Source organism: Lycium barbarum, chromosome 10 (genome assembly GCF_019175385.1).
Source record: "Lycium barbarum isolate Lr01 chromosome 10, ASM1917538v2, whole genome shotgun sequence".
Classification (NCBI taxonomy): domain Eukaryota; kingdom Viridiplantae; phylum Streptophyta; class Magnoliopsida; order Solanales; family Solanaceae; genus Lycium; species Lycium barbarum.
This window is the reverse complement of record NC_083346.1, coordinates 38,099,313-38,171,401: the sequence shown is the minus strand read 5'-3', so window position 1 is coordinate 38,171,401 and position 72,089 is coordinate 38,099,313. Positions and strand designations below refer to the sequence as shown.

Genomic DNA, 72,089 nt, shown 5'->3' with positions numbered 1-72,089 from the left:
CATACGGCTAACCCTCATTTTCGTTTTATCTAGGGTCGGTCGATAATGTTGCTGAGAACCCGTTGTTTATTGTACTCACCCTACACTTGTTACACCCTCTATGTGTGCAGATTCTGTTCCTAGCACGAGTGTATCTTAGGTCGTTGCCGGCCGTTGACGAGGCCATCTGGATGATTCGGGGTGAGCCACTAGTGTGATCCATGCCACCGGATCTTCTCTATCTATATTTACTTCCTGTCTTTTATTTCTGGACAGTTTACGTATTTTCGGGATGTATTCTGAAACTTGGATTTCATTTTAGTCTGTTCTTGTATCAGTGACATCGGTCTTGGGGATTCGTAATACTTGTTCTGTATTTTCTATGTTATGAAACCTATTACAGACTTAAATTGACCTTTTTTATTATTGCGCATTGAATTCATTAATTATACTTTGGGTTAAATGCTTGTGGTCGGCTTACAGACTCTTTGGAGTTAGTGCCATCACGGCTTGGTAAATTCGGTTGTGATAATTGTTGACACGCAATTTTGTCCCATCTTTTCTTCAATTAATTTATCTGCGTTTCTTGATCGTTAATAAATTTGGACGAGTTATTTCAAAGCACTATATTAATACTTTCAAATATTTATTGCACGGTTATTTATTTTAATAAGAAGTTGTATCATATATTTGAAAGTGGTTAATTCTAGTCCAAACTATTAAGATGAAGATGTCCAAATAAATTAATTAAAGGAGGAAAAAGACCAAAATTTAGATCCCACCAGCCCACATTTTTACCTCAAAATGAGCCCATATTTTCGGACCAACATTTGAGCTTAAATCAGTCCACTACCCGCCTACACTGACCCAACCCAGCCCACGTTTTAAAAATCTCATCAACCCAGTCCATTACCTAAACCACCCGACCCGGCCCATATTCTTAAAACTCATCCGTCATATTCCAACCCTAAACAAAAGAAACAGACGCCGCACCTCTTCTTTCCTTTCCCTTTTCTCTCTCTCTCTTCTCCCTCTTTTCCCCTTCGATGAATTAGGTATAATCGCAGGGATCCTTTTGTTCCTACAGGCCTTGCACGGCTAAATCGGGAGGGATAATTAATGGTCTGTCACGGGTCAATGTGAAGAGGCGTTTCACCCTTTTGCTAGCTTTTTGTTTCGATCTGAAGCTTTAATGGCTTCTTGTCCGTTGCGAGTTCGAATCTTGTTTTTATCAGCCCCTTTTGATTTTTTTTTTCGAGTACGAAATTTTAATGGGGCTTTGTCTCCTTCTTCTTTTGTGTCTGATCGGTGTCATAACAGGCTGACTAACGTTCGGATTTGAAAAGAATTCAACTTGAAATCCCGCTCATTTTTTGAACCCTAGAGGAACCCTAGACGTTTTCCTATAAATAATCGTTTTCCAGTTATTTAGAGGAAGTTCTTTCTTTAGCCGCCTTAAGCTCTCTAAAAATTAACATTTTTCATACTGTCGGGTACTCCCACGAAATACTAAGACATTTTACCCTGTTGCTATTGCGAATTTGAGTGTAGATCCGAGAATCGAGCCCAGTTCGCTGCACTCGAAGAAGGTAAACAATCCTTCTTTAATTAGTTTAATTCCAGTTTTGGTAGTTTAATAAGCGTTTATGTGTTCACACATGTCTGTCGTTTCGGTCAGTTTAGCTCGTTCATGTGTGTTCTGTTGTTAGTTAATCTAATCTTAGTTTGTAGCCTGATAGCATTCGTGTAAATTTGTGTTTAGTTAATTGCAGTTTAATAGTCAATAGTACTTGCGTATTCATATCTTGGTTTAGTTTCAGTCAATACTTTCATATGTTCACACCTTCGTATAGATTAATGCTAGTCCTGGCAGTATTCGTATGCTTATGTTGGGATGACTATGTTAATAGTGTTTGGCTTTAATTTATTAGCATGTTTATAATAAAGGCCTGTCTCCCTTAGCTATATGGTATGGTTTGATTCATAAGCATGATAGGTCAGATTCCTGTCTATTTTGAGCATGAATGATAGTTTAAATGCTATGTGCTAGAATAAGTGGCATCATGATAATTAGTGTTGTTTGTTTTAAAACCAAAAAAGCTTATTGTTATGAGTGTAAGGATGGTGGTTTAAACTTAGACTGATCTGTGTTAGTGCGTAACTTTGACAGTTTGCAGTTTACACATCTCATGCTGTCTAGTTAAACATGACTAGTGTCCATATAAACTTGTGTCATTTTACTGTTGTTTACCTCTGTGTTGGACAAGTTACTTAGCTAAACAGAATTAGTATGGACTTGAGTGTTTTTTTTTAGATCTAAAACTTGGTTACTGTATAAGTTATTTTGGTCAACATTGTCCAAAGTTGGAAAACCTGTTAGAACTCTTTGATTGAAGTTTTGACCAGTGGCTTAGTTGAATTAGATGGGTGTCTTTATGAGCTTATTTCAATTTTTCTTGAAACATAAGTTGCTATACATACTCATGAAAATCTGGAGTCCCCTTGTCATGTTTAAAAAGGACAGTTCTATTTAATGTTTGACTTACTTGGTTTATGGGCAACCACTGATTTCTGTTTGAATCCTACTTTGTGCTTTTTTATATAATCCATTCAACACTTTGAGGTTAAATGAATGTGCAAGTTGTTTTCAGTTAATGTTCTGGAATCTGTTTGGATTTTAAATATTCTTAGAAGCTAAGTTGCCCCGTGTGTTGAGAGCCTTTATTTGGCAGAAGTGTTAAATTTGTAGTTAGTACTATTGGATTTAGAAAGAAATTGGAACATTTTGGGGATTGCTAAGCCTCTTTGGCAGAATTCATTTGTTGTGACGATTTCAAGACTAACTAACTTAAGTGATTGGTAATTCATTTCTGCAATCAGTCTGCCCTCTTTGATGTGTCGCCTTGTGAAACTACTATGAATAAAATCTATACATAGGGTACACAAATACGTGCAATGTTTATATATTTCAGTGTATACCGCCCTGTATATCGGGTATTATTTTCTTGTATATCTTCATTTGGGTCTTTGAAATAAAAGTGTTGTTGCTGTGTTGGGCTTTTCCTTTTGGGTTATTGTTTGTACAAACTGGGTTGTTGCCGCCAATATTCTTTTTTTTTTTTTGAAGAATGTGTCTTGTATATCTTCACTTTACTAATCTTTTCTTTCGTTTTTATACATGGCCATCGCATACGAGTCCGAGGGACTCGCCTTCTTCCGCATTCGATGTTGGGCTAAAGCCCAACGAAACTCTCTTCTCGTGTCAGCCCCAAACTGCAGCCTGCAGAAAAAAGAAAAAAAGGGACGTTGGGCCAAAGCCCATGCAGCAGAAATATAAGGCAGCAGCCTTAAAATGGGCCGAGCCCATTTAAACATATGTGTTTTCCGTTACTCTATTTTCGTGTATCTATTTGCGTGCCTAACATCTATCTTATTTTTTTTTTGTCTTTCTTGGCTTAGATGAATTCTAATAGAAATTAGTAGGGATAGTTTTAGTGATGAGGGGTAGTTAGAATTTGAATTTTCTTTCATGGTTTAATAATTTAGCCTATTTCGTCAGTTCAAAATTTCTTTTAATTGCTCTTTACAAGTCTAAAATGGATTGAGTAATCAGATCGAGAATTAAATCCGATTTCAAATTATCCACCTACTTCAAATTATAACTTAACATTATTTTTATAAACCCTTTTTTTTTAGCTTTATGGTTAATTCTATTTAAAGGCAATAGATGACCATTTCTAATAGTTCATATCTTTATTTTCCCCAAACAAGGCCCAACTTTCATAAAAGAGGTAGTTCTATTTTTAGACTACTTTTCACATAATAGTAGGGGGTTAATTTGTTTATTGCCTTCTTGATCTTATTTATTACTTAATAAGCTAAGCAGTTAAAAAAATGAATTAATATTCGATCATTGAATTCCTATTAACGTGTTGACTAATCCAGCGTATTTTTTAATATGGCTAAAGTCTTTTTCTATAAACTACTACTTTATTCTAATTTAAATAGTAGCCTTATATTCTCCATTTTGAAATCCTGATAATGCTTACAAACTATTTTCCCAAACATTCAAAATGTTGTATTTATATATTTTTAGCCTTAATTAAATTAACTCTAAGTCCGGTCGGTCAACCATTGTTAATGGGTCTTAAAGGATGACTAATACCTTCCCCTTGGACTAATTGAACCCTTGTCTAGAATCTTAAGTTAGTAGACCTTAAAACGGAGTTAACTTTAGAAAATAACTTTAATGAACTTTAGGTGTCCTAATTCACCATAAATAATTAGGTGGCGACTCCTTAACTTTAATTAACCCCGGAATTACCGGGATATTATAAACTATTTTGACTCCGGTTAAAATAGGGTATAACAATAATTCTCTTAGGTTGAGGTCAAAAAATTCCCATATTCCAACTCCAATTTGAGAATCTAGGCATGAAAATAAATGGATAATCTTGCAAAATGATCAAATCTAAGATAGAATCACTTACCCAACAGTGTGACGAAAATCCTCTTTTGAATTGCTCCAAAATGTGATACCCAAAGAAAAAAAATGAAGAAATCACTCAAATCGCGAAATCTGCTACTTTTTATACTATAGGGACCCGCGAAAATGCGGCTTGTGTCGCAGTTGTGACCTCAACAATTGTACAATATCCATTACAAAAGCGAAGCTCCCCTACCCCAGACTCCATTCCAAATGCAACCTGCATTCCAAAAAGGGTCACCGCAAATGTGGTTGTACTAGCAAAAACAAAATGAGCAATGTCCTGATCTAATTTTTGGTTCCGAAACACATCTGAACCCCTCGGGTCCCAACTAAGTCCCAAATCGTGATACTAACTTATATGAACCTTTAAACCATGAATCTTAATCTATTTACTCAAAATGTTAACTTTGGACTACTCTAAGCATTTTAGGCTTCTAGTTCAAGTGCTCCCAAAATGCTCAGGACTTGTTCCACCCATACTCGCAAGTCATAAATCACAAAAAAACTTTTGAAAAGTCTCAAATAGAGAAAAGGAGTTATAGAAATCAAAGCGGTAGGTTAGATCGTCACACATAAAGTCAGTCGTATTTATACTTTTGTACTTTTGCTGAATTTGACATGGACTAAAGGGTTATTGTCAGGAATTGAATCGGGGACAAATGTGCTAATATACAAACACCTTTTTAAACCTCTAGCCACCTATTTAATTAACTCATTCTAACAGGTATTTTAGGCTTCTAGTTCAAGTGTTCCCAAAATGCTCTCAATCTCTTTGGGACCCGTGTCATCTGTACCCGCATGTCATAAATCCCCAACGACCTTATGAGAAGCCTCAAATAGGAAAAAAAGGATTCGGTCGAATCTTTACACGTCAACTTAGTTTGTACCTTTGTACCATTGCGTAATTTGACATGTACTATAGGGGTAATGTCAAGAACTGATTTGGGGACAAATGGCGGAAGATTTGGAGGGTGAATGAATCAAAGAAGCATGAGTTTCGTCAAAAGTCTGCAAGTTGGGAATACGATAACTTGTACTTTTGAGTGAGATTAGGAGTGCTCCACATGCTAAGAAAGTAATGATATAAAGTATTTGAATTGTATAATGGTCTCTTGTTAAGTTTGGAAGTCAAACGAGTTGTAATACGAAACTCGACAAAGAGCGTCGCAAGTTAAGTTTGTAAATTTCACTGAAATTTGGGTCAGATGTCTCGGAGATTTTATCTCAATCTACTTGGAGTTACGGGGTGATCCACCTACCAAATCGAAGGTCTACAAGCCTAGTTTCCATTGCATTTTACCGTTTGTCAATATGACATCCGAGTAGAGAGAAATCTGCATTTCCGTCCAAGGGTACAAACTGCCACAGGGCAGTGGGCCCAACTTAAGTGATATAAATAAAGTCCCCAACGTTTTAGGCCCTCATTTTCATCAATATTAATCCCTAGAACAGCCCTTATACTCTCCCAAAATTATTCTCCATCAATCACAACTAAGTTCAAAGGAAAATTAAGTGATTACAACATAGGGAATCACATGACAATCATAGAATCGTAGATTTCTCGTTGTTTCGATTTTCGGAAGAAAACTTCGTCTTGAAATAACTTAAGTTGCAGAGTATTATTCAACTTTTGAGGTATGATTTAACCTTCCCTTCATCTTTTTGCCTTACAAGTAATTAAACCTAAGAAAATGGAGGGAAAATCCCATATCAATAAGTTATGGTTAAAACTTGAAGCTTCCATGGACATGGCTAAATTGTTGAGCTATTTGTGTTGGGTTCGTTGTATTGTTTGGAGTTATGATGGTATGGATCGAATCATAGTAGTAAGTAGGAGTATAAAAGTAGGTTTTTGGTAGTGTTTTACAAGAAGCTACACTACAAAAGAGCTTACAAACTCGTGCCTACGAATTGCTCGATAAAATGCCTAAATGAAGATTTTTATTGGCTATATGCTCAAAGTTGATCTCGAATTGTTCGTATCTTGTAGGAAGTCAGTTATAAAGTGTTCGAAGCTTATGTAAATGTGTATAACTCCAATCTACGAGGTATGTAGGGCTTTCTATTCTCTTTGTGGCATGACTAGATTTCAAATGAGCTTTCATTGAAAAGTTGTTCCGCTAACTTGGATCGATCGCTTTCCATGATAATTGAGCTGACACATACTCATCTATGACTTGTACCAAATTATGGTCCACATCTCCTTTTGGCTATCGATTAAAAGACTTTCCGTTCAACTTGTGTCGATTATGTCCCACAATGGTTAAGCTTACCCTTTTCTCATGAATAGCTTGTATTGAAGTACCTTTCAGATTTCGTATCCCTCTTGTTTATCGAATGAAGAATGATATTAGTTATGGTACTCTTCACATCAAATTTGAGTTGATTGTACTTCTTTTAATTAATTTAATCCTTATCTTCTTGTCTATTGCTCCAAGGTGACGAACCTCTCGTTGGCACACTCTTTCCGATAAAAGTTGTGTCGATCATGTTTCATAAGATACTTTGGCTTCGTGAATAATTCATAACAAGATGTTTCCTTGTACTTTTACTTCTTTGGCCTAATGATCAAATAATGATAAACGTAGCGACAATAATGATAGTCGGAGGATAACGACGATAGGTCACCCCAACTCTTTCCATAATATTTCTTTTGAGGTCAGTCTTTCATTGCACTTATATATATGTATTTATTTTCATTACCGAGCCGCGCTATAGTCGGCCGAGTAGGCACTTATATGTGCACCTAGACATGTTTCTTTCTTTACCGAGTCGTATTGTAGGCAGCCGGGTAGGCACATAGTTGTGCACCTAGATGTATTTCTTTCTTTACCGAGCCGTGTTGTAGGCGGCCGGGTAGGCGCGTAGCTGTGCATTGCCACTGATCAGTTGGGCAGAGATGATGTTATGATGATGAGCTCACCCCACAGAGGGATTTATTATTGTTATATGATATGATATATGCCTCCACAGTGAGGAATGATTTTACGGGCATGCATTTACATTTATGTCATGATTATGGTCGCCCTCAGTGGCCTCTTTCAGAGTTTCAGGTTGTCTCTACATCTTTTCCCAAGTTATTTGTATCTCTTATGCTTATGTTACGTTTATGCTTACTGCCTTACATACTCGGTACATATTTCGTACTGACGCATTTTATGCGTTGTGATCATGCCCAAGGATACGATAGACGGATTAGTGTACCTTTCTCAGTAGGATACCAAAGTTCAGCAGGGATGTTCGCACTCCATTCTCCGGAGTTGCTGGTCAGAGTCATTAAATAGGATGCATATATATATATATACAGAGTATGGCTATGGGTACGTCGGGGCCACTGTCCCGACCAGTTGATGCATATTAGTGCTCTTGGAGGCTTATAGACTATCAGTCAATGTACAAGTATTGTGTTTGGCCTTGCCGGCCTTCTAACTAGTTGTCTTTCTTGGTTGTGGCCTTGTCGGCCCTAGTTATACATATATGTGTTGTTGGGCCTTTTCTGCTTGCAGGTTGTTATGATATACTCCTTACAATTGTTATTCAGCGGCCTTGTCGGTCTATGATTCATGTTACAGAGTTCAAATATCACAGTTGGTTCGCTCGGCCCTTCGGGTGCCGGGTGCCGGACACACCCTCCCAAGGTTGGGGCGTGACAACTTTATTCTTTCTTGAGCATTGACCAAATTATCTTACAGCAATTGTTGCATCTGTTGTCTTCTCATTACTGCATCTTCAGTTGCATGTACCATATTGTCATCCTAATGATAGTTGAGGGGGAGAGTAACCATACAAAGCTTCAAAAGGAGTACACTGCAAACTAGTGTGGAAATTTTTATTATACCACCACTCAGCAGCATGTAACCAGTGCTCCCAATGAGTTGTCCTACTAGCAGTCATACATCTAAGATAATTTTCCAAACACCTATTCACCCTCTCAATTTGACCATCACTCTGAGGGTCATATGCAGTGCTATAATGCAGTTGAGTACACAACAATTTGAATAAGGACTGCCAAAAGTTGCTTAGGAACACCTTGTCCCTATCAGTAACAATTGATTCTGGAGTGCCATATAAACAATGCACTCTTTTCCAAAATACATCAGCAACAGTTGAAGCAGTGTAAGGGTAAGAAATTGCAATGAAATGAGCATATTTGGTCATCCTATCAACAACTACCAGGATAACATCCTTATTATTAGATTTTGGTAATCCTTCAACAAAATCCATGCTAATGTGACTCCATGCTTGATTAGGAATTGGTAGGGGCTATAGAAGTACAGGATAAGCTACATTATCCTCTTTACTCCTCAAACAAGCATCACAACTAGCTACATGTGCAATGACCATCTGTTTCAAACCAGGCAAGTAAAATAATTGAGTCAGTCTTCTGAGAGTACCAAGTTGTCCTGAATGACCCCCCAAAGGAGAATCATGAAAAGTGGTTATGAGTTGGTCCTAAGGCCACCATTACTCCCAATATAAATCTTTCCCTTTCTTCTTAAGATTCTAGCTGAGTAATGCCAAATGCTTGGTCCTTGTAAATCTCTGAAACTTGAGCAATCAACTCCATCACTTGTGTGTCACCTTTATAGCTGTTGGTAATTTCATTCATCCAAGGGGGGATAGATGTAGTAAGGACCCTCAACTGTCCTTTATAGCGATCATTGGAAGTGTCAGTTTCATGTTGTCTGGAGAGTGCATCTACCACTCTATTTCCAGCCCTCTTTTTAAAGTGTACTTCATAGTCTAGTCCAAGTAACTTAGTCATACCCTTCTGTCGTACAGCAGAAGTCACCTTTTGATCCAAAAGACACTTCAAGCTACTGTGATCAGTCCTGACCACAAAATATTTGAACTGCAAATAATGCCTCCACTTATCCACTGCATTCAAGAATGCCATGTACTCTTTCTCATAGCTTGACTTATCTTTGTGTTTTTGGGCCAGAACCTTACTAAAATAGGCAATTGGTCTGCCTTCTTGCATCAATACAGCTCCAATTCCCCCCATGACTTGCATTTGTTTCCACAATGAACTCCTTGGTATAATCAGGTAAAGCTAGAACTAATGTAGAAGACATAGCTTTTTTGAGAGCTTCAAAAGACAGCTCAGCTTCATCATTCCATTTGAATGCATCCTTTTTTAGTAAGTCAGTAAGGAGCCTACATATAGTCCCATAATTAGCTACATACTTTCTATAGTAGTCTGTCAGACCCAAAAATCCCTAAGAGCTCTGAGAGTGGTTGGTCTAGGCCACTCAATCATAGCTTGTATCTTGGTGGAATCAGTTGATACCCCATTAGCAGTTATAACATGTCCTAAATATTCAATTTTAGGTTGGCCAAATGAACACTTAGATCTTTTGGCAAACAAGGAATGTTCTCTTAAGGTGTTAAACACAGCAGTCAGGTGTTTTACATGATCACTTACTGACAGGCTGTATACAAGAATATCATCAAAAAATACCATAACAAATTTCCTAAGAAATGGTTGAAAAACTTGGTTCATTAGTGCTTGGAATGTTGCTATAGCATTGGTCAGACCAAAGGGAATGACCTTAGACTCATAATGACCCGTGTGATCTGAAAGCTGTTTTGTAGACATCCTCCACTTTCATCCTGATTTGGTGATATCCAGCTCTTAGATCCACCTTTGAAAAGATCATAGCACCATGCAATTCATCCAGCAAATCATCCACAATAGGTATAGGATACTTATCCTTAATTGTAATGTCATTTAATCCTCTATAATCCACACAGAACCTCCAAGTACCATCCTTTTTTTTTTTTTTTTGACAAGAAGGCCTAGTGAGGAGAATGGAGATTGACTATGTTGGATGATACCATTAGTGAGCATATCCTTGACATGTTTTTCCAATTCATCCTTCTGGTAGTAGTTGTATCTATAGGGCCTTAGACTCACAGGAGGCTTAAGAGGGATAGTGTGATCTAAAGCTCTAACAGGAGACAAGGTTTTTGGTTCTGCAAACACATCGGGATACCTCTTAAGTACCTCCAGTATTGTTTCATCCACAATTTCTGGTTCTTTTTGTACTATAGAACTCATCATGAATAAATGAGCAATGAGAGCTTGACCCTTCTTTAGCATCTTGACTATGGTTACACAAGAAATCATATTTAGTTTGCTTTCTTCAGAAATTCCATGCACCGCCAGAAATTCCATGCACCGCCATAGTCTATCAACACTGTTAGTTTCTTGTTCTTAACAACACCCTTGACAAGGATAGTGTTTACTCCTTAGTTGTCACCTGATGATGCATTCATGCACACAGCTTCCATAATTTCTGGATCCATTTCTCCATCAATAATCAGATCAGTACAAGGTTGTTCCTCTATAATCTCATAAACACTTGAACCCGCCTCTTTTTCCCCCAACATATCGTTTATTTGCTTCTTCTTACATTGGTGCACTGCTGTAAATTATTCACCACGCCTGAAACACAAATGATTGTTCTTCCTATATTCATAGACCTCAGGAGTGAGCCTAAACCCAGTGGGCTTGGTTGTAGTTGACACAGGTGCCTTAGCAGTTGCATAGTTAGTAAACTTAGTAATCAGCTTAGCTAGTTCCTTAGCTTTCCTCTCAGCTACTTCTATGGCTCTTTCCTGCAGTTTAGCCTGCTCTATAGCAAGTTTGAGAGTAGAGGGTTTATGCAATTTTAGCCCAACCTTGATATCTTCCTTCAAAGCCCCAATAAAACTGGATAAAAAATGGGATTCATCTAATTGAGGATTCCTCACAAGCATCTGAGCCTTTTTGTCCTCAAATTGTGTTTAAAAACTCATCAACAGTCCCAGATTGACTCAACTTATTAAACTTCTCCACTATATCTTTATAACTTGCTCACTAAACCTCTCAACCAACTGTTCTCGAAACTCAGCCCAGTTAACAGCTCATCTACTTAACACTAAGGAGTGATACCATATCTCAGCTGCACCATTCAAATAAAGCGCAGCAACATCTACCTTCTGATTGTCCTGAGTTCTATACAAATTCAAGTACCTCTCACACTTACGAATCCATACCTTAGGTTCATGTCCTTCAAAATTGGATAACTCCCACTTAGGTGGAGGTGTTTGAATGACTTATTGTAGTCTGTTTTGCCTCCCCTCCTGAGCTGGATTTGGAAAAAGTCCATCACCTTGGCCTCTTTGAACTGGTCTCTCCAGTGTTGTCAACCTTTCTAAAATCAATTCTAAGGTTCCTTGAATTCCCCTTTGTGTTTGTTGACCTGTAGTCAACTCATTTAACACTTCTTCATGTTGAGTGAACTTAGCATCCATGGTCTGCATTTGTGTTCCTTCAGCCATAATTCAACCCAAAAGCTTCAAAATTGACTGCTCTAATACCAATTGTAATGATCCCGGTCCAATTTAATTCAATAACCAAACAGAAATAAGAACAATAGCTTTTTTGGGACAATTTTCTTTATATTTATAAAACTACAAAATGGAACTTGAACAATAGATCTGAAAATGTGGAATTAAACTATACTACTAGATAGGGATTGATTCTCCATTGCCATGATAATATGTAGAATTGAAGAAGAAGAAGAAGAAGAAGAAGAAGAAGAAGAAGAAGAAAGTGAGAGAGATAATTAGAAGAAGAATGAGATAAGGAAGAAAGTGAGAAAGAGGAAGAACTCACGAAAGAGAGAAGAAGGGAAAGAAAATGACCTTTGCTCAAATATGATTTTCTCTCTCCTATAAATGTTTAGTTATGACAACTTTTGGTGATGTGTCCAAATCTCAACCCTTCGAGTTCATTAAACCACTTCACATCTTATCCGTTGGTTTTGAAAATTAGTTACAACTCCCATCTCCTTTGTAGTAGATTTCGGTCCCTCATGGCCACATTTTATTTATACTAATATTACTACTACTCAGTTCATGACAAATTGTTTCTCTCTACACCTGCAAAACTTAGTAATGATAATCTTATACTCTCTCGGTCTCAATTTAAGTGTCTTATTTTTAATTTTGATCCGTCCCAAAAAGGGTTATTTTTTTCTATATTTAGTAAGTTTTTCAATTCAAACATTCGACCACAAAATTTAAAAGACTACACTTATCTTTAATTTAAAATCACAAGATTCAAATCTCCTTGTATTTCTTAAACTTCATGCTCAGTCAAACTAAGACACTCCAATTGGGACGGAGGGAGTATATGTTAGAGACAATTGGGTGTTGTATGCTTCGCCTCAAAGAGAATAATGGTCAGATGATTATCTGAGGTAGAGATGAAGAGTAAGCTTTAAGGTGATTGCATCTCAAGAGTGACCTTTATATCTATGACTGGACAACGCACACAGATATTATGTTCCATTATAGGATATATGATCTCAATCGAGTGACACGGTAACCAAACAGACATGACAATAATTCAGGATTTGAACTTTTTTTCATGCAAAAAACTAATTCAAAATTTTGTTACTATTATTCAACTGATTAAAAAAAGGACATCTGGAATACGCCACATACCAACAATACAAATCGCACAAATGATTAATACTATACATTAATTAAATTGCAACATGTATAGTTATGACTCTAGATATGATGTTGAGGAAAATGAGATCATAGTCGTTTGGCATCTCACTGCAAAAGCGGAATAGTTACGTACAATAATACCAACTTGGCAAGAAAATTCTCTTTTTGAGGAAACGAGAATTTGAACTTTCAAGTCAATTTAAAGTGCTAACTCAGGATGAAAAAAAGATAAATTCCGAGATATGAACTCATTTGAGCAAGTCTCTAACTGCAATTTGTGAACCAAATAGTCTTGTATTTCTCCATTTCTAGATAACAATCAGAATAGAGTTTTTCTGAAGTTGATATCTGCACTGTAATGACATACCCTCCTCCAGCAAATAGAACATGTAACAGTAAAGTTAAATCGCAGGATCGAAACACAGCGGACCCTTTCCACCATTGTTAAATTGCTTCTCTAGTCTATACTGGCCATCAAAGTGGTAAGTTTTGTAGCAGAGGTAATAAATGAATGGAAAAATGGGTACTAACTCGGTCGAAATAGATATGGTGATTTCCTAATTGGAGAAAATTTACAAAATTTATACAATGTCAGCTCCCTGCCTTTCCTCAAAGGCTATTTAATCTCAATAATACACAAGTACAAAAGAGATATCGGAAGCAAAATCCACCCGGTGTCAAAATTTGGCAAATATCAAACTCGTCCTTATTTGCTTACGCATCTATCTATATATATATATATATGTGATTGTTACTGTAAATATTAAATCTCAAGAAAAATTTCTGCTTCTAACTTCTGTCTCTCACCGACCTTGACGATAAGTAATCTGAAGGCAAAAAAGTGCTTTACAGTCATAAGCTTGTTAGCCACTTGACGTGTCATTGTCGCTATCTCCACTGTCATCACTGCAACAACATGAATAAAGTCAGAATATAATGAGCCAGTTAAAGGCACAGCTGCCCAAATACAAGCAAATAAAGTAAATGCTAAAAGTGTGCACAGGATAAAGCAGCTAAGACAAGAGAACGACAAAGATGCCCCCAGGGATTTGGTTCAGTGGAAAGTGCAGCGAATATGAGTTGGTTAGGTGTACGTCACGAGCTCGAATCATGCCGTGGACTAAAAGCCTAATAATCAAGTGGAAAAGGGCACAACAGTGGGACCATTACCACCGATTTTGAACCGTGCACAGTTGGCCGTCGTAATTTATTATTATCAATAAAATGAGAATTTTCACTGTGGACTACAAGAAAGGTAAATCCATAGATTGGACTGTGGCGCTAGAGATACAAACCTCATACGGTCACCAAAGAGTTAAAACTAATAGCAATCTTCTTTGGAGGAGAGCTACTCCATAATGTAGATAACCAATAAACAAGAACTCGTCAAGTAATGAGAGATAAAAGGATTACATGGAATAGGGTGCAACTTAGAGAAAATGAGAAAAATGGTCAGCTATCTTTGGGGCAGGTTTAAAGTAGTTCCTTGAATATACACTCAAACAGCTTTGATCCTTTATTGCCAAAAATGAGCACTCTTGGTCTCCATCAAAATTTTATCAGACTCTGGATGTTAGAAATATGAAAAAAATAAAGATTTAAGGGGCACTCACATTTGGAGGTACATTTATTGCAGTATCTTGTATTTTGGTCTACATTTGGTGTCTGGTGCAGCTTGTTGGGTTGCTTTTTCTGGGATTTGATGGGGCTTACCCGGTGTTGTTATATGATCTTTTTCCACACTTCCCCTTACCAAATTTTATTAAATATTTGACGGAGACCAAACGTGCCATTTTTGGCAAACTTAAAGGATCAAATTTACTCACGAGTACTATATTTGACGGGCTAATTTAAACCTACCCCCAAACATAGGGACCATTTTTTTAATTTTCGCATGCAATTGAGTAAATGATCTCTGCACAATTAATTTCTCAAATGGCACTAATTTGATAGCAGGTGTATCCTCCATACTGATTTAAAGTAGTTTAGCAAACCAAACAGAAAATGGTAAATCAATCTCATGCAGGAGACAAGAGTAAGCAGTAACAAGTGACACAGTAAAACTGGTAAAGAAGAAGCTAAAGAAAATTTCTGTGATAGGAATTACTTTCGAATGGTAAGACATTAAACCAGAATGCAAGAGATAAATTCGAGATAACATATCAGAAGCAAAGTATCCGCGAATAGGAGGCTACAGATCTAGAGTGATTAAAAACACTTCACCTGTGTTCAGGGAGCTTTGCTATTCGTCTAGCATCCAAGCCTGTAATAAACTTCTGTGCAGCTTGAACATTTTCTGTACCTGCAAACACAAGAAAAGGAACGTTTAGACCCTTGCCAAACCAGAACCAGAGGACTAATAAATTGAAAGGATTAGCGACCACTAGAAGCAGCTTTTTAAGCATAACAATAAAATTGGCAAACACGTACGTAAAAAGGATCAGCAAGCTATGTTGCTCGGGCTCTTCAAAAATGTTGATTGGTGCGTGTCGGATCCTCCAAAACTAGTTCGAGGATCCGACACGGGTGTGGCAACATTTTTGGAAAGTCCGAGCAACATAGTCAGCAAGCACCAGAACAGCTTAATAAGCATTACAACAAAATCAATAAACACATATGACCAAGTACAGGATTGAAGAGAATTATATTAGAATCAGAATGCTAAGATGCCACAGGACAGAAAATGCAAAGGTAATACCTTTTGCCAATTGTAAGGCATGCAGGGCGCATCTCTCTGCAGCAAGTCTCACAGGTGTATTTCCATCCTTCAAGCAGTCAGCCAGAACAGGGACAAATTTGGAAACATGTATGGCAATGGCACCAGGATTGGCCTGTAAGATAGAAAACATCAATGTTACTTCAAAAAAAAGGTTGAGCCTACTGACGAATACAAATTCTGATGTATGTCAGTTATTTCAGAAGCACGAACCTTTGAAACTGCCTTCAATGAAGATAAGGCCCGTCTTCTGACTTCACTTGAATCATCCTGCATGGCCAACACTATGGATCCCAGAGTTTCCACATGTAAAGTAGCATTTGAAGGATCACTCCGGATTTGTTGACGTAGAAGCAACCCCAATGCTCTCGTCGATGTTTCACGAACAGGGAACTAACAAATAAAGGAGCAATCACAAACAAAAACCATCAGATTTCCAAATAAAATAAGTTTTACTATTTTTGAAAATTACACTGTACGCATTTCCAGTTTTATTGCTTGCATCTGCAATTTACTCTCCAGAGTAAAAGCTTTGTGAATGTTAACATCATGTAATAATAAAATGAAAATCTGAATCCTCTCGTGGATGTTTAACGTACAGAAAATTGAAAAAATAGTGAAGTAACTCAACCAGAAAGAGATGCTTCAGGTATTAAAAAGAAGACATAAGTGTTTTTGTTTGGACTATAACACTGATTTATTGATTTACTTGATAGAAAAAAGCACCAATTCATTGATTTTCAGTTCAAACAGAGAAACACCTTCCCTTCAGTAAAGGCAATAGAAAGTGGAATTCTTTTTGTTTCCAGGATTGGATCAAAGATATACAGGAAACAAAATATTCAAGTTACTATGGAAAACGGAATAATGCAATTTTTTAACAAAACAAATTATAGTTATAGAGTAAAAGAATATATGTCAGACATACCTTTTCATCATTTAAGGTGCTTTTGAGGCACTTTACAATCAATGGGAATGATGATGAAGCACAAATTATGTCAGGTTTGTGCTTAAGCATTGAACAAATAGTGAGTACTGCTCCATGCCTTGAGCACCAGCTAGATGATGATGCTGATTTTGACAGCTCATCAAGTACTTCAACAACTTGTCCATCTTCCAGGTACTGTACAATCATAAAAAGCGGGATAAATGACAATAAATCTCAATGACACAGTTTTAGGTCCATGAAACTGCCTGAGAATCAATCTAATAAAAAATCAAACATCTTAGTTCAGTTAAGCTGATGTTATGAAAGAAACCGATTAATTCGGCTTGATTCCAATATACAAACACAACTTTATCTGAAACAATTTCTGCTGATCTGCCTATACAGATACATCATAGTCTCTGCTTAATAAATAATCCTTTGAAACAAATCCCCCTAGACTTCAATAGTTAGATCTACGAAGTAAAACTCCCCTAAACTTTCATCACATTGCTCCGATAATCTCAGGCACAATTCTCTTGCAAAGTGAAGAATGAAAATGGTTTTGATTGCTCTTCCTACACTTTTTGAGAAGGTAGGTGAGGTATGATTTTGTTACAAAAAGCACCAAAACAGTCCTGGTATTACACATGCATCACCAAAAGCAACCCTACTTAGATTAAAGGAGCTGATAAAATCTACCACCTCAACAACATTTTTACATCATAAAGTTTACACCTATCAAATGGAGCTGCATGGTCAGTGAGAATTCAAACAGCCGACCCCAACTTGCTTGGTACTGAAGCAAAGTTGTCATTTTAGAAAGTTTACACCTACTGTAAAAAAGAACTAATAATGCAATAGTCAAATATTTGTTTAGCACATTAATAAGTCACTGGTATTTGAAGGCCTTACAAAGATGAGAAAAAGGATAAAGCCATGTGTATTTGAGAGGGAAAGCAATATCACCAACCAAAGTGTCTCCGTGAAAAATAGCATACTAATAAATGGATACTAATACAGGACTAAAATGCTCCCAGGCACTTTTCCCGAGAATTTTCTCTCTCCTACTACTTAGGATTGCAGAATACCTTTCTGGTGATCTTCCGCCGGAGTCAACCCTTTTTTTATTAACCTTAATCCAGTTTTCACCTTCTGTGACACTGATTCAAACCTTTTATTTCATACTTGGCTAGTGGTTATTGGAGATGGGGGAAAGCAGAATTTACTTCAACGCGGGATTTAAATCCTTTGATATCACCAGATGGTCATCCGATAGGAATATTTGGTACGAATGGGTGGAAAGAAGCCGCAATATGATGAGACGTTCATCCATGAGCAATAAGATCATGGAGTGGATCTGTTTCACTCTAAAAGAAGTGGTCAGAAGATGGAGAACTAAGGACCACATGACAGAATATTTTTGTACTAGAAAGTACAATGCTCATGGCAGATATATGAGTGTTTTATCCTTACAAGGGGAAGGAAGGTCGGTGTTAATTATTCCTGAAGCAGCTTTGAATGCTGGCTGGAAAGACATTGCATTTAAGATAGAAAGGTTCATTAAATGCTCCACACGCAAGGAGATGGTTGAGCCTCCGAGAATCACTGAAGCCAACTACCCCTATGCAAAAGCTGTTAAAGAGAGTAAATGGCAATCAAAAAGCCTTCGCGAAGCTACTGTCAGCTCCAAGGAAGGTCACATCTCTATCTCTGAATCATCTAGATCAAAGAATGTTGGTTTGCTGAATAGATGTGTAGTTGGGTATCTGGGGAAGGAAACCTCAGAGAAACCCACTCTATCAGACATCAGGAGGTGGACCTCTGCTAACTGGAAAGCAGCCATCGGAGTGAATATTTATGAGATGATGGATGACCTATTTCTATTCGAGTTCCCTAATAGAAATATGGCAGAGAAGACACTCCAAGCAGAATGGAGATGGAAGAACTCTAAATTTTATTTAGAGTGGTGCAACCCCATAGCTGGATGCATATCTAATGATACTCCAGTTAAAAACACTTGGATCAGAGCTATCGGAGTCCCCGTTCATCTTGGTCCCAAAAAATCTTCCAAGAAATTGGGGATTTGTGTGGTGGGTGGATTGCTACGGAGGAAGAGACTGAATTAAAAAATCATCTAAAATGGGCAAGGATTCAAATCGCAGGCGACGGTCGGAATACACCAAACGAGGTAGTCATCGAGAGAGATGGTGTTAAATTCTATATCCCGATCTGGGTGGAGAGTCAGACAAGGTTTGACCTAATTTCACATTCAAAAGAAGAGGTCACCGGAAAAAAAGAGAAGCCAGTCGCTGTTGAGGAGGAAGAAGTCGCAGAACTGGACCATGCAAATACCCACTGGACAAATCGATCAAACCCTGTAAAGGACGTACTTGACAGGCGTACTTTTAGGGATTTGGTGGGAAATCACGTGGGCAGTACTAGTGTTACAGCTGGCCAGATTGTGATGGAAAGAGCACGTGACCCACAGGTGGAGGGTTTAATTGACTTCTTTTCTAAATTGGGCCTTTTACTTGGGCCCAGAACAGCTGATACTCTTATAGATAATTTAGGGCTAAAGTCTGCAGCCAGACCTAAAAAGTCTCTTAAAAATAAGCTTGGGCCAGATCTAGTAGCCCAAGTCATTTTTAATGATATTCTGGTAAAGCCCGTGGAAGAAACAAGAGGAGTATCCTTGGCTGAACTACTGGAATTCTCTAATCCAGAACAGAACCAGGCGATTCAACAAGTGCCAAGTGAGACTTATTCTTATTCAGAAAATGTGATGCATGCAGAAATTTTGGGGGTAAGGGAAGAGCAGAGGAAGAAAACGGGGGGAAATTCCGAGAGAAAGATGCAGAATTACATATGATTGAAGAAGAGGGTTACAAAGACACATATGCGGATGTGTTGCAACAACAATATTCCCCTTCTACTCCTATTTCTAACAGGATATTAGTGGACTCTTCACGTATTGACTCGACGAGCAGAGAATCGTCGACCTACGTTAGAAGAAGCTCGAAAAAGGGAGAACAAAAACGACTGGTGAACACCAGCGGAGAGACGTCTATCACAGTAATGGAGGAACCAAAGCTTACTTGCGATACTGCAAAATTGGGGAATTGTGGGGAAATCTGGGAAGTTGAGGATGCCGAACCAATTTTGGTTCATCAACAAGATGGATGCTCAGACAAAGAAATAGATACGCCTATTTGGGTCCGCCGATACTTACTCAAGCTAAACAAATTGTTTGGAGTTGACTTTCAGGGGCACGAAGAAGAAGCCATGGAACTTCTCTTGCAGATTGATAGTAGTAGACAAGCAAAGAAGATGGAATCAAAGATTAATATTAAGAAGAGCAGGTTCATGGGGACACAAGAACTGAAGGGACTGGTCTCTTTTGATGTTAAATTCAAAAGTGATGGAAATAGGAGCACGGGAAGGGCTTTAACTTTAATTGATCAATGAAGCTCAAATTAGTCACATGGAATGTGAGGGGATTAAATAACATGGATAAGAGGAGGTTGGTGAAGAATTCTATTCTTGATTGGGGTGCAGACATTATATGTTTGCAGGAAACAAAGCTTGAGGGGGATGTAGAAGATGATGTTAATTATATTTGGGGAGGAAGATGGGCAAGTTATGCATGTCTAGAAGCCAGTGGAACTAGTGTTCAGGAAAGCGGGCGCTTCACCGCTACGCTTCGCTTAAAGCGGTGAAGCGAAGATTTGTCGCTTCAGGTAAGCGGAGCGGAGGCTACCCAATTAAGCGGACGCTTCAGAGACCGAAGCGGTGAAGCGGCTGAAGCGTCCGCTTTATGTTGTGGGCTGTTTTTTGAAAGGTTAACTTTAATAAAATAATAAGTCCAGGTCAAAATTTTAATACAATAATACATCCAGGTCAAAATCGTAATAAAATAAAAAGTCTGGGCCAATTTTAATAAAATAATTAGTCCAGTTAATTGAAATCCTCAGCGCCACTTTGAGACATTTTATTTGCACAATCAGCTAGGGTTTTGCAGCAGCTCTTCTTCTCCACTTTCAGGTAATTTCTTTCCTTCTTCTTCTTCTTCTTCTTCTTTCAAGCTCTCTTCTTTGCTCTGTTTTTTTCTCCACATTTGCTCTGTTTTTTTTTTTCTCGAATTATAGGGTTCTGCTCTGCCTTTCTTCTTTCTTTCTTTCTTCTTCTTTCAAGCTCTCTTTTTTGCTCTGTTTTTTTCTTCACATTCGTTCTGTTTTTTCTTTCTTCTTTTTTGCTGCTGATTTTTTCTGCTCTGGTTTGCTGCTATATATGCTCTGTTTTCAGTTCTGCCTTTTTCTTTCTTTTCCAGTTCTGCTTTTTTCTTTCTTTTCCAGAGTACTTTTTCTGCTTTGTTTGGCTGTGTTCTCTGCTGATTTTGTATCAAAAAAATATTTGCTCCTGATTATTTTTCTTAAATCTTAACAGCAATTAAAAAATGTCCGAAGACCCAGCTTGGAAGTATGGGAAAAAACTTAGTGAGACCAATCGGACTGCAGTTATGTGTTTGTTTTGTGATAAGATAACTAAAGGAGGAATCTTTCGCCACAAACAACATCTTATTGGTACCTTTAGCGATGTTGCACGCTGTCTAAGATGTCCGGAGAATGTGAGGGAAGAAATAAAAACATATGTCGAAGGAAAAAAGGAACTAAAACGTCAAATGTTACATCAACCAACTGTAACTAATCTTGACGACGACGATGATGAAACAGAAGAAGGTGAAGCTGTTGATTTGTCCGTTCGTTCAAAATCACAAAAACGGACAACTTATGGACCAACCTCCAGTGTGAAAGGTCCTTTAGATTGCTATTATCAACCGAAGCCAACTGATAATGCAGGGACAAGCAGTAAAAAAAAATTGAAAGACACCGCTTTACGGCTTTTGAGGGAGCGTGCAGTTGCGGCTTTTTCACGATGGATGTATGATGCAGGGCTCCCCTTCAATTGTGTCAACCATTGACACTTTTGGAGCCTTCCTTGATGCCGTAGGCCATTATGGTGTTGGAATGAAGCCGCCTACGTATCATGAAGTTAGTACCTCATATCTAGCTAAAGAAGAGGAAGCGACACAAAAAATAGTGGAGGATCATCAGGTAGAATGGAAGCATTTCGGATGTTCCATTATGATGGATAAGTGGACGGCAAGAACGGGAAAAATGATCATTAATGTGTTGGTGAATTCTCCAAAAGGAAGCTTATTTCTTGAATCTATTGATGCGAGTGACTCGTCTACTGATTCCATCAAGATGTTCTCCTTGTTTCAGGGCACCGTTGAGAAGATTGGACCAGAGAATGTTGTTCAAGTTGTCACCGATAATGCAGCTGAAAATGTTAAAGCAGGTGCTATGTTGAAGGGAATGTTCCCGAACATCTATTGGACTCCATGTGCAGCTCATTGTATAAATTTGATGTTCGGGGATATTTTCAAGGAAAGACCCTTTAGAGGAGTTTTCACTAAGGCTGTTAGAGCGCATTCCTACATTGTTCAAAGGCCTTTGTTGTTGAACATGATGAGGAGATTCACAAAACAAAAAAACTTGGTGAAACCTGGCAAAACTCGATTTGCTACTGCTTTCTTGACCTTACACCGTATGCATATACAAAAGGCCAATTTGAGAAGCTTGTTCATTTCGGATGAATGGAACAATAGTAAATTTGTAAAAGAAGTCATGGGGAAAGAAGTTGCACGCATAATGATGTCTTATACTTTTTGGAATAATGTTGTTCATGCTCTTAAAATTGGTGGGCCGTTGATTAAAGTACTTCGTTTGGTGGATGGAGAACAAAAACCACCCATGGGCTACCTTTTTGAAGCTATGGATAGGGTTAAGGAGTCTATACGAAAATCATTTAGTGACCCACATAAGTACGCAAAGGTCTTTGACATCATTGATAAAAGGTGGGCGGATCAACTTCATCAACCTTTGCATGCCGCTAGGAATTTGTTGAAACCATCAAGCTTTTATGATAATAATGAGATGCGATTACTAAATGCAAAAGTGACGAAGGGATTCTATGAGAGTGTTGCTAAGTTGGTTCCCAATATAGATGAGCAAGATCAAATAGGGGACCAACTAAGTGCTTATACTAATTCTGAAGGGACCTTTGGGTTTCCAATGGCTATAAGACAAAGAAAGAAGAAGTCTCCAGGTTAACAGATTAATCAATCGTTCTTTATAGTTTAATAGTTAACTTCTAACTTTTAAGTTATTTCTTTATACTTACTAATTCTTGAATATATATTCTACTTTAATAGTTGAATGGTGGAGGCTTTATGGTGGAGACACTCCAGAATTACAAAAGTTTGCCATCAAAGTTCTAGGTCTAACTTGTAGCTCTTCCGGATGTGAGAGAAACTGGAGCGTGTTTGAACATGTAAGAACTAAGAAGAAAGATTTAGTATATTGAGATAACTAATTATATCTCAACTCCTATTAATTACTTGCCACAACTTATTTGCAGATTCATAGCAAGAAGAGGAATAGACTAACCCTAAAACGTCTCAATGACCTAGTGTTCATAAAATATAATAGAACATTGAGGCGTCGTTACAATGCTCGCAATGTAATTGATCCAATTGGTTTGGACAATATTGATGATGCCAATGAATGGCTCACCGGGGTTGAGAATGCTGAAGATGAAGCAATTTTTTAGGGAGATTCTGATTTCACTTTCGGTGTTGTTGCCGAGGCAATGGGGGTAGAGGAGAACTAGTATGGTTTAAGGGGGAATACTTCAAGCCAACGTAGGAGGGGAAAAGAAGTAGCTACAAGTCATTCCCTAGTTGATGAAGTTGAAGAAGATGATAATGAAATTGAAGAAGATGATGAGCAATATGGTGATGATGTGGGAGTACAAGATTTTGACAATCTTGTAGAAGAATAAGAACTAGATGTCGAACTATTAGTAGCTTTGATTTTGTTTGTCCTATGGTCTGGAGGATTTTGTGATATCCACTTTAGTTTTTTATTTGAAATTTTAGTCTATGGATATCTACTTTAGTTTTGGATTTGAACTTTTGCTTATATATATATTCTCTATTTATTTTGCTCTTTTTAAAAAAAAATTGCAGGGAGCTTCGCTTAAAGCGTGAAGCGGGACCTTGTCGCTTTTTTCCGCTTCACGCTTTCCTGAACACTGAGCGGAACTAGAGGTGGAATCATGATGATATGGGATAGAAGGGTATGGAAAGGGGAGATTTTTCAGATTGGGTCATATACTTTGACTTGCAGATTTGAAGGCCAGCTACAGAACTTTGAATGCCATATTACAGGGGTGTATGCTCCAAATTGTGACATTGAAAGAGAAGAGGTTTGGTGGGAAATAAGTGTTGTCAGGGGTCTGATGAAAGGCCCATGGGCAATTTGTGGGGACTTCAATATTGTTAGATTCCCGACAGAGAAAAGAAATTGTAGGAGAAGGTCCACAGCTATGGTGGAATTCTCAGACTTCATAGAGGATATGAGTCTTATTGATCTTCAGCTAGAAGGAGGTCCTTATACTTGGTACAGAGGGGACAATCACACTAGTGCTTCAAGAATTGACAGAATCCTAATCTCTGAAGAGTGGGATGACAGTTTTAGCAATATTAAACAATCTCTCCTTCAGAGAGTGACATCTGATCATGTCCCTATGGTTCTGCAATGTGGAGATTGGGACCAACCAAAGTCATATTTCCAATTTGACAATTGGTGGTTGAATACTGATGGCTTTATTGATAGAATCAAGAGTTGGTGGACAACATTTGACTTCGAAGGGAAACCTGATTATGTTCTAGCTTGTAAATTGAAGGCTTTGAAAGGTAAACTAAGAGAGTGGAGCAAAAGCAACCAAGGCAACCTGAAAGTACAAAAATCAGACCTGCTCAATCAATTGGCAGTACTGGACAGAGTACTACAAGTAAGAATTCTAACTGAAGGGGAAATGGTGGAGAAGGCATCACTATTGCTGAAGTATGAAGATCTTCTAAAGAATGAAGAAGTGGCCTGGAGACAAAGGTCCAGGGCCATCTGGCTCAAAGAAGGAGACAAGAATACAAAGTTCTTTCACAAGACTGCCAATGCTCACAAAAGGTGCAACAACATTGATCACTTAATGATCCAGGAAGAATTAATCACAGAACCACAGAGAATCAAGAATGAGATAGTAGATTTCTACAAAACACTCTACACGGAGACTGAAGAATGGAGACCTGCAAGCAATTTTGGGAATTGTCCAACAATAACTGAGCAAGAAAAGAATTTGCTACAAAGCAGATTCGATGAACAAGAAGTTTTAGGGTGTTTGAAAATGTGTGCTACGGACAAGGCACCAGGACCTAATGGCTTTACAATGGGATTCTTTATCAAATGTTGGGAGGTACTTAAACAAGACATCATGGGGGTGTTTCACAACTTCCATTCCCATGGCCTATTTGAAAGGAGTTTCAATGCAACCTACATTGCCTTGATCCCTAAGAAGAATGGTGCAAAGGAGCTGAGGGATTTCAGACCTATAAGCCTAATAGGCAGCATTTACAAGATTATTGCAAAAGTCTTGACTGAGAGGCTGAAAAAGGTGATGGAAAAACTGGTAGATTCTCAACAAATGGCATTCATAAAAGGAAGGCAAATAATGGATGCCATACTAATAGCCAATGAAGCAGTAGACTCAAGACAGAAACAGAAGAAGCCTGGCATCCTCTGCAAGCTAGATATTGAGAAAGCATTTGACCATGTGAATTGGAACTTCTTACTAAGCATGTTACAACAAATGGGATTTGGAGTACAATGGGTTAAATGGATGAAATTTTGCATATCGACTGTCAGATTCTCAGTCATCATCAATGGTTCTCCAGAAGGATTCTTCTCTGCTCAGAGAGGTCTCAGGCAGGGTGATCCCTTGTCACCTTTTCTTTTCATAATAGCCATGGAAGGTTTGAACAACATGGTCAAAACAGCCAAACTTAATGGGTGGATTAAAGGCTTTGAGGTAGCTATGAATGGACACAACATTCAGGAGATTACGCATCTTCAATATGCTGATGACACCTTAATTTTTTGTGATGCAGAAGTGGAACAACTGAGAATTTTGAGAATTATACTGGTCCTTTTTGAAGGCATTTCTGGGCTGCATATTAATTGGAGAAAGAGTCATCTCTTCCCAATTAATGAAGTAGCAAACATGGAGGACTTAGCACTGATCTTGAGGGGAGAAGTGGGGACTCTTCCTACTACTTATCTTGGCATGCCACTGGGGGCCAAGTCAAAATCTACTGGCATATGGAACAATGTCCTGGAGAAATGTGAAAAGAAACTCTCAAGATGGAAGTGCCAATATTTGTCAATGGGAGGAAGGCTCACTCTGATTAACTCTGTATTAGACTCTCTACCAACCTATATGATGTCCCTTTTTCCCATTCCGGTGGGGGTCATTGAAAGATTGGACAGCATAAGAAGGAACTTCCTGTGGCAAGGTAAAAAAGAAAAAAAAAGCCTATCACTTGGTCAAGTGGGAAGAGGTAATTCTCAACAAGGCTCAAGGTGGATTGGGAATTAGAAATTTGAAGAATCACAGCAAAGCCCTCAAGTTGAAATGGTTATGGAGGTACTCTCGAGACCCTCAATGCTTATGGAGCAAGGTAATCAAAGCCAAATATGAAGTAGAAGACAACTGGATGACTAAACCAGTGAACTCAACTTATGGAGTTAGTCTTTGGAGGTCTATAAGGGTACTATGGCCCGCTCTAAAGAGTCAAGTTTCAATCAGAGTGCTAAATGGTAACAGGACATCCTTCTGGAATGATAATTGGCTGGGGAATGAAGCTTTGAAGGATCTATTCTCTGACATATATGCTTTAGCTCATCACCAACAGAGATCTATAGCTGAAATGTGGTCACCTCAAGGTTGGGAATTGATACTCAGAAGAGACCTGAATGATTGGGAGATCAGTAGAATGGTTGAGTTCTACAAACAACTGGTTGATTTCACAGGAACTCAAAACGGGGATGACACATTGAGATGGCAAGGACATAGTAGTGGAAAATTCAGTGTTAATGCAGCCTATAAAATGATAAACCAACCAACACCTCAAGTCACCAACTGGCCCTGGAAGCATATTTGGAAGACCAAGATACCATGCAAGGTTGCATGCTTCTCATGGTTACTGGCAAAGGAAGTTGTGCTCACACATGAAAATTTAAAGAAGAGGAACTGGACTATGTGCTCAAGATGTTTTCTCTGTGAAAAAGAAGTAGAGACAATTGGTCACTTATTTTTGCACTGCAGGATAACTGATCAGCTATGGAAGATCTTCATTAATCTCAGAGGCATAGCCTGGACAATGCCTAGAAAGATTACTGAAGCTCTCTTTAGTTGGGAGGCAGCTGGAGCTGGAGCAAATGACATAAACAGATGGAAGATGGTCCCTGCTTGCATTTGGTGGGCAATTTGGAAAGAAAGGAACTCTAGATGCTTTGAGAACAGCAGCAACACAATGCAGGAGATCAAACTTAACTGTATTAAGCTTTTTTCTTTTTGGTGTAACCAGATCTACCCAGAGGATACTATATCTATCATAGACTCATTAGGTTCCTGTTAGAACTGTAGACTGGTTTTGCTCTCTTCTGCTCACGTGTAAATATGGTTTCAGTACAACCCATGTACTGTTCTGTGTTTAATACATACAACATGTTACCTTCTCAAAAAAAAAAAAAAAGTGTCTCCGTGAAAGAACATTCTTACTAAAAAACAGGAGGAATGAAAGAAAGGGTGAACCTGTGAGATGACAAACCAAGGAATTGAAAATGCGATATGTGCACCAATTTAGCATCTCAACCGTTCTCAACACACCATGCTTTTATGATAAGTTAGATTTGTAGACAAAAAGGGGGAAAAGCTCCCATATAGTAGAACACAGCAAAGAGCTCAACTCCAGAATATCACAAAAATCACCTACCGAATTAGTTCTTTTTTGACCTTTATAAGCCTTTTCTGACGAGAAATCATTTTGATACCAAATCACCCCTACCCAAACCGATTAAATTGGGACAAAATGAAAGTTTTGCATAAGATCCTCCTATTCGCACAATAGCTGCTCAGTCTAATTTGCGACCGTTCAACAGAGGTTATGAACAAAGACATGAAATAGACTGAATCAATCAATTAATCAACGACTCAGTCCCTTAATAGTGAGGAATGGCAACACAAACTCCTATCTAATCTGCTCAACTCGAGCCTATTCATCCAATATTCAATAATTTGCCTTTAGGATAAACTAGAGGTTCTCTATATCTGGCAGGTGTCTACTTATGCCTCAAAAATACATCAGATTATGTACTTCTGACATGATTTCTGTTAGTCTTCAAGCATTTAGCATGCATATCTCAAATTATTCCATCAGATTTGTGTAGGTAAAGAATGACTTCGGTGAAGGGTATTTGGAAGTCAAATTGAGAAAAGTAGCGAGAATTGAAGCAACAAATATTGGAAAATAGAGTTGGTAGCAATAATTCTTATCACATACAAACCAGACCTAATGTGTCACCAAAGCTATTAAGTTATAACCTCCACTATTCGGTGTACCCTATATGGATCCTCTGCCTCCATTATGCTCTATTCATAGAGACATCACCATTTATTATGAATAATTGGAGTTATTTTGAGACAACTTTCTTCCACGCGAGTAAGGTCTAACTCATCACCTTGGACACCTTCAATCATCAAAGTGCCGTACCCAAGGATCAAGCATTTTGGAGGTCACTGGGGGGACATTGGCAAACCATCAAAAGCATCCTTCTGTCAGTAAACTTTTCTCATTTTACCCTCAATTTGTGCTACATGCATGTTTGCTAGATGTGATCATTTCTTGTCGGATCTTATATGACCAATGAAAAAAGAATTCTGAAATAAAGTAAATACTAGAGACAAACTTGTGAAAGGGAGATGGCACCCCCAAGAATGAGAAAAAGACCCTTTGCAGCTATGGTTCCTCTTTTAGATAATCCGAATTACAGGGTAGAAATACAATATATTGAGGGTTATTATCCTCTAAAAGAACACAGGAAACCACAAGAGGCCAATGCAAAATGAAGCAGCCTGCATTAGAGCAAAAAAGGTGATAACCTGCATTATCTACAGTCTTCTCTATTCCGAACAAAACCCCCCATCAAATAAAACCTTTACCAAACACCTCACTAATAGGTAAAACCTGCTAAAAGCAGGACATGGAATCTGGATATGAAGGAAAAGAAATATTTTCCTGGGCAGAATGACCCTAACCTGTGAAACAATTCCCAGTATGCTAGCAGCAGCAGTTCTTATCTGATCATCATCGTTGTGTATTAAATCCTTCAGTAGGGTGTAGACACGTGTTCTAGAAGCAATGCTGATACTTTCACCAGCATGCTTAATCACACCTTTCAAAGCAGTAAGAGTAGCCTCACGAATTCCAACATCTGATGTCTGTTGAGCCATGACTCAATGGAATAAACTCAGCTTTTAAAAAGAGATAAATTGCAACAGTAGAGAAGTAGAATAAAGTTAAATTATCACCTGCACACCAGATAACAGATCACCAACTAAAGGATCAACCCTGGTACTGAGAGCACTAAGCTTCCCAAGTGCAAGAGCAGCGCTTGATCGTATTGTCCTATAATTTTACTTACATAAGCCTAAGGAATAAAGATCACAAAGCACTGAAGCTATCGCTTCAAGAAGCAACAGATGTCATGGGAAGAAAGAGAAAACAGGGCAGAAGGGCGTTATTTTCACATGATGTCATTTTCCCTTTTAACAGGCAAAAAAGGTAAACCACTATAGAACCAACCTTGTGTTATCCTGTAGACACTTTACAAATGTTGTTTGAAGCTGGGGAAGAAAGGGCTTTAGGGCTATTCCTCCCCTTCGAATTATGATGGTCAGAGTCGATAGAATTGCGCTCTTTACTTGCCAAGGAAATCTGTCACCTATAATACGAATCAACGGCCTGCAATTGAAAGCATATTGTACAAAATTAAGCATGGGCTGAGTTATTTTTTAGAGAAAATGAGGCTATAAATCTAGAAAAGATAAAACATAATCATCTCATATCTGCCTATATGAACTTCTTCATGCTGGTACAAAAGTTGTGCACATACCCTGTGATTGGAATCACAAACTCCTTCAGTGTTTTCTCGCTTGTTACTTCGATTAACTCCCCAAGACCTATAGCTGCTTGCTCCCTTAGTTCAGCTGATCCACTTATGAGACCCTGTAGGTCAAAAAGTAAATCACACTTGGTAACAGAAAGTCCAAGGACAATGCAAAAAACAAAAACATCACATAGGATCATTAGGACGTTAATACAATTTTTTTACCATTATAATTACCCGTATTAAGCAATAAAACGTAATTAAAAGATGCCTCACATCGATTAAGATGTAAAGACCTTAGTTTTGAAGCCTTGCGCCAGTTTGCTAGTACACGTTTACAATTTTTCCATTAAGACGAAACGTACGAATAGAAAACAATGAGAAACCGCTAGGGACTGTTGGTTTTGGAGAAGAAGGAACTAAGAGAAAAGAGTAGCTAAGGAATAAAAGCACAGGTTACTCTCCAATTTAGTCATTCTCTCCTCTACTTACTTTGGTATCCCCATGTTCAACACTTAAATCCGACAGCAATGACAAGAGGGGGTTGCTATCGGATTTACAATGCAAATATACTCTCCACAATAAAAAAATAAAAAAACTTTCATGGGGGTTAAGGGAGAGAGAGGCTGTTTCCATGAAATATTAAAAATAGGTGATGTAATCAAAAGAAAAGGTCATTAAGAATTATGTAAGAAGTACTGAAATATTTATAATCAGATCAGACAAAGCATAGGTCCAACGTACAAGGCACAGTTCAGATGTATAGCATACAACAAAGTTAAACTTTATTGACATGACTGCATCTCAAAAGTAACCACACATATGTAACTTTTCCAGCAGAGTGGTCTCACATATGCACGCAGAAATGATTCTTTTTTGTAAAACAATAACGAAAAATATAATCAACCCCGAGATGCAGTTGCAGTTTATTAAATTCCCTCACCCCCCCCCCCCCCAACCGCAGCAAATACAGAACGCATAAATGTGATGAACTTGAAGACTGATATTCTGATGTACTCTCAGAAGCTTTTTCCTCTCTAACAATATCACCAAAAGAAAAACACGACATCTATCATGAATTTACAAAGAAATAAGCTGGAATACCTGATCAAAAATAACAATAATCATAATAATAACAACAACAGTAGTAATGATGATGATGGGAAAAAAAATAACAGTAGTAGTGATGATGATGATGATAATAATAATACCTGGAGAAAAATAGGAAGCAATGGCTGAAGAGCTTTCGGAAGACAAAATCCAGGTATAAGAACTGGTCCTCCCTACATTCATGAAGAAGAACGTTAAAATCTCAACTTATAGACCCACCAAACAACAGAAAACAATGTGACACGCATGCTTTTAAAACATAAAAGCACAGAAGTCTAAATACAGAAAATTGCAACCTTTTTCTTTCTACGTTCCTTATCTCTTGATGTAGATACAGCATCACGAACCAACTTGATGTATGTTGGAAGAACCTCTTTAGGAACTGAACTCACAACATTAGACAGAGCTTGCCATGCAACCTGTCAAATAAGTGGTAAGATAACCATACAAATTAACATTGAAAAGAAATGCAGTGACCCTGACATTACCACCACAGTATCAGAATCCGGATCACTAAGCAATATAATGAGGGTGGATATCATGCTTGGAGCTTCATCACCAAGATACAAGTCGCTATTTTTGAACAGGTATCCAATAAGATAGGCTGAACTTCGTCTAATTGAAGCCTGGAATTACAAGTATAAAGCAGCATGAGAGAACAGAACAGCAATTTACTAGTTACAAAAATAACAAGACAATAGAGAAAGAGCATGCCTGACTATCCCCAACTCCTTTCAGTAGTTCTGACAACAAAGACTCCATGCCTTCCTCGTCAATAACCGACACAACAGTTTCTGCTGCCTTCTTTGCTAAATTTTGAACTTCCTGTAGTTTAAACCATTGAAAATGACAACATGAATGTGAAAACCACAGAAATGAATGCACATATCTGTGAGGAGACATACCATGTCGGTATAACCCATTGCATTCAGTAAAGCGGGAAGGACAGTACTAAGGTGCGAATCAAGACCAGGTCCTGCAACTTCCGCTAAAGCTCCCAAGGCATGCGCATTGAAGGCACTGTAGGTGTGTGCAGATATGTTAGTGAGTACTGCACAACCACAAGGTACACAAAAGCTATTGGAAGAAGAAAGCATATATACGTACGAAAGTGGAAGATGAACGAGCTTTGGGAGGATGTGTGGCAGCACGGCTGTGGTCCTGACACTGAAATAGTGACAACAAAATTTAAGACATAATGATAAGATAATACATAAAAACATGTCTTATCTAGACATACAATAGCCTACCTCAGAATTTGTTTTAAGCCATCCAGAGCAGTATCTGAGGTCTCCTCATCCTCCAGTGCATGAAGAATTGTTGGAACAATCTCATCAATTGCTTGTATTCCAGCATTCTATGTTACGAACCACCAAATGCAAAGATTAGTGCTGAGAAGCACTCGGTAAATTATATCAAAGATTTGCAAGATCTGGAGGGTTTACCTTGTAAAGAGTACTAAATGCCTGGCCTGCTGATTCACGAACCTCGGGTGTACTGTTGAATAAAGAACCAAAGAATTACTTTGGAATGCAAATGCAAAAAACTGTTATTTTCATAGTAATATAAGCAAAAGATACCACACCTATCACAAAGTGCAGTCCGAATTGTGGGTATAAGCTCATCCATATAACTCAACAACTGACTCCTGCCAGCACTGGCCATAACTTCACTTAGACCAATGCAGACACCCTGAAATTAAAAAGCATTAAAGATCGGCAAAAAAGAGAAATGAAAAGTGGAAACAAACTACATCTTGATGGACATTGTGATTGCAAGTTCAAAGGTAAGCCCATGTCAAATGAAGGAAAAAGGACGCGAATTGTTTTGTAGTTGCAGACCAATTCTCGCACCTTGTGTGGAAAAAGTATAAATAAGACTAATTATTCATATATACACTCCAGTCACCATGAAGTCATAACTATATTGTACCAGTACAATATTAGGCCTATTCTAGAAATGCAAGGTTTTTTTAAACGAAACATTTTTACTTAATTTAGGTCTGCACAATGCCCCACATGTGGGCTTAATTGTTTTTTTCTTGGGCCAAGCACAACAACAACAACAAGCCCAGTATAATCCCACCATGTGGGGTCTGGGGAGGGTAGAGTGTACGCAGACCTAACCCCCACCTTGAAAGGTAGGGCGGCTGTTTCCGAAAGACCCTCGGCTCAAGAGAGGAGAACAAGAGAGGAAAAACAAGACAAAACGTCAGATAGGACCAAGCATAACGAAAACAAGGAATAACAAAATCGAGAAAGTCATGGTAGAACAGTCCGGAAAGAAAGGAGCATTAACTACTATAGATAAATAAGATAACCAAAGTACAACGGCCCAACAAATATAAGCAGCAATCAAATGCAGAAATCAAATGGCAATACACAAATGAGCAAAACTACAACTACTATGGTGAAAGGATAAGCCACCTAGCCTTCTATCCTAATCTGAGTCCTCCACTACCTCCTATCTAAGGTCATGTCCTCGGTGAGCTGAAACTGTGTCATATCCTGTCTAATCACCTCTCCCCCATACTTCTTCGGCCTCCCTTTGCCTCTCCTGAAACCGTTCATAGCCAACCTCTCACACCTCCGCACTGGGCATCTGTGTCTCTCCTCTTCACATGCCCAAACCATCTCAGCCTCGCTTCCCGCATCTTGTCCTCCACTGATGTCACTCCCACCTTGTCTCGGATATCTTCATTCCTAATTCTATCCCTCCTAGTGTGCCCACACATCCACCGCAGCATTCGCATTTCCGCGACTTTCATCTTCTGAACGTGAAATTTCTTGACTGGCCAACACTCCGCCCCGTACAATAAAGTCGGTCTAACCACCACTTTGTAGAACTTGCTTTTAAGTTTTGATGGCACTTTCTTATCACACAGCACTCCGGAGGCGAGCCTCCATTTCATCCACCCTGCACCAATATGATGTGAAACATCGTCGTCGATATCCCCATCTCCCTGTATAATAGACCCAAGATACTTAAAACTTCCTTTCTTTTGAATGGCCTGGGTACCAAGCCTCACTTCCTCGTCAGCCTCACGCGGTAGGCCACTAAACCTGCACTCCAAGTATTCTATCTTGGTCCTACTCAATTTAAATCCTTTAGACTCCAACGTCTGTCTCCAGCCCTCCAGCTTATCGTTAACTCCGTTGCGAGTCTCGTCAATCAGGGCTATGTCATCCACGAACAACATACACCAAGGCACCTCACCTTGTATTTGTCGCGTCAATTCATCCATCACCAGGGCGAATAGAAACGGGCTAAGAGCTGATCCCTGATGCAACCCCACCATAACAGGGAAGTGCTCTGAGTCTCCTCCTACCGCCCTTACCCTGGTCTTAGCTCCATCATACATGTCCTTTATCGCTCTAATGTACACCACAGGTACACCTTTAGCCTCCAAGCATCTCCGACCAAGCACGTGGAAGTATTTTATGTTAGGTGATGATGAGACTAGAATGAACGACATTTTCCTACTCTGATATAATATTGCTTTTCTCTTAACCTCTTAAGCTACTTCTTTTTAGAAATTTGAAATATATTATATCAGTCCCTTCAGGGACATCGGATAAAATTGGTAATATATTGTAGCTGCATCACTGGGTTGTTGTTGTTGTTGTTGTATTGTAGCTGCATCACTGTAGAAGGTGCTGAATTATGCAGAAGTGAGAAAAAAAATAAAGAAAGAATTCTCTTCTAATCGTGTCGGTATTTTAAGAGGCTAAGTATTACTTTCATTTACAAGTTCCTCTTTACACCAGAAAAAGAAAAAAAAGTGTAATTAAACTTGATCAGTTGGACCAAATTAGCCTGGACTTATAAACATCTAGCATATCTTTGAATTTTGAAGGCTAACTCCTTCCAGTCAGAATTGAAGAATTTCTAGATAATGAAACTTCTCTTCCCTATTAACAAGACTTACAGAACATTTCTAACAGAAGCTCACTCACATTACTTTGCTCTCAAAATAGTGACTCCCCCAAAATACACTTCAGTTGTACTAAGTTATCTCACTAAAATAAACCTTAACTCAAGCCGCAATGAAATCTGCAACTGCATATTTGGATAGATGAACTAAGATTATCATAACCTACTGCATTTTCCATACTAAATTACCGATTAATGATAAAGAAGTGGATCTTGGGCCTAACTCATCCACAAAAGATAGCTCATTATGTGAGGATTGCCCAAGACCATGTGCAGAGACCAAAAATCCTATACCCACCCACTGTGAGATATTTGACAATTAACATATGAATAATGCTAATAAACTATGTAATTGTTGTTGGTATCAATAAACTGGTAGTTCCGCGTAACCCCACCCCTGGGGTTGCCTTTTATTAAAAAAAAAAAAAAAATCATCAACCACCTGAAAACACTCAGAGAAACTATAGAAAACAATTGGAAGCATACGGAAGAAGTAAAGTACTCACTTGTCTTGTACTTGGATTAGGATCTTTTAGACCCCGTGATAATATTGGGATAATCAAAGGAAGGACTCTTTCCCCAAGCTTCCTAACAAGCTCACCCAGTGCTCGTCCAGCGACCTGCAAATTTCAGGCCAAAGAATTCTCATCTCCACAACTACTTAATACATTCTAGTTAACCATAAACAAGGGTAACAACAGACCTGTCTCCTTTCAGAGGATGAAGACGCTAGAGAACTTATCAATGTGCTCATCAGTACAGGCATTATCTCTTTCAATGTTTTCGGAGTATTTGCAACAATGGTCTTCCAAACATGCAAAGCAGCCTGGAAAAAAAAAAGAAAATACAAAGTAATTAAAGTTTATTAATAACACTAATCAGCATCCCCAAACAAGTCGAGCACCATGATTGAAGCATCCCATACTTCTTGAAATAAACATTACCTGGCGTACGGTTATGCTGACATCGGTTCGGACCATATACAACGCAGCAAGGATTTCATTGCGCTTGTCCCTCCCGAGTATCTCAATAATAGCTCGTCCTTGAGCCTCAGTACTGGCACCCTCATCATCACTACCACCCTCAAGATGTGCTTTTCCAGATGTCCCAGCAACCTAGAAGAAAATATACATTAATACAACTGCTTCCTACAGTACGATGCTGAAGTGCGACACATACCTTGAACAAAAGGTCACCCAGCAACTCTACAGAACTCTGCCTGATACGCCAGTTATCATTGAAAATACCTTCTTCCACAGCCGGAAGAAGCAGAGGCAAAGATCTGGAACCAAAGAAGAGCATAGAGTTACAAAATGGTCAGCAGATCAATTATCATTCAAACTGTAATCATAACAGCATTATCATTCACTTCAAGATGGCCTCTTCCATTGAGTAATCTAAATCAACTAACTATCATAGCACTAAAATTACAGCAATTAACGGGACCCCAAAAGCAAACTCAGAAGTCCAGCTTAAAACTAGATATGGAAGATAACAAAGAAGGCATACGTAGTTGCATAGTGCTCCACCAGAACATGGCCAGCGCTAAGTGCTGCTTCACGCACTGATTCATTCTCATCGGCCAAACCTATTATAGTATATATTGTTAATTCAAGAAATATCTCAACGCAAGTAAACATAAACGATACCCACTCATAATACTTCAAATACTTCAATGGTTTCTGCCAACTAGAAAGAATGAATACTAATTTATTGTTTACCTCAGAGTGTGTGTGTGTGTGTGTGTGAGATTGAGAGAGAGAGAGAGAGAGAGAGAGAGAGAGAGAGAGAGATTTACCATCTAATATCGCCGGCAGAACTTGCTGCAAATAGTTCTGGAATTGGACGCCTAAAGATCTTGGCAGATACTACAAGTAGCCAAATAATTCATATGAAAAAAATATACAGAAGTAGAAGTTATCCATCTTTCTGAACACAAACTTCAAAAAATGCAAGTGCTTACCCTAAAGAGTGCCAAGTGCCCATCACGAACTGATGCCTTTTGATGAGAACAATTCCGTATTACATCAGGAAGTATGTTCTCAAAGTACTCCATTCCTAATGCAGCCAATACCTGGGAAAGAGGAAAAAACACTTGTAGGTTGAATGTGAAAATGAGAACCGTAAACGGCTCAAAAGCACAGCCTCTCCATTCTGTATTACTGGCTCCACACACACCCACCTACCCCCAAAACTCCTTGATGTTGCACCTGAAAGGCACAACTTTTTCTATGCTTGTCAATTGTTGTTTCTTAGTCCTCACTCCACGACAGCCAAGTTTAAAAGAGAGAAGAGCCAATAAGATAAAGCTGCTCAAATCCATTTCAACTTGCTTATGCAAACAATGTCACCAACTTATTTTAAAGTACCCCGCTAAACCAGCGCAAGAGGGCAAGCAAAGTGTACATACAGCATAAAACTTTAAGCATGGCGACAATATTGAAAGAAAATAAGTCCAAAAGAGATCTATTATAGTTCCTTCTTGATCAAAGAGCACAGGTAAGAGAGACCATGCTAGTACTAACTTAGAATTAATATCCAAAATTTATTTTAAATGAAAAAGCAAAAGCTTGCCTCCCCAATGACAGCTTCTTCTAGAAATAAAATCCAAACAAAAAAGAGAGGTTCTCAACTCCTTATAACAACAGAAAAAGGAGAGAGAGAGATGTAACCAAGAAACACCGGATGAGATAATTATACCTCGCTTAGTCCTTGTGCAGCCCCAGAACGCTCAACATTGCTTCCATCAGACTTCAAAGTATCCAACAACCAAGGCACCAGGTCTGGGAAGTTATCTTCTCCCATCCCCCGTATAAGAGAACCAATGGCTCTTGCAGCAACAGATCGAACTTCAGGAATTGGATCCACAAGTACCTAAAATCATGTGAAAATAACGTTGAGTGAACTTTTGCACTCATCATAATATGTTACTCCAATTATTTTCAGACATACCTTTTTAACTTCAGGGAGCAGTAGTCCTATGTAGGGTATCATGTCCTTAGGCTCTGTCACTAATGAACACATATTTCCAGCAATTTGTGCAGCTTTCTTCTTAGTCTCGGCACTCCTTTCACGAAGCCCTCGGTGTACAATTGGTACTAGCAGCGCGAGAGAAGGAGAATCAATTGAATTCACAAAGGTTGTCTGAAAGAATTGGAACAAGGAATTAGATTATCAGCAAGTACATAAAAACCAGATTTTCAAAGAGGTACATAGAAACCAGATAACATGTTATCAGTAAACATATTTACCTGGAGGAGAATATCAAGGGAGTATCTTGTATACTCATTGGGATCTGTAAGACCCATTAGAAGAGTAGGGACAAGTGCAGATATCTCAGGGTTCTTTATAACACTCCCAACCTATATTCAACAAAAGACATAAATAAACAATAAATGGCAAGAAGTAGAACACGGAAAGTAAGAGAAACTATATCATGAGATTGCTTAACCTGTTGAAGGGCTGTCTGTCCAGCTGACTGAACCTTGGGATGAGTGTCAGTAAGCACCTGTACAGTATTACCAAAGTGGTATGGAACTGAGACTAGCACGGCACTGTAGTCAGAGACAGTAAGTACTAAGTTTGCATGCAAAAGAACAAACCTCAGTTAACTTGGGCACAATCTTAGGGAGACATTGTGACAATTGCTGTGGAGCACAGTAGGCCATAGCACCAAGAAGTTGTACACTACTCTGCTTGGTTCTCCAAGCTTTATCTTCAAGTCCCTGATGCAGAAAAGTAATGTAAACATAGGTCTCATGTAATGAAGGCTAACAAATAAATGAGTTTAGCGAATCTGGGAAGATTCATAATAGCGGACTCATCAACTACAGCCGAATATCAAAGTTTTTCTGGTAATCTTAGACCCATATAGGTTTCTAAACAAAGGAACTGAGGATCCAATTCTGTCATTTCAGATGAAATAAACAGATGCCAAAAGTTAATCTAACCGACAATACAAGCATTCATGAAACATTACACTTGTTCTTCAAAAATTCAAACAGTCCTCAAGGTTAACCAACGTGGCCCCCTGTGCAACAATTTCTCATCATCAGAAGAGCATTCTCAAGACCTATAATTTTTACTTTAACTACACGACCCTTTTGGAATAGATGTACACTGGAAAAGAATTTCGAGCATGTCTTTATAAGAGTACTCTCTAAGTGTACATAAACTACATTATGCAAGATTACTCATCATCCAGTTAACCACATCACTCAACCAAAATAGTACGGGTAGTCAATGGCACTGAGGTAAGGTAAAGGGGAAAAGCTAAATTAAGAACCTTTAAAAGTGATGGAAGAATTAGTTTCACTCCTTGAGCACTAAGCTGAGACATCATTGCCCGAGCAGCACATTCAGCAGCATCACGCACCGCAATCACTTGATCAGAGAATGAAACCAAGAGGAACGGTAACATTTGAATTACATACCTGAAGGAAAAACAGGGAGAGAGGTGAAACCAAGCTGATTAATTCCAAATCCAATTTCAAATTACATACAAGGATAAGCATTTCATTTGTATCATTTTCTGGATAAAAGAAATATAAATTGATACACACGCAGACATACGGTTCAAACAACTTCCCAAGCTTCTCACAGAAGCATTCAAATGCAAGCAGTGCTCCTTCACGGCTCTTAGCCGAATTCCTGCAAGTAGAAATTGATTCAGATCCTGGAAGCAGAAACTTTCATATGTAGAGGGGCAGTCACTGAAATATAATGAAATCCGCAACCTCGTGACAAAGCCATATCAGTGAAACAATGTTGAATGTCAATTATTGCTAGCTGAAATGCCACTCAAGAAATAACCTAAAATTCAATATTATAATAGAAAACAACAAACTACACTTCAACCCCACATTAGTTTGGATTGGACGTATGGGTCCTATTTTGTCTATTCCGCTCTATACAGGTCCTATCCTTTTCAATACTGAAGTATAATCCGGTAACTGCATGAACAACTCCCAGATCATATTAGAAACATATAACTATGGTCAGAACACAGCTAATAAGATGTTAGATATTTCATGAAAAAGTCCTCTAAAGTTATGAGCTCGAACTTAGTAGCAACTATAAAGAAAAGAGGTGGCAAGCTGAAAGATAACAAAGTCACTTTTCCCCCTTTTTTCTTGTTGCAGACAGGTGCAGACAGGGAGATTTAATTGAAAATTAAGCCAAGAGAACATTTATCTATTTTATACTTTTAAGACATAAGCAAAAGCACACAATCGAGCCACAAAGGCATACAGAAGATTTTTATCAATTAAGATTGTTATAAAAGCCTATATGTTAAGCGATCATAACCTTGAAATTTCATATCAACAATGTCTAGCACACACACAAAAAAAAAAAAAATAGAAGAATGAGTTCTTCTCACTAATTCTACAATATTATGTCTCAACTTGGTTGCTATTCATGACATTTCATCAAATCCTTGGAAAAGGAGAGAAAATTACTGAGTTAAATCACAGAATAACTCAACCCCTAATTTAGAGTGATTGAAACATGCCACACGACTAACCTGTCAGCAAAACCTTCATGTAATGCCGCTACAATGCCATATTTCTTTAGGCAAGCTATTCCAAATCCCTTAACCACCCCTGTAAGTCCAAATGCTGCACCACGGCGCTCTCCGTATTTGTCACTCTTCATTAGCTGATCCAAAAGTCTAGAAACCAGAGATGGTGCATCCTCCTGGTGGAAAAGAAGAGATGGGCAAAAAGAGAATCCAGTTTCAGTTTGCAAATTAGATATAAACTAACAAAAAAATATTGTTGGACAGCAGAAAGAAAGAGGGATTACTAAGGAAGAAAAATTTCAAAGAAACAAGGTCAAAATTATAGAAACCGAACTAGGACACAAATTAGTAATTTATATTTCCTTGACTTTATCCAGTACAGGACAAGAATGAGATTATCAGTACAGGACAAGAAGGAGAGAGAATGCTAGGAGCAGCACCAAACTAGATTGGAAAAGAAAGTGGAGATCATATACCACTTTCCTCCTCATTATTACTTGCCATCATTTTCAAATAGATGTTTAAGGTTGAAATGAACAAAATCCCCTCCAGAAATTTGAATTACAAAACAAACTCAAAAGCTATGTGAGACAAGAATTCCTTCAGAAATATCTCAAGGAACTATCGGGATTAACATGGTAAATACATGAGAGTAGGTCTGTAGTTAAGTCTCCAGTTACCACCTCAGAACACTGATAGCCTGAAGGAAAGGAACCAAAATCCAATATGGCTTAAGATATTGGATTTTACTCATCCTAGAACTAAAAAGGCGTAACTGCAAGTTCATGCAAATTAGGATGATAACAGATGGTTCCGAAAATTGTCACGTTGGTTCTTTTTTACTTGCTTTACTAAAAGCAAGAACCCTTCGAGAGGAGGGATGTAAAGCTAGCACAACTCACTAGGATATAAGATATATCATTCCATGCAGTAAGCCTATTATATTATATGTGGACTCGTATATGGATATGGATATGGACATGGACATGGACAAAGATATGGATTGGGTACAGGCACGTCTCCTTTTTTTTAATTGGTCAGACTCAGGTTCTAGAGGAGGGATGTAAAGCTAGGACAACTCACTAGGATATAAGATATATCATTCCATGCAGTAAACCTATTATATTATATGTGGACTCGTATATGGATATGGATATGGACATGGATATGGACGTGGACAAAGATATGGATTGGGTACAGGCACGTCTCCTTTTTTTTATTGGTCAGACTCATCTAAATTTTAGCAAGTTTAAGATGTATTCCCGTAGGATATAGATAAAGTACCCAAGCCCAAAACATATCCTTCTGACACATGTACGTCATGAAGAGTCTACATAACCTGGCAGTAAACAAGAGCAGACACCTTTGTCTGTTAGGCCAGGAGTGTAGTAACTGCAGATTGTTCAAGATTTACACTCATGGCATGTGGCAAAAATTTCTTGTTTGTTAAAGTTGCATAGTATAAAGAAGCTTTCTAGAAGATGCTGAACTAACCTGCTTTGCTTGCATAAGTGGAGAAAGGCAGGTAGCGACAGCTCGCTGAACAGCTTCAGAAGGAGTATTCAATACATCCAGCAACTTCTCTACAACTGTGTGAACCTTAGGGTCATCCTATTCCAAAATAGATATGGTATTAGAAACCAGAATCTTCAGAAGTCACCATTGTTTACTGTGGACCAAGTTTATAAGAAGGAAGATCAATTACCTTGGACAAATGCTTTGCCAAAGCTCCGGTAAATATTACCACACCTTCACGGACCAGATCATATTTCTCCTCATCTGAAGGCTGCACAATCACCAATCAGTTGGTCATTGTCAGATATTTAACATATGATATATTTTCGAAGACTATAACTAGCTTTTAACTGCCACAAAAGGGCAATAGGAGTCAACAAGAAAAACTCAAAAACTGATCATTCATCCCCAACCCAAAGGTATAAAACCTCTAAACAGTAAAACAAATACATGACGCTGGAAACAAATATGTCGTACCTTTTTGTTCAAGTAGTTTTCGAAAATAGGGAATAGCAATGAGACATTATCTCCTCCATGTTTGTCAATAATAACTATGCCGGCATTGATCATTCTTCCTCTAACATCTGCATTAGGATCTGCCTGCGAGTCCAAAGATCCCATTACTCAAACCCAAATAGGACATAACCTTTTCTTATGAAATTTCATATATTTCCAAAATGTCTTGTTTTGATGGTTAACAAAAACCAAGTGAAGCACCACACTTCATAAATCAGTTACTACTTATCGAGAGATGTGCGCTTTAAACCTTTTAATATAAGGAGGTAGGAAATATCTCTGCAAGGATCTTTCAATTTTTAGAATTCCCATGTTTAGTGTCACTAAAACAAGACAAACTCATAGAAGAACATTGCCAAAATCAGCATGCACGGAAGTAAGTAAGACTTTCGTGCACCTGCTGGTTATATCATTAGCAATCTTTGAGAGAGAGAGAACAAAAAGAAAAAATACAGATCTTAGGTTTTACCATCCAGTATGATACATTAAAACTTAGACATGATTAACAACACCTCATTCTGAGAAAGAAATTATTACCAGTGCCCTTGAAATTAGGAATGTCATAACAACAGGAAGGTCTTTTGCTCTAAGAACATCTGCCACAGAAAGCAAAGCCAATGCTATTCCTTGTCTGCCTATCCAGCCAATATCAATGTTGTCTTCACCAGAACCAACATCACGGACGTACAAAGAAAATAAAGTTGAGAGACATTCCTGAAAGCGTTGTTTATCCAAAAGACATCCACACTAGTCAGTTAAGAATTTTTTTATACATTTCCAGAAACAGAACATAGAAACTAATTAAACCTGTATCGTATCTGGACTTTCATCTAAAGCAGCAGCCAAGGCCTCAGCGCCAGCCACTCGCACATTATAATTAACATGGGAAAGAGCTTTGAAAATGCCAGAGTAATCTGTCCCTAAGTCATAGCCGTAATGATCCCAGATGTGTTCAGCAGCTTCGGCAACACACTGAATAGAGAACACACACAGTTCATACTGTCATGAAAACATATTGGACATAAAATAGAAATACCAAATCACAACAACGCTTAGTACACAAAATTTGAAATGAATGTCTGAATTGCTGATACATAGACAACCTAACATAAAACATTCAAGACTTATAGTCGATTAACTAATTCAGCAAATATCATAAGATCAACCCATTGCTTTTTGTCACTTCCAACTAACAGGAAAGCGGAACTATAAAATCTGGCAAGGATCATTTGGTTAGTCCAGCAATTGCCAATTTCTTTTTGGAAAGGTAAATTATTTTATAAATTAGAACAGCACCAAGGATGTGCTATTGGGACTGTACAATGTAGCAAAAGAACAAACAGTGAAAGTGTGCCCCGTCTAATTTTGTAGGGATTCTAATGTTTGTGGGACTGTTTCAGCTTCATTTACGTGTTCCATCATACAACATAAGCAAAACAAAAATATACAATTAGACTGTAGCTTGTTGGTGGAACTCACAGAATTGTTAAAACATCAGTAATTTATTTCAGTCCAAACAGTCCACTAAATACATGCAATAATTGTCCAATTTCTTCAAAGTAACAGGTACGGGAGGAACCAAATCAGATCTACAGACTAGCCAACCAGAGGGACAAAATAAATAACGCATTAATGCACCCTCCTACAATTAGTTACCAAGATGCTTCTTGAGTAGGACCAATTCTAGGAAGCACAGAACCCAAAATATTTAGATGCATGTTGATTTTGCACTTTTGTTATGGCAACACTAATTGGAAAACATTACATAGTGCACCTGTATCTCCTCTAATTTATTTATTTTTGTAGTTTATGTTTTTTCAAGTTGAACTTTCAACTTACAAGTCCGGACAATGTGTATGCCGCTTATACCCCAACTAAAATGATATGGGAGCTGTTAAACAATTCGAACGGTGTCGACAGATATCTTATGTCGCAAGAAGAAATCATAAAATTAAAATCTCACACTCACTAGGAGAATAGGAACACCTCTCCAGCAAAAACAGAAGCGAAAAGAAGTAAATCCAGTTGCCTACTGGCCCGGGTAAGAACATTGGAGCTCATTATGTTGTGGAATGTTAAGCTAGACTAAAAGTCTAAACTCTTTTCTGACGTAAGATCTTGCATTTTTGCTACTAATGAAATTTGGAAACATACCGTACTTGATGCCAGCTGTCATGCAAGAGTACAACAATAATGGAAATAGACACTAAACATATGCACGGGATTCATTCAACTTGATCGAAGTATTATCCCTTACTGGTCATTGTGCAAATCCGAACAATATGTCATTATTAATATTTAAGGAAACTGAAGAGTTAAGCATTTATCACTAGAAAAAAACTTTTACAAGAACGCAATACCTTTTCAGGATCATGTAAAGCAAGCCAGATGCAGGTGGCAATTTCACTACTTTGAGGGACAGAATGACTAGCCAGAGCAGGAATGCATTTCACAGCATTTAAGCAAGCCATTCTTACATGGATATCTTTAGCATAAACACCACATAAAGCCTGCACAGACCATGAACCACAAGAGATTATAAGTGTTATGTGAAGCTCAGAGAAGAAATTCATAACCACATCACATACAGGTGCCACTTCAGCTGGCCGCAGCCCAAGGCATAACTCATTTAATGCCGGTCCAATAGATGCTTGATAAGCAGGAACAACACCCAGGACATGATACAGAACCTACAAAAACACCAAGATAACCATTCAGAAATAGATTACAGGAACGATAATCAAGGTATAAACAACAAGAAGCTGTAGTGATCGTAACTGAGAGCATTTGAACTCTTGGTAGGGGTAAGAATGAATCCAAATGCAAGAATATTATCTTGAGAACATCATCATGAAGTCTGGTCTTCTTGGGAGATAACAATATTCTCTCTATAATCTATGCATCCAACAAAAAGAAAAATAATACATCAGAAAAAGTCAGTGTCTCAGTGACAAGGAAAGAATAACTACCAGAAAATTAAAGTTGTAGGAGTATGCTAGACATGATCGGGCCACAAACTTACAGGGAAAACAAAAGTAAACGAATCCACAGGGAGAGGCCCAGTTTTGCAAGAGATGGATAAGCCATTTGTTACACACTCAAAGAGACCAGGCCTTTCATTCGATACCTCCTCGCCAGCAGAAGGAATTTGACCCCATAAGACATTAACATCCTCTGACATAATTAACCTTAAGGCTGTTGCAATTTCAAGAGCCCAGTTACAAAGTGGAGTAGCAGTACACTTTGAAAGATTCACCAGGGTTCCATACGCCACACCACCAACTATTGGTGACCGTAGTAGAGGATTGATAAACTTCACCTAAAGATTAGATTGAATAAAAGAGTTAAAGACAGCAACATACAAGGGTACGACCCTCAAAAGTACAACCTATACACAAGAACAGTTACATAATGGTACAGAATTCTTTTCCGTTGTTATTATAGGCACGCAGATTTAAATTATTTTGATAAGACATAAAAATCCAGAAGGTATCAACTAGTTTGGGTTAAGTCTTAACTTAAGTTCACGAAAACACATGGATATCAGTCTACAAAAGTGAATCAAGGGAGAAAAGGGTCAAATGAGCGATTCGATAGTTGAAGACTGATAAACTTAACAAAGATGAAAAAAATGTTTACTACCTGCCCCTAGCATAATTAGTTTTACTAATCTTTCACTTCCCACTTGTACTACAAATCAACATCTATTTTCCAGCTTGACTACATAGATTTTTTTGGATCTCGCAAATTAAAGCTTAATAGGCAGCACCAAGGAGGTGCTCTAGATCAAAATATTGCACCTGACTTTCTTATATATTAACCTAGATAGTCTGCAAGGATCTGGGCATGTGGGTATTTACATGACTACAAAAGGAAACTTCCCAGTCCTGTATAACACTGATGAACTCTATGAGCTCTCTGTCCTTTGTTCATTTTTACACAAAAAATGACAGCAAGAATATGTAGTCAACCATGATTTTACTGATTGGCTGTGCTCTATTTTCGAAACACTTGAGGTTCCTCTCCTTCCAAATCATCCACCAAGATGCATGCAGGGATTGTGTTCCCTTCCTTTTTTAAAAAAAAAATTGGTAACTGTATCTATATTTCATCCTGATCAAAACAGTACATAGGTTGTACTAAACCATATTTACAAAAGTATTCCTACTTTCTGAAATCCTACCCCTACATTGAATCTAATACATCAATGATGGAGACTGTGTCATTGGAATAGACCTGATTACACCAGAAACATAATAACAAAAGACAATTCAACTTGATTTTTTGCATACTATTTTCTACATTCTCAAAACACCTAAAGTTTCTCTCCTTATAGATTGTCCACCAAATGCTTGCAGGGACAATTCTCCATCTACCTCTGTTCTTTGCCTGCAACCCTGCTTCCTCGCAACTGTGAAGTGCCTCTGTAATCTTTCAGGCATAGTCCAAGATATACCTTTAAGATTTAAGAATAATCTCCATAGTTGTCCTGCTACCTTGCAATGTAGGAATAGATGATTAACTGTCTCAGCATTATCACCACAAAAAAAAAAACCTGGAGCATAGTGGCAACCCTCTTCTCATCAAATTTTCCTGTGTCAACACTGCTTCCTTAGCTAGTAACCATATAAAACATGCTACTTTATGTGGAACTTTTGTTTTCCAGATTTGTTTCCATGGCAGTTGTTTAGTTGTTGACTGTCCTGATTCATCCATCTGTAAGCTAAATTTACCTTGAAGATTCCTTTGCTATTGTCCTGCCACCATAACACATCTTTCCTTGCCTCCAGTCCACTGAACTGCTCTATTGTACGAAAAAATTCAGCCACCTTGGAATTTCCCAGTCATTTAATTGCCTCCTGAAATTAAAGCTCCTTCCTTGAGGTGTCCTTTGCTGGTGCAGTACAAGATTACGTATGTCCAGGAAAAGTGATGCCATCTTTCCTGCCTCATGCCATACATCCTTCCAGAAATCAGTCTTTGCCCCATTGCCCACTTGTATCTTGGTATTTAGCTTGAATTCATCCCACAATGCTCAGATGGATCTCCATAAACTTACTCCATATGGCGTGGTAACCACTTTTGTCATCTAATTATCTTCCTCTTCATACTTAGCTCTGATGACCTTCCCCCACAAAAGTTGATTCTCATTATCATTATTGTACTTCCATAACCATTTCATTCTGAGTGCTTTACTATGAATTCCCAGATTCTTTATCCCCAAGCCTCCATATTTCTTCCCTACTAACAAAGCTTTCCACTTTACCACGTGGTATCCTTTCCTTTTTTTGTTCCCTTGCCACAGGAAGTTCCTCCATATGCTATCCAACCTTTTGATAATCCCTGTGGGAACAGTGAACAAAGACATCATGTATGTTAGTAGAGCATCAAGAACAGAGTTAATAAGTGTCAACCTACAACCCAAGGATATATACTGAGTCTTCCATCTTGCCAGTTTCTTCTCACATTTCTCAACCACGTTGTTCCAAATTCCTGTGGATTTAGACTTTGCTCCTAAAGGCATTCCAAGATAGGTGGTTGGTAGAGCACTAATTTCACCATCTAAGATAGCATTAACAACTCCATGTTTGGCACTTCATTAATGGGGTATAAGAAACTTTTCCTCCAATTGATATGTAAACCAGAAAATCCTTCAAATAAAACCAGAATTATCCTCAAGATTTAAGTTGTTCTTCTTCTGCATCACAAAATATGAGAATATCATCTGCATATTGTAGGTGGGTAATCTCCAGATTCTCCCTACCAGCTCTTGCAACATCAAAATCTCTCATCCATCCATTGACATTTGCAGTACAAGATATTATCATTACCGCCCGTACAATTAGACATCCAACCCGTAATCGCAACGACCCAATTGCAAGAGCGGAGCTTACTGAATCGCTTCCTAACGGTCTGTTCCGGGTTCGTTTAGATCTGATTCTAAATTCTGTTTCATATCAATTAATTCAAAACTTATTCTAGGGAAGAGAGACCCATGCAAATTAATCATGTGCCAGGAACCAGATTTGAACTGGTGACACGAGGATTTTCAGTGTTTTAACCATTTTGTTGAGACCCTCCATAGCTATCAGAAACAGAAAAGGTGATAGTGGGTCTCCTTGCCCGAGTCCTCTTTGAGTACTGGAAAAAACCTGCTGGTGACCCATTTACCAATACTAAGAAACTTACTGTTGAGATCATCATCAAAAAACTTAACTGTTGAGATACAGTATTTGATCCAATGAATCCACTTTTTGCCCAAAACCCATACACTCCAATAATCTCAGAAGATATCCCCAATTAACATGGTCATATGCTTTCTAAATATCAAGTTTGCATAAGATTCCAGGCTTCTTCTGCTTCATTCTAGAGTCTACTGCTTCATTGGCTATTAAGACAGCATCCATGATTTGCCTGCCTTTGATGAAGGCCACTTGTTGGGAGTCTACCTGTTTATCCATCTCTTTTCAATCTTCCAGTAAGTACTTTAGAAAAAATCTTGTAAATGCTGCTAATCGAGCTAATTGGCCTGAAATCCTTCAACTCTTTAGCCCCTTTCTTCTTTGGTATAAGAGCTATGAATGTGGAATTAAACCTTTTTTCAAACATTTCTTGTTCATGAAAATTTTGAAGTGCATTCATTATATCTAGCTTCACTACCTCCCAGCATTTGATGAAGAATCCCATGGTGAAGCCATCTGGACCAGGTGCTTTATCAGCTGCACATAACTTTAAACATTTCAGCACTTCACTTTCCTCAAAGTTCCCTTGCAGTGACTCCTTCTCCTCCTCTGTCAATACTTGGCAGTTAGTGAAATGATATGTAGGCCTCTATTTTGTTGTTTCTGAATATAGCTTTTGATAGTAACCAACAATTTCTCCTTCAATCCTGGCTGGATCCTGTGTTATTTCCCCTTGAACAAGCAGTTGATCAATATTGTTGTGTCTTTTATGTGCATTTGCTATCTTGTGAAAGAACTTTGTATTTCTATCACGCTCCTTTAACCATAGAGACCTTGATTTTTTTCTCCATGATATCTTTCATTTTTAATCAGCTTTGTTGCCTTTCTGACTGTCTCATCTTCTGTCATCCTCCTTCCTTCAAGAACTGCATCCAGTTCTGCCATTTTGCTTAGCAAGGATCTCCTTTGTGCACCCAAGTTTCCTTGCTCAATTCTACTCCACTCCTTTAGCTTAATTTTAAGAGCTTTAAGCTAGTATAAAATCAGGTCTTCCCCTGAAATTACAAGAGTTCCAGCATTCCTTGACTCTGTCAGAGAAGCTTTCAGTACCTAACCACCAGTTTTCAAATTTGAAGTAATTCTTGTTTATGTTCCAAGATCCACCATGTAAAGCCAATGGAAGTAATTCTAGATCTACTTCTTGATTGTCCCCTTTAAACCATGTGAACTTGGCATCTTCTAATTGAAGATCAACCAGCTTCATGTCTTCAATAAGGTCTGCAAATTCCTTCATGCCCCTTGTTCTTCTGGTACAACTCCCTTTTACTGAGATGAACCTAGTGACATTAAATCTCCACACACAGCCCAAGGTCCATCAATCAATCCCCTTAGGGATGTTTGTTTATTTATATGTATGTTATTACCGATTATTTACATATCATAGACTGCTGCACTGCTCTGTCTAAAAGGACGCAAGCCAAAGCCAAACTTGTGTTCCTTACTTGTTTGTGCGAACACTACTTGTTACTGCTTTTTTCTATTGTCATTGCACTTTCTATCGCATCTTTGGCCGTACACTTACACAGTGTGTGGTTCACGCGAGGTGTTGTCTTACAAGCCTCCACCCTTCTTCGGATTCTCTAGTTTCAGAGTTGGTATGGTAGTTTTACTATGTACCTTCTCGTAGACATTCAGTCCCACTCTGGAAATTCCTAGAAGAAAATCTTATTCTAGAAAAAAATAAGTCATGTTGCAGACACCTTAGGCAGGACAATACAAGGTATTGTCGCTGCAATTAGGAAGTCGCTCTTTGTCAAAGGTTCGGAACCTGAATGACATACCCCTTCTATGTGAATTGATGAAATGATCCTTAAGATACACACAAGATGATTTTTTTAAAGCAAACAATACTTATCATATCCTTTACCCCCTTTTCTTTCAGATGGAAATTAACCAAAACTTACCCAATATCCAAATGTTAGTCTCACCTCCTCATGACCTGCAAACCTGGTGGAGGAATATCAAAGTGGCACACAGCGGGAAATCCGACAGCATCTGGGGTCCTTGATGTCACTGATGGGTATTTGAGCTAACAACACTCTCACCAAATTACTGATAGAATTTTGGGACCCTGCTACTGTAGCATTCAGATTTTTGGATTTCGAGATGACTCCTGCCTTGGAGGAAGTTGGCGGATTCACTAACCTGCCATTCGAGGAAAGGATGCTGGCACTCCCATCTTTCATATTAGGACAAAGGTTCTTAAGTATTTTGGAAATTCATGTCTACCCGGTCTTAAGGAATGTAGCGAATAATCGGGTAAGATTTGACTATCTCTTCCAAAGGTTTGGTCGCCGAGCGAGTTTTAATCGATATTAGAATGAGTTTGTATGCGACAGAGGAAGGTGGGAACGAATGCGGCCCCGGGTCTTCGCAATGGCCTTATTGGGAGTTCTAGTTTTCCCGAAGATAGCACATCAGATCAGCATCAACCTCCTGCCGGTAGTCACAAGCATTTTCGCAGGGCCAAACGAGTTGACATTGGTTCCTACGATCCTTGTGGTAGCCGCTTGGCTTACATTTGAAATATTCCCATCATGGACGTCACTACCGCCATGTTCAGGCAGGTCATTCTAGGTTCGGTGAACCACATGACACAGTTGGTAGATGAAGAAGAATATCGGTAGAGTCGGAAGAAGAGATGGAAGAGGATCCAAAAGAAGATCCGATAGAGACAGATGAAGAAATGGAAGAGGATCTAGAGGAAGATCCGGAATGGAAACCAGAGCATGATCATACAATGTATGACCCTGAGGAAGGAGGAGCAATGGAGTTAAAGCTGGAGGAGTCACCTGAGTATACTCCAGCAGGATATCCAGAAGAAGAACCAAAGGTACAATCCGAGTATAGGCCTGCAGGACATGACATGGAGGAGGAACCCGAGTATGATCCAGAGGCGGGTTGGGAGATAGTGACAGACCTAGGGGAAGACCGTAAGTATGACGAGGGACCCGATCGTAACTGAAAGGCCGGTGCACCAAGGCCAAAACAAGGGTGATAGACTAGGATTTCTTTTTCTTTTTAATTTTCCAAAAAAAGGCCATATGGCCCATCCCTTTGTATGCTCTCGTGGCTATCCCTTGCATTTCATTTCAGGTTTCTATCGGCCCATTCCTTTTGTACGCCCTTATGAACCCGCCCCCCGCCCCCCCCCCCCCCCCCCTCCCCATTTTTATCTTTCAGGCTACCATCAGCCTACCCTTGTAAGCTCTCTTTCTTGAGCCTGTTGAGGACCCATCACGCCTTTTTTGCTCTTTGGGGGAGGCAAGTCTTGGATTGCCTTGATTTTTGAGGGGTCCAAATCAATACCCTTCCGACTAACAATGAAACCAACCAGTGTCCTTGCAGGAACTCCAAATGCACACTTTGCTGGGTTCAACTTCAAGTTGTACCTCTGCAATCGTTGAAAGAACTTGCTTAGGTCTGCAAAATGATCTAAACTCCTCCGTGATTTGATAATGACATCATCCACGTAGACTTCGATCCCCTAATGAATCAAGTCATGGAACAAAGTAGTCATGGCCCTCCTCCATGTCATGTCAGGCCTATACTTGGATTGTACCTTTGGTTCTTCTTCTGGATATCCTACGGGAGTATACTCAGGTGACTCCTCCAGCTTTAACTCCATTGCTCCTCCTTCCTCACGGTCATACATAGTAGGATCATGCTCTGGTTCCCATTCCGGATCTTCCTATGGATCCTTTTCCATTTCTTCATCTCTCTCTATCGGATCTTCTTCTAAATCCTCTTCCATCTCTTCTTCCGACTCTACCAGATCTTCCTCTTCATCTACCAACTGTGTCATGTGGTTCACCGAACCTGGAATGACCTGCCTGAACATGGCGGTAGTGACGTCCATGATGGGCAGTATTTTAAATGTAAGCCAAGCGGCTACCGCAAAGTCTGTGAACCTTTCAAATACATCTTCACTCGGCAAGAGCGCAAGGCCTCCTACGTTATACCAGGCATAGTACTCAGTCGTGCACCAACTCTCTTCTCCCATATTGATCGTGATCACAATGTCCCATTCGCTTTGCAGATTTCTCACTCGCGTTGCAGGAACAACCCCATCATAGCCGTCCTCATGTAACGCCATATGGGACCAGAAAAAGACATCCTTGCATAACTCCAAACTGTCTCGTGACTCTGAGAGGCGAATATGGCTGAATTCCGTCCAACCCAATCAACCCAATGAAGTACAAATCTGCGGTCCTTACCAAAGGTTCCCCCGCCAACCAAGGATATTTCCACTTAATGGAATCTCCTGTAAGCTGAATCAGGAATCTGCGCCACTCCTCTTCTAAAGGTGCATCCCAATAGCTCATTCTTTCATGACTCCGAATTGTGTTACGGGTGTCTATGCAATAGTCCATGATCGGGAGACGCTGTAGAAGTGTTCAACAGCCCAAAGCTGTAGCAAAAGATTGCACCCCTCGAAAAAGTTGTGTCCCCTCGAGCAAGCTGACAGCGCTCGGAGCATTTCTGCAAGGATCCTAGGATCCAATGTCAACTCGTTTGGCCCTGCGAAAATGCTCGTGATTAGCGCCAGGAAGTTGATGCTGATCCGATGTGTTATCTTCGGGAAAATTAGAACTTCCAACAAGGCCATTGCGAAGACATGGGGCCGCATTCATTCCCACCTTCCTCGGTCGCATGCAAACTCGTTCTGATATCGATCAAAACCCTCTCGGCAACCAGACCTTTGGAAAAGATAGTCAAATCTTACCCGATTATTCGCTACATTCCTTAAGACAGGGTAGACATGAAATCCCAAAATACTTAAAAACCTGGATATGAAAGATGGGAGTGCCAGCATCATCCCTCGAATGGCAGGTTGGTGAATCCGCCAACTTCCTCCAAGGTAGGAGTCATCTCGAAATCCAAAAATCTGAATGTTACAGTAGCAAGGTCCCAAAATTCTATCAGTAATTTGGTGAGAGTGTTGTTAGCTCAAATACCCATCAGTGACATCAAGGACCCCAGATGCTGTCGGATTTGCCCCCCGTGTGCCACTTTGATATTCCTCCACCAGGTAGGTCGTGAGGAGGTGAGACTAGCATTTGGATATCGGGTAAGTTTTGATTAATTTCCATCTGAAAGAAAAGGGGTAAAGGATATGATAAGTATTGTTTGCTTAAAAAAAAATCATTTTGTGTCTATCTTAAGGATCATTTCATCAATTCACATAGAGGGGTATGTACAAAAAATCATTTTGTGTCTATCTTAAGGACATTCAGGTTCCGAACCTTTGACAAAGGGCGACTTTCTAATTGCAGCGACAGTACCTTGGATTGTCCTGCCTAAGGTGTATGCAACATGACTTCTTTTTTTCTAGAATAAGATTTTCTCCTAGGAATTTCCAGAGTGGGACTGAATGTCTGCGAGAAGGTACGTAGTACAATTATCGTACCAACTCTGAAACTAGAGAATCCGAAGAAGGGGTGGAGGAGTGTAAGAGAACATCTCGCGTGAACCACAGTGTGTGTAAGTGTACGGCCAAAGACTCGATAGCAATGACAGTATAAGGAAAGAGGTAACAAGTAGTGTTATCACAAACAAATAAGGAACGCAAGTTTGGCTTTGGCTTGCGTCCTTTCAAATAGAGCACTGCAGCAATCCATGATATGTAAATAACCGGTAATAACAAATACAAATATATAAACAAACATCCATCAAGTTTTCACTTCTTAAACTAAGTTCGCTAAAGTCAAGACCTAGGTTATATATCTCCACGATATAGAGTTCATGGATTAGGGTAGAAGGTTAGAAGGTAGTTGAGCGCTTTCTCACTCCCCTATGGGATAGGCTAAGGCTTGGTGGGTAGATAGTATTAGCATTATTCACTGGCTTTGGATTTCTGCTACTATAGTTTGTTTCTTGTGCTTCGGTTATCGCTTTATTTTGCTCTTGATGCTATGTAGCGTATGCGAAGTTGATAGAAAGCAAGGATGAGGTGGAGCAGTGGACGAATAGGGAACTTTATAAGATGGCGAGGAAGGAAGCGAAGTTGGCGGTTTCGACGGCAAAAACGGCAGCTTTTGAACGCCTTTATTCTGAACTAGAAGAGAAAGGAGGGGATCAGAAATTGTTCAGGCTAGCCAAGGCGAGGGAGAGAAAGGCACGTGATGTGGTTCAAGTGAAGTGCATCAAGGACGAGCATGGCAAAGTATTGGTAGAGGAGACTCTCATTAGACGGAGATGGCAGTCATACTTCTCCAAACTCTTAAATGAAGAAGGGGGCAGAGACATTGTGTTGGGAGATTTAGAACATACAGGAAGGCATCACGATTTTGGGTATTGCAGGAGTATTAAGGTTGAGGAGGTTAAGGGTGTTGTTCATAGGATGCGCAGGGGAAGAGCGTCCGGACCTGACGAGATTCCTGGGGAATTTTGGAAGAGTGCGGGCCCGGCAGGTTTGGAGTGGCTGACTAGGTTGTTTAATGTCATCTTTAAGACGGCAATGATGCCTGAAGAATGTAGGTCGAGTGTAATGGTCCCTCTATACAAGAACAAGGGAGATATCCATAGTTGCAACAACTATAGAGGTATCAAGTTGCTAAGCCATACTATGAAAGTGTGGGAAAGGGTGGTGGAGATGAGGGTGAGGAAAGGCGTGTCTATTTCAGAGAATCAGTTCGGATTCATGCCAGGACGCTCAACTACAGAAGTCATCCATCTTGTGAGGAGACTGGTGGAGCAGTATAGGGAGAGGAAGAGGGACTTACACAGGGTATTCATCGACCTAGAAAAGGCTTACGACAAAGTTCCAAGAGAGATCCTATGGAGATGCTTGGAGGCTAAAAGTGTACCTGTGGCGTACATTAGGGTGCTCAAGGACATGTATGAGGGAGCCAAAACCAGGGTAAGGACGGTAGGAGGAGACTCAGAGCACTTTCCAGTTGTGATAGGGTTGCATCAAGGATTAGCTCTTAGTCCGTTTTTATTTGCCTTGGTGATGGATGGATTGACGCGGCAAATTCAAGGTGAGGTGCCATGGTGTATGCTTTTCGCGGATGACATAGTCCTGATCGACGAGACTCGTAGCGGAGTTAACGCTAAGCTAGAGGATTGGAGACAAACTCTGGAGTCTAAAGGGTTTAAGCTGAGTAGGACCAAGACAGAGTACTTAGAGTGTAAGTTTAGTGAAGCACCTCAGGAGGCTGGCTTGGAAGTGAGGCTTGGTACCCAAGCCATCCAGAAGAAAAGCAGTTTCAAGTATCTTGGGTCTATTATGCAAGGCAGCGGGGAGATTGACGATGATGTCACACATCGTATTGGGGCAGGGTGGATGAAATGGAGGCTTGCTTTCGGAGTGCTATGTGACAAGAAGGTGCCACCACAACTTAAGGGCAAGTTCTACAAAGTGGTGGTTAGACCGACTATGTTGTATGGGGCGGAGTGTTGGCCAATTAAGATTTCTCACGTTCAAAAGATGAAAGTTGCTGAGATGAGAATGTTGAGATGAATGTGTGGCCACACCAGGAGTGACAGGATTAGGAATGAGGATATTCGGGACAAGGTGGGAGTGGCCTCGGTGGAAGACAAGATGCGAGAAGCGAGATTGAGATGGTTTGGGCATGTGAAGAGGAGAGACACAGATGCCCCAGTGCGGAGGTGTGAGAGGTTGGCCATGGATGGTTTCAGACGAGGTAGGGGTAGGCCAAAGAAGTATTGGGGAGAGGTAATTAGACACGACATGGCGCAGTTACAGCTTACCGAGGACATGACCTTAGATAGGAGGGTTTGGAGGACCCACATTAGGGTAGAAGGCTAGTAGATAGTCTCATTATCCTGTCTTATTAGTAGTCGCATTATCGTAGTATAATTTCTTGTGCTCTGATTTATGCTATTATCTGTTATTTCCTGTGCTTTGATTATTCTATGTTATCTGTGTCGCTTGCGTTACTTCATTTCCATATCGCTTTGAATCTCTTAGCCTTATCTGACCTCTTTTTATGTTTTTTATTGAGCCGAGGGTCTTTCGGAAACAGCCGTCCTATCTTGGTAGGAGTAAGGTCTGCGTACACTCTACCCTCCCCAGACCCCACGTTGTGGGATTTCACTGGGTTGTTGTTGTTGTTGTTGCTATGTAGCTTTCTCTATTGCTGGTTATGTCTTACTTGCTATGCCTTTTTAATCTTGCATTGTATTTTTCTAGCTTCTTTGTTTTGTGTCATTTGAGCCAGGGGTCTTTCAAAAACAACCTCTCTACCTCCTCAAGGTAAGGGTAAGGTCTGCGTACACTCTACCCTCCCATACCCCACTTGTGGGAATATATTAGGTATGATGTTCTTGTAGTCACAGACTCACGGTGATCAAACTGGAGAGAATTGTAATTTCCGCTTCAGTGATATTTCTTACATTCTTCGTAGGCAACATAGGCCTTTATTTTATAGATGGGGATTTGGTTGAAACATATATTAGATGATACCTGCTTAATGTACAGACAAGATATTATATTGGATAGCGAAGAGCATAGAGCACACTAACCAAGGAAGGTAGCTGACTGTGAGTGAAAACACGATTAGCTATGGCCATTTCTCCCAGAGCTTTCAACATTGACGAAATATTCTTTTTTACAACCATGACCTTTTCACGTATACATGCTTCCTCCCTTAGCTGCACCTCACGTGCCTCTTCCTTTGCACTTTTTCCCTTATCTAAAGAAATAACATATAAAGACAGATAGATGATTAACAAAGTTATCTACCATGACGAAATTAAGTTCAATAGGAGCAGGAACTATCAAAAAGGTACCAGCTTTCTTTGATGATTTTCCACCATCTTTTTTCCCAACTCCAGCAACCTCTTTGCTAGAGGGCTCACGCCTTGCAGTATGATTAGAACTCACTTGGTCCTGTAAGCAAAAGCAAACTCTGCCATAAGAGAAGTGAATAAAGAAGATATTCAATTCTGGACTTGAAAAAGACAGATTGTGCGCTCACAGGGCCATCATCATTATCATAAAGCCTAAAACGGCCTTTTGGTTGTTTTGTGTTCTTAGTTGCAACAGCTTCAGCAATGTAAACACCTTGTTCAGTCGAAAGCATCCCTTCAGGAGTTTGAAATATCTAAACGCAAGAGACACAACGAATCAAAATCAGAAGATAGTCAGTAAATACCTACTAAGACGGTACAAAGAAAACTCGTGAAACAAAGTCAAAATAGGATATAAAGACAATAACTTTAAATACACTTATTAGGAAGCCAGGAAATAGTAGCTCTATCCGACCATCTGAGAGTGTAACGTGTCTAAAGATAAAAATTTGGATATTCTATGACTTACAATCGCTTCCCTCCTGCTCCCCCTGGAATACTCGAATAAGAATCGTTAGCATTTAAACCTCCGTTAAAAAATCTAGCAGGCAAAAGATATTCTTCTTTGATAGGATCTCAGACAATGTTTTCCAAAGGCCAAGGTGTTCAGGCCAGGTAGAGGTCATTAGTTCACCAGTATATTTTTCGTGGGTTACTATCCCTCTGGCTTTTAATCCCATAGTTAAAAGAAAGTTTAGTGTCTCTTGCACATGCCTGATTCAAATTGTTAAGGGCATGGTTTGATGACAGGGATTTTACTGTTTCCAATGATATCCTTAGCCTTTTATGAAAAATAATTAGCATATTTATTTTCTTAGTATCTATATATAATGACAAGATGTTTCTTTGCAGCTAACTGAGTTGGTTAGGCAGAATAAGAAAATTAGGCATGTAACAAGGCCCAAAGAAAGAATAAAACGTTACAAACTAAAACACAAAATTAACTAAAATCTAATAGCAAATAAGTCACAAGGAAACCAGTTGAGGAAACACTAAAGTTTGTCAGCATGAGGGTTAGTGAGGGCTGGTCCAGGCTGTGGAAAAGGTTATCAGCAGTGATTGGGAAAAAGACTTGCAAGATCACATGTTCAGAGGACCCTCATAATGTCCCCCCCCCCCCCTTCTCCAACCCCCAAAATGAAAATAATATACCCAAATGTAGATCGAATAACTCGCATTAATTTACACACATACTTAGGGCCTGTTTGGAAATAGGATCTTTTTGCTTTTTTCAACTTTTAATTTTTCAAAAAACTGTTTGGTTATACATTGTAGTTAATTTTTCACTCCAACTTCCAGTTGAGTTTCTACCACTTTATCAAAAAATCCCTCACAGAACTTCAACATTTTCAAGTGAAACCATGTCCAAACACAATGTCAATTTTCAAATACCCTTTTTCAACTTGACTTAAAATACTACTATTTTTCAAAAATCACCAAATTCATGTTGAAACGCCTATTTATTATATGTTGTATTTTAGCAAAATACATTGCAATAATATTGTACAAAAGCTTACATGATCCATAAATTTCTAAAATTATGTGTTGCAATCGTCATTGAATCTAGTAACGGGAAAGGTAATGATATTACCTGAATGTCATTTTCAGATAACATATCATGCGCAGCACGGTCTGAAAGATTGTTGAAGTGCTGCCAAGGAGAAGTAAAGAATTTATAACCACATTAAGCAATAACAAGTGACAAACAATAACTTCAAAAGAACCATGCAAGTGACCTTCTCGAACTCCATGTAGGTTTCTTCAGGTAACATGGTCATCAAAGTTGATAAGGATTTTATTGCTGCTTCTTGCGCAAAATGATTACCACTCATCAGACCCGCCGGTCCCAACAAACCCTGCAGGTTAAAAGATGGGACAAGTTACTGAATGCATGACAATGAAGGATGGTAGCCAGTTGACATAACACTCTGTTTGGCTCCAGGAAGGAGAGGGGGAACGTGAAAGATAGAAAAACTGATTCATTTACTTCATTTAGGCGATTATTGATGATTTATTTTTGGTTGTTTGACGCATTTGAAAGTAAGTAGAAGTGTTATACTTCCACCTTTCCACCTAGTTATGGAAGGATTAAAAAGGTGATATGGAGGATTGGATATCCCTACACTTTAACGTCCTCTCTCTCTCTCTTACTTCCTTACCAAGCAAGACAAAGAACCCATAGCCACCCAATTTTACTTCCACTCATCCAACTCAAATTGAAGTTATTAGGCAATTAGAAAAGGGGAGAGGAGGAGTAATCATTTTTTGACATGATGAAGAACAATGTGTAAAAACAATATAGTTTTACAAAACTTTCCACATCAGCATTCCTCAATGATATGTAGATCTTTCAAAAGTCAGTAATGGTCTAACACAAATATATGGAAAGTAACAGAAAAGAAGTTGCAGTTCACCTTGCACAAACCAACCACATTAGTTGTGACAAGACCAATGACATCAACACCATTTTTATGCAAACATTTTTGCACCCTCTGACAAACAACAAAAACGAAATAGGTTTAGACAAATGATCAAGTGAAATATGCATAGGAAAGACAGAAATTAAAGGCAACAAAAAAGGGAAATAAGAATTAAAAAGAATAAGTAAATTCATCTAAGCTCGTGTTTCGCCATAGATTTTGGAAGCTTTTTACCAAAACAAAGGGGGGAAACATTGTTTGTCCATGAAATTTGGTCAGTTTTGGGGGAAAAAAATCAAGCTCCAAAAACTGGTTTGGACAAGTTTCTGGGTGAAATTTTCTTCCAGTCACAAAAATCAAATTGTTTTCCAAGTAAATGCATGTCCAAACACAACTTCAAATTCCCAAAACTATTTTTCAACACAACTTCAAAAACTCTTTTTTCAAGTTTCAAAATCTATGGCCAAACGCTAGTTAAGTGTAAGCAAATCCTAATGAGACCAAACACAGTGTGCAAAAAAGACCCTCAGACAATTGACTTGTAACAACTAACTTATTCTATTCAAAAGAAGCTCAACTATGCATACCAAACAAACATGTCAGTTATAAGAAAAGTTAAAAGTGAAATAGAACGTGCTGCTTCAAAAGAACAAGACACTTTCAAGTACACAATTATCACTGTTCTCTTCAACTTTCCTGATAAGTTTCATTTTAAACAGTTTAGATGATTTGGGCTGTATCTTCATAAACTTCAGCAAGGTATATATGGCAAGCCTTATATCCTAGAGGATTTCCAGAGTCCTACTTGTTATCACCATTAGAGTTTAGTGCTAAATTTCATCATGGTACACACCAAGTATATGCTCTCGAATTTGTTCAATTGTTAGTAAAACTGTATTATAATTGGCAAATGAATTAAAACCTATCCATATTTTAACATTTTATCCTTGAGCTCATCCGGCCAGAGTGCGGAAATTTGGCAGTGAGTTAGGATGAGAGGAAGTGGGGTTGCATAAGTACATATAGAAACAGAAATATGACCAGGTTCTAGATATTGTTTAGTAGTTTATAGATTTATGCTTCAGTTAGCATCTTATGGCATTGCTTCACCTCCCACTGCTACTCTTCCTGCTTGCTTCCCAAACCAAAAGAAAATAGAAGAAAAAGAAATCAAGAATTAAAAGGAAATATCAAAGCAATTTTAGAATGCATCAGGTAAAGAGCAGATAAATAAATAAAATATTTTTCTTGTTTGGAGGTGTCAAAGAGAATTCAAATCTAATCAACAGCTATTGAGGAGTATCCAGGACATATAAAACAAGCAATAGTACATTACCCTCCACACAGAATTTCTTTTAGCTGTGCCAATTAGGCATGGATGATGCGAACAAAAAACAACTTGCAAACACACGCTTGGTGCAGCAGCCAAAGTAGCAGACGACATTATAAGCAAAGCCTTGACCATAACCTCAACAGATGGAACAACTTGAGCCTCCGATAAATTTTCAATATCGCTGCAAGCAAATGATGTTTTTTAAATTAGAAGAGATCTTAAAGTACTTGAACGTGAAAAAGTTAGATATATCATTGCTAATTGAATTTTGCTTCAGTTTATGCTAATAAATCACCTTTAAAGACCCAAAGGATAATTCATAATCGGTATTTCAACAAGCAAACTGAGTAGAGCACAAAGCTCAATTAAAGCACTTTTTTCCAGATAACCGTGGTGTCCGGGCCAGCTTGCGCGCGCCTCGACTAATTCCACAGGATACCTGCCACCTCCCACCAGCAACAGGTACCAATTAACTCTGTCCACCAAGGCTAGAACAGATGGGAAGAAATCACCTAAGGTTTTTTTTAAAACTGATAACTGTAATCACCTAGCGTTTTTGTCTTTGGTGGGAATTGAATCTGCAACCTCAGGGTGGTCAACCCACTTCATTGACCACTACGCCACACCCTTGGGTGCCTCAATTATAGCACATTTATATGCAGAATAAAAGGAAAAAGCTGTATGATCCAAGAAAAGAATACTCATAAGTCATAACACAGAACACTATTATGAGTAGGCAATCAAGTGAAATATAAAAAGTTAAACCATATAAATCAAGTGCATAGACTAAAAGGAAATGCTGATGCCAGTGTACTGGTTATGATAATGCTATTTCACCCAGGGTATTAGTCTAGCGGTAAGAACGCAGCGCATGATGTGTGGGTTGGGTGCACATCATGGATTAGAACCCTGCCACGGACAAAAGCTTGATTTTTAAGTGGAAAAAGGTATCTAGTTTCGAACCGTGCCCAGCTGGCTATCAGAGATTTCTCGGTTATAAAAAAGTAATAAACTGCAGGGAGTTAAAATTTTCTAAGAATTCAGATTTAGTGAACCTTGACATGTGATTCTGAAACTAGCTTTCTTATACCAAAAGCTTTATGATTTCAGATCCGTAGGCACTAATATACCCGTCCATACTGTTTTATTAGCATTAATTTTTTAATTTGCTGGCTATATGTATTGTTTAGTGCTGCCTTTTTTCAAGTCAGAGCCCATGAGCCTCATAAAGTAACCTAAATTTTTCAAAGAAGCTATTGGTTGGGTACTTTTTGGCTGATGCACTTGCCTAAGGTTTTTTTAATAAGGTAAATAATTTTATTAACAATTAGGGAAAAACCCCATATACAAGCAATATACCAAAAAGAGAACCTACATCAAAATACGATTCTCAAAAAAAGAGCCCCAATCTTCTATAGTAGGGATCTCATGGGAACACCAAAAGAAAACTAGAAATAGCATACTGCTTAGCAACTTTACAATATCTTTTTCAATCCCTTCAAATGCTCTCCTATTTCTCTCTTTCCAAATAACCCACATAAGTGACATAACTACTAAAGAGGCAACCTTCCATGCCCTTGGACTTCTCTTCCCCCTCCTATAAGCCCATCTATGCCTGCCTCCTTCATTGCTCGGCATCACCCATTGCACCCAAACCAACTAAGAACCGCCCTCCACAGTCAGTTAGCCACTTGACAATGCAATAGGAGGTGATCTACATCTTCGCAATAAATGCATTGGTGTCTTCACTAAAGTGCATTAAAAAGTGACACACTGCACCTGGCTTATGCTGCACTTTAGCTTCAAGCTTCCTTTGACACCTACTTGTGATAAATCCAAATTATTCTTTTTGATAAGGATTTTTCATTTCCTTATTGCAACACATTTGAACTCTCCCGTAAAATACGATAAATACATTTGTAAACCAATATATCACGATATACATAATGTTACCTGTCCAAAATAAATTGGTTTATAAGGCAAATAATTTCGTTGATAATAAAATATCCTACGTATACAACCAGTATACCAAAAAGTAGAAAATCCAAAACACAACATGATTCTCAAGACGACACCCAATATCTATGCTAACTAGAACATCATGGGTGCACAAAAAATGAAACAAGGATGACTAAGAGGTTATTCGTCAAGTATATACATTTGTTCTCTATTGCTTCAAAAACTTTTCTATTTATCTCCTCCTACAAGACCCACATGAGTGCTAATGGCACAAGGTCTGATGCTCTCTGACTTCTCTTCCTAAAAGGTCTGAGCAGCTTTAATGTGCCCAGCATTGCCAGTGGGTTCTTTTAACTTCAATTTTCTTTTAAATCACCTTGTTATAGGTTCAGGGTGGGGAATGTTAAAGGCGTAAACATGTATAGAAAGTTCACCTCATCTTCATTTGAAGAATCTTTTCACCAACAACAGAGAGATAACATGAAAACTCAACCATTAAAGTTTCAGATAATTGTGGAGTAGCAGAAAGTATCCTCCTCGTAGAATTATAAGCTGCTCTTCGGATATCCCAGTTTGGATGGCATAGTAAAAAGAGTATAAACTGTGAAGAATTAAGTACTGATTAGAAATAACGACAAATTCATTAAAGCATGATGACACTCAGTTATATAAACCTTGCCAATTAACCTGCATTAACGTCTTGACTGCAAAAGTCTCCAATACCCTGTAGAAAAAGGGACATTCAACTTCAGTATTGATAATTTCCGGCAACAATAAAAGATATGCACAGATAGGAAACTGAAAGTAGGAACCATCTTAAAAGTAGGATTCCTATATGCACCATAACACTAACCTTCGTGAATGATCTACCAGCATCACCTCAAAAAGGTCATGACAAGCCAAACAGTCCTCAATTGATAATTTTGAGGCCTGCAAAGAGTACTGAGTCAAGTTAAGAGCACCTTAAAGAAATCGCAACACAAATATAAGGCTTTCTCATTAATCCTGTATAAAGATATAGGTCCTCAGATAGAAGGGCATAGAAGTATCTCGACATACAATATTATACCTCATACACTGTTGCAAACTTTATAAGATGTTTATGAGCTTAAACGACTCAAAATGTCATGAGGGAAAAATAAACATCCTGGACTGCCAGGTGATAAATTGTGAAAACACAACACAAAAGTTTAAGACCTCCTACTAAGAAGAGAGGTAAGGAAGACGGTCGTTGAAATTTGAAAAGATGAGGCCTATGAAAAGAGCAGCAACTTCAAAGCCAAGAGCATTACTTTTAATTGTCAGATGAAAAGCATGCCATCAAAAATTGCCAATTTACCAACCGCATATGAAGTGACCAACAGAGAAAATACCCTTTTTTTTTATAACACAGAAAATATCATCTTATGCTTCATGTGTGCCAACTGCCAACAACAAATCATTCAAAATGAACAAAAATTAGCTCAGAATATTCACCTGAGGAATTGGCACCACTGACGGCTCATTCTGTGATACCAATGGCCAAATTTTCTCCTTTATTATAGTCTCATCTAATAACAGAAGCAAAGGCAAAATTAGAATGTGTGATAAAAACCATATGAAAAGAAGTAACTGAATTGAATCACGGAACGCCAAAATTTAGGTCAGTAACCAATTTTTTTGTCACCAGGTCAGTGACCATTATTCATGCACAATAAAAGTGAAAAGTCCTAATAAACCTGCTTTAACATCCACTGCAGCAAGTTTTGCCACACAGAGCAATGCATAGATGCCATCCAACCGTTGTGCTGCTTTCGTGTAACCCGTTTTAACAAGTTGTATAAGAGCTGACAGCAGAGAGGACATCTGTGGAAGAGCATCAGCATTTTGGCACATTACTCGCAGGCAGCGAAGATGACCTCTTCTAAGTGCTTCCTTCTCTTTAAGCCCTGGTGCAATGAGTGATATAACATCCGGCTGAATTGCATCAGCACATCTTGTGGTCCAAGCAGCCAAACAAGATAAACATGCAAGCTTGACCTCTTCATTACCTGGATAGACATAAAGAATAAAACATAGATCTGTCAGCTAAAGAAGACATTGCAGAAAAAGGAAGTGTCAGAGAGAAGCTAGGCACACACATCAACGTGATAAAGGTACCGAAACCTACCATCATCCTTGTAACAGGACAGAAGGAAATTACAAACAGTCTTTGACAGGCTGTTAAGGTGTTTTCCTTCTGGGGCATTTGACAATTCTCGCAGTGCATTTATCATGCCAACTCTCTGATAGGGAAATGTAAGCCTTCCTTCTGAACCTGTCAATATTCCAGATCCAGCAAATTGCTAGCTAGTTAGTCCGTTCTTAGTTGTCCAGTTAGAAACGCCATATCAATAAGTCAAGGAAAATATAAAGTCAGGAAAACAAACCTCCAATAACCAATTTGACTGCATTAAACATCGCTTCTATAGCATCTGGACTGCTAGATTTTATGCTTAAGCACCTTACGATGGATAACGCAGCAATCCTTCTACCTTCATCTGCATGTCTCGCCTGTGACAACAAAACTGAAAGAATCTCTACGGCATATTTACTCAAATCGAGTTCCGCAGATTGCAAAAGGATTCCAACTGATTCCAAGACAAGCTCTGGATTTCGTTTCAACATCTTGACAGAGGAGGGAATGACAGTGTTCTTAAAATCTTCATGTGTCAAACGAGAAAATAATGGAATGAAAGCATCACTGAGGGCCTTTGGTGGTTTTTCTCTTGCATTCAGAACAGCTTTGACATACATCTCAAGAAAATGTTGCTGCAAGAGAGAAACAACACAATATGTAAAGATAAAGCACAGAGGCCTAGGAGGATCCTAACACCTTTGGCTTCAAGTGCCATAGCTTCTACATCCCAAGAGCTGCTTGAAAACCGGTTCATACCTTCCATTGATCAAATGAAGGAGTATTTGCACTTGAAAATTCTAGCATCAAGAGTATAAGCTCAGGATAGTCCTTGTAAGTGATCCTTGAATCCCTTAGTTCCTCCATGTAAGTTCTGTAAATATCTGGTACCTGAAAACGGAACAAATTATAAAGAAAATTAGGACCTCTAAAACCATGCTTCAATTAAGACCTGCAGATTTGTTAAACGAGATGAAACCTTTGAAAACAAAGAGAATAAGCTTTTTTTGCAGGTCCTTCTAACGTGGGACGATCCTTGCATACCAATATGCAAGACTGATGCTTGCGCTTGTGCTAGTCGACAGACTGCATTCTTTGATACTGAGGAAAACTGGCTATTAGTTAGGAGAAGACACGACCAAGTTAAGAGTCTGTCGCACCCAATATAGGATTGGAATTTGAACTGTTTTTCCATGAATTGTACAAGGGTTCCAGCAAAAGCTTTCATAAAAAAAGTTTCACCCAATGCTTTGATAACCACATCATCCACTGCAGCCCTTGATCCTCGATCATCATAAATAAATACTGTACTGAAAATTACTTCTACCAACAGGGAAGCAATTTCTGTGGTCATCTCTGTAGAATTCAGAGCAACAGTGAGCTTCAAAACATACAAATTAGTGAATTACATCCTAACATCAAAAAGTGTAAATATGTATTCAATTCTAATAGGAATACATAACTAAAAGAACCTCTAGAAATGCACCATGAAAGACCGCCTGTTTATCCACTTCTCATTTAAGAACAAAAATGTTTTACAACTTCACTCAAGAGTCAGTATATCACATAAGCAATGCTGCACTATGTCTACCATATCCACATGTCAACCCTGTGCAATCAATGTCAAAAATTGGCTTGTAGAAGAGTAGCCTGACAATCCCTATACCCGTTTCACTTTATGGTACAGGAAAGATAAATATCACCAGCACTCATTCATGTGTGATTTCACTCACTATTTGGAACATGTATGAACGGGAATTGAAATGCATAGATAATGCTGTCACTAAATAAAAAAATAAAGCAGATTATGCTTTCAACCCAACCAACAAATAACCCCAAAAAAAGGAAGAAAAAAAAAGCTACAAAGATGATGCTAAAAGAGATAAAACTAAACATTTCTATCCTACAGCAAGTTTTATGATATGCCACAATGGAGTCTCTCATTTCATACCCTGTGATGGTTGCTAGTTTATCAGGCTATCATAATGAAACATTTTCCAACTTGCCAAAAACAACACAAGGTATATTGTATCCTGATTCTCTAATGTGAACAAGGACCACTAAATTTAGGGAAAAATATTATTTCCATCATTTATATATGTTAGTCATACAGCAGATAAGTTGGTACTGGCTATACAAACCATAACCAAGAAAAGGTATCAAACCTTCCGAACATCATGAGGAAGTTCTCAAAAATTACCCTCTATAGCTAAATATTAGTAATATCATAAATAGAATCTCGAGAAAGTGCACATCTTGCTGATATTGCAATGTAGGAAAATTGCAAGATTCACAAACTAGACTTGACAATGAAAACATAGCAACTAAGAGCTGATCAAGGTCCCCTTTAGCTGAAAATTGCAGGTAAAAGACGGATTTGCTGGAGTTTGGTGGAGAATGCTTGGCGAAAGAATAAAGAGTTGTAAGACCACTCAAGCAGCTATCAATAGGTGTTGCACGAGCACGAACACGAACACGAAACGGTAACGGAGGAGAAGCAAGAAGAAGCTAAAGAAGGTCTATTACTTTTTTAGAAAGATTCCCAGAGAATGACCCCCTAATGTAAGGTTTGCATAAAGCACCAGGAAGAAAGAACAGTATCACCAAAACCAAAGAAATCAACCGAGAAATCCCCGAGGGCCGGTGGCGCATGGTCCGGAACTCAACAGATCATGAGTCAGCCCCTCTATCATCTTCACTTAAATTTCATACTGTTGTATGTGGCATGCTTCGATCCTCCACTAGCTAGTTTTTTCGGTGAACTCTATTTGTTATGGTGTGGATAGCAGGAAGGCCTATATTTCTTGATTTTAAAAGGACTCCTTACAAGCGTTGTTTCTATCTACTATTATCTAAAATAATCAAGTTATTAGTGACTAGACAAACCCAAGAAATAACCCCATGTGTGAAATTGTATAAGATCCCCTTTAAGATCAATCAATTCCTTCGTATTGAGTATAATTGTATGTGTGATAGCATCTACTATACCAGAAATATCAATGAACCCGATTATTGCAATTGTCCAGGCTAGCCTTTTTTAGCTTTTAGGGTCTATTTTTCCGTTAAAGATCCCTCTTACTAATTGGAATCAAAGAATTAGTATATCTGTTCCCCAGAATGGGAATGGGCTAGGGTTATGAACTTATAACCTGATGATCGAGTCGATTCTTGATATCCCATATCGGATAAGGCCGGAATAGGGGTTATATATATCCTCATTATGAGAAGAGGCCATTCGGGCCTATCTAAATAGATACTATGTTTACATATGGATCCCCCTACATTGTCACATTCCATTTAGGAATACGCATAATCGGACCTGCATATACATGTCTCTATTGGGAACCTATTCACCTCTTTGAGTGAATTCAGAAATAGGTTTGATTGTCCATCTTTTTTGTGTATATATCAGGCATTGCATTCTCCAAATAATTCAAATCAAAGCAATTGGATGTCCCAACCCCAGCCTATATGACATGACCGATCAATAGATCCACCTTGTCGCATATTTCATTCATCACCAAATAGGAATGCTCATTTCTCATTCAATGAGCATTCTCAATAGGAGAGCTTGGATCAGATCGAATCAACGACGATTCAATCCGAGCTCTTTGAACTGGAATAAATTCGAGAGTGGATTACAAATTGAGGTGATCTTCTCTATCTAATGAATGGGGAGTCCGCTTTAAAATTGTTCGCTCTTGCCTAAGCCACGCATCAAGTCTTATGCTCTTAACACTAGGACGAATCTCTGGGGCAAGAAATCAAATCTTTTTTTTACAAACTAGAATAAGTATATTACATTATCACCAAACTCCTTTTTTCTTTGAGAGTCAAAATTTCCTTCACACTGCACACTACGATGGTCGAAAAATATGTACAATGCGAAGTTGCGGCTCAACCACGACCATTTTTCAAGTCAACAAAAAATTTGAATATACTTGCAGCCCTATCTCTTCTCATATTAGTATATTTGCAACAGTTACTATCCTCCATCACACTAACACTCCCATACATGATCACTCAAAACTAACTTGCTACTCCTAATTCACCTGTCTCCAAAATTGCAGGATCCAATATTATCCATCGATATATTATCCATCGATCGAACTGCAATCGGTAGTATATTTATCTCATGCATGTCATACACACGTCCATGTTTTTTATTCTAATGAAGTGCCATACACACGTTCATGTTAGACAACATAAATATCCTCTTTAAGCATATCATTGTTTTCCGCTCATCCATTAATCATGTCAACATGGTAACAACTTTATATGCCTCTCTAGACACCTACAAAATGAAATAGGTGCTTAGAATATTCATTTTCCAAGTCACCAACTAGAAAAGTGCTCAGTCTGATAAGGTCTCAACTAAAAGCGAAATTTTCAACCAAAAATGACTAATCAAATTTAGGCAAGTGCGCACCAGCTCCATCAGCCTGATTCATTGAGCAACTCTTGGATAATTATTATTAAACTAATAAGAGTTGTATCTTCTAACTTCATTCAAAAATAATGTGTACGTATTAGTTGAAGCAAGTGATACGAAGTAAGAGTGTATATCTGCAAAGGAAAAGCAACTTGCTCCTTTTGAATGCAAAATATTTTCGTTACAAAGTATCAGCACGGAAAATACTTTCCAAAAAATATGTACCAAACAGAGCATATATATCCAACAAAGAATTCAAACAATGGCCAACTCGGATGGAAACAAAACATGCATATTATTATTAGAAAGCAAGCATATAAGAGAGAAAGGAAATGCAGACCAGAATTAGTGAGAATAAAAGGAATCTCATTTCTCCAAATCTGAATACGGCGTTTGGTAGATGATGTTGCAACTGATGAAGAAATGGAAGTTAGTGACTCCAGTGGACTCGCCATTTGGAGCGGATACTGATTTCACGAAAAGGAAGTAATGGCGACTCCAATATGATGAAAAATGATAGATATTTTTGGAGTGAGATATTAGGGTTTCAAATGGCTGCTGCAGCAAATAGGGCTGCAAGTACTGTTATTTGACAACAGACCACCAAGCAAGGAGGGCATTTCCAGAGTTGTCCTCCTTTTTCTTTTGCTTTTTTTTTTTTTCTTTTTCTTTTTCCCCTCCAGACCCTTGTTAATTTGATTGGAAAAAAACTTTTATTTAAATTTGTTACTAAACTTTATTTAAACAAACAGTGTCAACGGAGTACTTTTAAAAAATATATATATGTTTTTATTACATAAGGGTAGGGGAAGGAGAAATGAAGAAGTGCAGCGATTCGAACCTTCACCAATAAGGTCAAAGTTCAGATAGCCAACCAACTAAGCTACTAAGATCCCTCAACGGAGTACTTGAACACATGATAAACTGGGGAAATTTTTAAGAATATACAGGCCCACATAAAAATTTTGATAGAATGGATTACGTAGATCTTAAACTTATCTGTAAATTTTATTTAGTAGGCGTTTGGCCATGAAAACCAATATTTTTCATTTTATTTGGAATTTTGAAGATGAAGTTGTGTTTGGTTATAGTTTTTGCAAAGAACATTTGGTTGTATGAAGTTACTAAAAGTGAAAACAAGGTTTTAGGGGTTTTTTAAATTTCAAATACAACTTCAAGCTGTATTTGGAATTATCACGGCCAAACTGTTATAGCCCGTATTTTGTACGTTCGGATAATTCAAGATAATTGTGAGAAGTTAAGGGCAAGGCTATTTTTCAAAGTTATTTTAATGTACAAGTTGTTCATTAGTATGGAAATATTGAGAAAGGCTAAGGGTAAAAAGGAAAAAACACAAGGTGGCCCATGGTAATATTGTGAAAGGCTAGGGGCAAAACGGGAATTTCACAAAATGTTCAAGAAAATTCTTGAAGAAGGCCATTTTGGCCGTGTGGCATATATATATATGGAAAAGTGATGACAAAATAAAATAATTAGTCATCTTTATTTTAATATTTAAGAAACTTCAAGAAAGACGGCATGTGTTCACATGGTATTGGAAGGAGCTATATATATATATATATATATATATATATATATATATATATATATATATATATATATATATATGTAGAGAGATGACCAAAGCAAGACATATTTTCATCTTCAAAACTCAAGGAAACTTCAAGAAAAAATTAAAGAGCCATTCGGCCATGGCTAAGGAAAATTGGCTCCATGGAGTTGATCAAGAAAAAATATTTTCTTCTAGGATTCCAACCAATTGGAACGTCCTCTTTAACATGGAGTGGTTGTTGGAGCAATAAAACCATCTATTTGTGCAAGTTCACAACCCTAGCCAAGCCAAGAAGCTAAGAGAAAAAGGTATGTATTCAATCTTCTTTCATGTGTTATGGATGATTGTGAGTATTGTAGTATGTAGAAAAGGATGAAATCCATGAAATATGGGTATGTTGGTGGTGGCCGAATATAGTTGTGTTGTGTAGAACAAATGAATTGATTTTATTTAGTAATTTGATTGTTGTGGTTGTGAATTCCATGATGAAAATGAAGGTTGGATGAATTGAAATGAAGTTGTAATCGTTGAGAAATTATTGGAGGAATTAATGTGATTCTAATATGGTTTCTTGCAATTATAAGAATAATGTTGTTAGTGTGTGAATCATTGGTATAGTTCATGAATTGAAGGAAGGAAATGTGTTGTCATTATTCTTAATGAATTTGAAAGGTTTCGGGTGAAGTAAAATGTTGATTGGGTTGTTTGGAATATTATGTGAATCGTTTTGTCACACCCTAATCTCCCTAGGGTGTGATGGGCACCCGACCCTTACTTAGGGTCGAGCGAACCCTCTGACTCTTAATACACACATAACTT

The 72,089-nt window shown here is 38.5% G+C and overlaps 2 protein-coding genes across 2 annotated transcripts; one reads left to right on the top strand and one right to left on the bottom strand.

Annotated features, from left to right (window-relative positions):
* Positions 1 to 13,500: 13,500 nt before the first annotated feature.
* Positions 13,501 to 70,346, bottom strand: LOC132615966 (protein ILITYHIA). The gene is made up of 59 exons (XM_060330563.1): positions 70,038 to 70,346; positions 66,245 to 66,621; positions 66,025 to 66,156; positions 65,519 to 65,900; positions 65,260 to 65,406; positions 64,829 to 65,140; positions 64,587 to 64,660; positions 63,964 to 64,040; positions 63,798 to 63,834; positions 63,545 to 63,711; positions 61,155 to 61,332; positions 59,813 to 59,890; positions 59,135 to 59,254; positions 58,990 to 59,049; positions 57,527 to 57,652; positions 57,339 to 57,438; positions 57,072 to 57,241; positions 45,362 to 45,658; positions 45,118 to 45,234; positions 44,928 to 45,029; positions 44,700 to 44,849; positions 43,147 to 43,311; positions 42,877 to 43,053; positions 42,301 to 42,423; positions 42,014 to 42,094; positions 41,803 to 41,919; positions 40,312 to 40,484; positions 39,360 to 39,437; positions 39,073 to 39,220; positions 38,390 to 38,512; positions 38,239 to 38,295; positions 38,039 to 38,149; positions 37,740 to 37,931; positions 37,488 to 37,661; positions 36,751 to 36,861; positions 36,586 to 36,655; positions 36,297 to 36,375; positions 35,967 to 36,069; positions 35,732 to 35,902; positions 35,491 to 35,613; positions 35,294 to 35,407; positions 32,440 to 32,546; positions 32,300 to 32,351; positions 32,105 to 32,211; positions 31,962 to 32,021; positions 31,760 to 31,874; positions 31,569 to 31,679; positions 31,343 to 31,480; positions 31,151 to 31,273; positions 30,956 to 31,027; positions 29,751 to 29,863; positions 29,441 to 29,599; positions 29,167 to 29,263; positions 28,894 to 29,076; positions 16,618 to 16,812; positions 15,903 to 16,082; positions 15,672 to 15,804; positions 15,197 to 15,275; positions 13,501 to 13,879 (listed from the first exon to the last, which is right to left on the bottom strand). The coding sequence occupies exons 1-59, from the start codon at positions 70,150 to 70,152 to the stop codon at positions 13,837 to 13,839; spliced, it is 7,875 nt and encodes a 2,624-aa protein (XP_060186546.1). The 5' UTR covers positions 70,153 to 70,346; the 3' UTR covers positions 13,501 to 13,836.
* LOC132615967 (uncharacterized) lies at positions 22,598 to 23,683 on the top strand. Its single transcript, XM_060330564.1, has 3 exons — positions 22,598 to 22,785; positions 22,892 to 23,010; positions 23,098 to 23,683. Exons 1-3 carry the CDS (start codon positions 22,614 to 22,616, stop codon positions 23,287 to 23,289), a joined length of 483 nt encoding a protein of 160 aa, XP_060186547.1. The 5' UTR covers positions 22,598 to 22,613; the 3' UTR covers positions 23,290 to 23,683.
* Positions 70,347 to 72,089: the final 1,743 nt, after the last annotated feature.

What these genes read in the sequence shown, in the direction of transcription:
- LOC132615967 (XM_060330564.1), top strand. Translation starts at nt 22,614, where the DNA reads ATGCGATTACTAAATGCAAAAGTGACGAAGGGATTCTATGAGAGTGTT. An exon ending in AAGAAAGAAGAAGTCTCCAG is followed by an intron (nt 22,786 to 22,891) that starts GTTAACAGATTA and finishes CTACTTTAATAG; the next exon opens with TTGAATGGTGGAGGCTTTAT. An exon ending in ACTGGAGCGTGTTTGAACAT is followed by an intron (nt 23,011 to 23,097) that starts GTAAGAACTAAG and finishes ACTTATTTGCAG; the next exon opens with ATTCATAGCAAGAAGAGGAA.
- LOC132615966 (XM_060330563.1), bottom strand. Translation starts at nt 70,152, where the DNA reads ATGGCGAGTCCACTGGAGTCACTAACTTCCATTTCTTCATCAGTTGCA. An exon ending in TCAGCATAACCGTACGCCAG is followed by an intron (nt 35,614 to 35,731) that starts GTAATGTTTATT and finishes TTTTTTTTCCAG; the next exon opens with GCTGCTTTGCATGTTTGGAA. An exon ending in AAGGAGTTGGGGATAGTCAG is followed by an intron (nt 31,481 to 31,568) that starts GCATGCTCTTTC and finishes TTGTAATTCCAG; the next exon opens with GCTTCAATTAGACGAAGTTC.